The sequence below is a fragment of the Cupressus sempervirens genome, chromosome 2 (assembly GCF_028749045.1).
Source record: "Cupressus sempervirens isolate cs-2001-9-10 chromosome 2, ASM2874904v1, whole genome shotgun sequence".
Taxonomy (NCBI): Eukaryota; Viridiplantae; Streptophyta; class Pinopsida; order Cupressales; family Cupressaceae; genus Cupressus; species Cupressus sempervirens.
In genome coordinates this window covers 53378290-53450378 of record NC_143119.1, presented here as the reverse complement: position 1 = coordinate 53450378, position 72089 = coordinate 53378290, and positions in this window count along the sequence as shown.

The following is a 72089-nucleotide window of genomic DNA, read 5'->3' as shown; positions in this document are numbered from 1 at the left end:
GTGTCAAGCCATAGTTGGTGCCAAGAAAGTTAGAACGTAGTATGTGCCAAGTGATCCAGGAAATGTTCATGTGCCGAGTGATCTAGGAAATGTTCAGATGCCAAGCAATATAGAACATATATATGCCAAGCAATATAGTGTTTAACAAGTGCTGAGAAAACCAAGAAAGTAATAGATGCCAAGAAATCTAGGAATTAGTTCATGCTAAGCATTAGTAATGTAATGAGTTTCAAGTAACTCACGAATCAACATAAGAGTTTGTGCCATCACAAACTAAGACGAAAACCATTTTTGGAGCCAACTTAGAGAGATTTTGAAGGAGAAAAAGGATAAGAATGAATCATTTACATTCCCTATGTAATCTACATGCAACCAATCAAAAAAGTGGAGAAGACAAGCAACCAATGAGAAAAATGCAAGGTATAAGCAAGAATTTGAGATTCAATATGGATTGCAGATCCATACCTAACCCTAAGTCATTTCATTTTTTACAAGGAGGATGAATGCACCATTGCATATGTGGAAGAAAAAAATGTATGGGGAGATTATAGCAAAATTTTAGTGAGAAGAAGGAAAGACTTAAAGGAACAAAGCAGTAATTTCATATCCAATTGATTAGAACAACACAAGGAAGAAGTAACACATACAGAGATCAGATCAATCAAGGATTAGAACAAGAAAGAGTAGATGTAGTACCTAAATCAAAAAATTTTGATATTGTATTCAATCAAGTCAAATGTTCTAATACTCTCTCACAATTGTATTATAGGTTGAAAATCCTATGTTGATAGGTTAGCTTAACAGCTAGGTAGGAGAACCTTTTGAGAAGGTGATAGAAAATATTATGTATTAGGTGGGTTCAACAACCTATTTTAAATCCTTTAATAAGGTGACACTTCATGTAAGTGTTTTTAAATCATCTAACTAGGTCACTATTAACACAATGTAAAGCCTTTAATAGGGTAGGCCATTCACAGGGCAAGCCATTAGAAGTAGTTGAACATTGATTACTGCAGTGATTTTTGTGGGTATCATCCCCACCCTAGTTTTACCTTCTTATTCCTGGAGGATTTCTAGGTTACCAAATCTTTGTGTTATGTGTTGATACATGCTTTTATTTCATGTTTGCTTATATGTTTACATGCATGTACATTGCTTTCAATTATGTGTTAATAAGGGTTTAAAAGGATTAAAACTGGTTACTTTTGATTCACACCACCCCCCCACCTTTCAGAAGTACTTTTCCCATTTTGAACATTCCAACATAATCTACCTCATTTAGTACATTTTCTATATTTTTTGGTCTATTCTATAATCTCTTCATATATTCTAGCCATGATTTCCACTATCCTCATCTTAGAATTTTCCTTGTCTAATATTCTTATTGAGTGTCCTTGTTCCACAAACACAATGATATAAATCTTGGCAATTTCCTTTTTTGAAAAGCTAATAATTACCAACTCCAAGTTTTCATGATGCCATTTTTTGATTTTCTAGATGACTCAATTAAAGACTAATTTTTTTGTTCATAAGGACCCCTTTTTTGGTTCTAGATTGATTTAAATTTGTAACTCTATGAAACCTATAAAGAAATCATGGAAAACAATAATGATGAATCACAAAGTGTGAAAAAATGTTGATGAAAAAATTCTTACATAGTCGATTCTAGAAGTAGTAATTGAAACAATTCTCATGAATTATGGAAACTCACTCACTATCATTTAATTTTTATAATTAAAAAATTATTCTATATGTAATTATATAAATTTATATCAAATAGATTTTTTCTGAATTATGTATAATATATTTTGTAAAATTTATAATTAAAATTTATATTTAATATTCTAATTATAATTAACTACTAATAACTACAAGTACTAGCTAATATATGGCACTTTTTTTTGATAAGATAAACAGGTTTTAAGGGATCCTGAAATCCTTAAGTTTTATAAAAACAAGGCTGATAATAAGCCAAAGAAGCCCAACCAAAACAGAGGTCCAACAGCTGAAAAAAAGCCCAAAGGCCCAGCCCAAAACAAAGGCCCATAGAAAGGCCAGAAAATAAACAAACTAAAGTAGACTACAAAAAGCCTGTCGAAAAGCCAAAAAGCAGGAAGACAAAAAGACAAAAGACAAGAAAACTAGTCTTCAATTATCTTCTCCATTTCCTGCATAGTCTGAGCTGCCTCAACTATCTTTTGCTGCTCCTTTGCCATTTGATCTTGGACCTTCTCCATGCCCTGATCCATACTGGTGAGTGTACTGATTCTGGCCTTGTCATCATCTGGCCTGGCCTTATCCCTATTTTTTCCTCCCTCCTCCACCATCAAGCCCCTATACTTAAGTTTACAAGCAAGGGATTGGATGTTGTCATTCATTGAACTCAGGAGAGAAATCATCTGACTTGCCAGGTTGTGGTTGTAGTTTTCAAGATTTCTTAATCTCCTTTCATTTAAGCTTTCTCTGTTATCCTGGTCCTCCTGGCTGTCATTACCTATCTTATTCTTAATACTTTCCATCTAGGATACCCTTTCTCTAACTTCCTCTAGCTCATGGAAGAGCCATTTGATTGATTTGAAGTTGTCAATCATACTACTGCGGGCATTATTCAGAAGGTTCATTCCAGTCTCCCTTGCGTTGTCTGAGATGGCCAGGATAGCTGGGTCTATGAGCTCATTGAGCCTAGGCTGCTCTAGGTTGTCCCCTAGGATCTAAGGGTTCATAGCTTCCCTAAAAATCCTCACATTGAAATTTTTCCAGGCCTTTATCCTATTTTTGACCTGCACTTTCACCTCGTTCTCACCAATGATGACATTCACTTTTCCCTTTGAAGGAGGCTGAGACTGGACAGGGGAGAGGGGAAGAGGAATAACATCCATCCTCTGATTTCTAGTCTCCTCAACTCTCACAACCTCCCTCTTCCTTTTTTTCCTAGGTTTCTCCTCTTCCAACTCCTCCTTTAACACTTTTTCAGAATCTTCCATATCCATTTCCTCCTCCTCCTCAGCATAACCCTCTTTTTCTTGAGCTTGGCCATGATCCCTAGGGCTTTTCCTTACTGGGAGTTGTAGAAGTGGATAGTTTCCTGGCTTGACCTTTTTTCATCTTTCTTGAGGAAACATTCTCCTCCTTGAAGCTAATTCTCTCAATGTCATCAGAGTCAGAAGAAAAGCTGGAGCTGCCTTCATCAACATCCTCAACTTGAGAAGGGTTCTTTCATATAGACTGAGCTTTGAAATCGCTCATGGATGAGGAGCAATAATCCCTCATGCAAAGAAGGGTTAAAAGTGGCTTTCTTCTTGAAACTAGAGATTTCCTTGTTCATAGAAGTGAGAAGGTAAAAGGGAATGGAAATTCTTTTCTTATGGAAAAAATGATTTAAAATCACAAAATGGTGAGTTCTGACCCGATCAAACCTAGGGTCCAGGGTAACATAATCAATGAGGGCATATAAAACATACCTCCAAAACTTCTTTATAGTCTTCGTCACATAGAAAGACTCTTTCTTTTCCAGCTTGTTCACCTCTACAGAATTTTTCACGAACTCCTTGACTGCATTGGATGAAAGTTTCTTATCCCTATAGAATTTGAAACCCTCCATAGGGATACCAGTGACCTCTACAACCACCTCCTCTATGATTTGGAAAGAAATCCCATTCACCTTGACCTTGCCATTGTTCCACGAGTTCACCATGTTGTTGGTGACCTCAGGGTCAAAACCATGGAGTTTCTCAAAAAAATTTGCAACCCCGCCCTTTTCCAATTTTTTCCAGACTTTGCCCATATTCTTCAACTTCTCCACTTCACCTACCAGCTCCTTTCTGCTCCATTCTCTAGTCATGACATCCATTTTTTCTTCAACAATTCTCATGAGGCCCAATCTCTGCAAATTTTTTCTAGCCAAGATTTTGGCTCTATTTCTATTATTGGGTTCGTGATCATTCGCCTCTATGATACAATAGTGAGTGAAAATGATAATGATCCTCCAAATGTGTTGAAAGGATGGAGAAAATCCCTTGAGATTATGAAAACCAAGAAACATATTATTGCTCGTACCAACATCCATTCTTTCTTTATTAAACATGATTACAATTAGATTGACCCATACTTTCATGGATTTTCTCCAGCTCGATTAGTGACTTAGCCTCCATCAAAATATCTTTTCTGGAATGCTAGATCATCTCTTTTTCTACTCCCACCCTTTTGTTAGCAGACCAGTCGGTAACTGGGTTTGCCTCACTAAACGCATGAGTGACATGGACCTTCTCAAATTCTGTGAGGGTGACACATGTCTCATCAATTATATTTGCAATTGACCACGAGGGAGGGGAGATACCATTAATATTGTTAATTATGTTTTTGGAGTCCCCTTCAAGCCAAAGTTTGGAAACTCGAGCTTCAAAAGCCAGCTTTACCACACTGCATGCAGCTCTGGCTTCAAACAAATGGTTGGTCTGGGTTCCAAGCGAGAGAGCAAAGGCCGCAATCCCCTCCCCAAAACTATTTCTTATAATTCCACCACTTCCAGAGGGGCCAGGGTTTCTCTTAGAAGCACCATTGAAGTTGGCTTTTAACCATCCTACTAGTGGTAGAATCCATTTGGCATCCTGTCTTTTGGGATCCCTATCTTTTTCTTTAACCATCTTCCTATCCCCTATATCAACTTCCCCCTCCTTCATCACTTGAAGGTTTTCTTTTATGTTTTTCAAAATCTTCCTTCCCAAAATTATTGCCGGCTCCTCTCTGTCCCTAAAAATTCTATTGTTCCGTTCCTTCCAGATACTCCAACAGAAGTGAGGCAAAAACCAGGCATAATTATCCTACTAGCCTGCAATTTTACAGAGGCTTTTCCAATGAGTAAAAAAGTCAATAAGTTTATCCAGCCAGCACCAGAGAATTTCCATTTCCTAATTAAGAGAATTCCACACCTCCCTAACAAAGTCACATTGAATGAAGATATGATTTCCCAACTCAGACTAGTTTTTACAGAGCGAGCATCTGTTGGGCATAACATGGCCTCTCTTCATGAGGTTATCTTGTGTTAGGATTTTGTTCTGAAGGGCCAGCCAATAAAATATGTTGATCTTAGGTGTGAGGCCCATGAGCTAGGCAAGGGGGTTTCTCCTTTAAACCCTAGAGAGATTTCTATCCAGAAGCAATAGAATAACTTCCATTGGGATTATCCCTCCAGACCAACTCATCCTTATTATTACTAGGGATCAAAGTGTTAAGCATAGTGATTATTGGTTTCAGGTCCTCAAAAATGAGGGAAAGGTCTCTCCATTCTTGACCAACCCTATAATTGCTTACTTTAAACCCATATAGCTCCATGCATTCTTACACCCATCTCTCAAAAATTGGGTTGCTAGAAAGTGGGCCTTGACATAACCACCTGTCAGACCAAAACTGAATATCCTCCCCATTGCCTAGTTTCCAAGAGACCCTTGCCTTAGCCATGTCCCTGGCCTTTAGGATACCATTCCAAATAGTTGATAGTTTAGGGATGTCCTCATTGAATAAAGTAAAATGAAGAGAGGGTCTTTTGAGGTATTTATTTTCTGAAATGTCTCTCCATTCACTAGTGTTATTGAAGATACGCCATATTTGTTTTGCAAGAAGTGCCTTCTTGAGATGGGTAAGCTTTCTAATGCCCAAACCTCCATACCTCTTGGGGAGGCAAACCTTCTCCTAGGCAACAAGAGGGTACCTTTTCTTTCCTTCAAGTCTGGTCCATAGAAAGTCTCTTTGGATTTTCTCCATTTTATCTGCAAATTTCACAGGAATTCCAAAAAGGCTCAGAGCATAAATAGGAAGGTTCTGAAGAGTGGATTTGGCCAGTAGACATTTTCCAACCTAGATGAGAGAGGCACCTTTCCATCCAACCATCTTCTTGTTGAATCTGTGCAGGATACCATTCCAAAAAGAGTCAAGGGGAGAAGAGCCCAAGGGGAGTCCTAGATAGGATGAAGGGAGAGAGCCCACCCCACAACCAAGGATTCAAGCAATTTTCCTTTGTCTTACTTCAGGGGTGTTAACAAAGAAGGTCGAGCTTTTGTTCTAGTTAATCAGCTGACCAGTCCCTCTGGAGTAAGTATCAAGAACCTCTTTCAAAGTCTTAGCTTCTTTCATAGAAGCTTCCCCCCCCCCCCCCCCATTATAGTGTCGTCCACAAATTGCTGGTGAGTAAAGGGGTCATTTCTCAAAGAATGCTTAATCCCTATAACACTTCCATCAAACTTTTTACATTCAATAAACCTCCCAATGCAATCAGCTAGAATAATGAAGAGGATAGGTGATAGGGGGTCTCGTTGCTTGAGACCTCTAGAAGGTTTAAAGAACTCAGAGGGGGCTCCATTAATTAGAACAACAAGAGAGGAGGTAGACACCAATTGAGAAATGAGTTTACACACTTTATTGTCAAAACCAAAGGCTTGAAGGACATTTCCAAGAAAGAACCAGTCCACCCAATCATAGGCTTTTGAAAGATCCAGTTTGAGCAACATACCTTCCCGCTTGCAAGCTTCTAAAGAAAGGATAACCTCATGAACCATCAGCACCGAGTCCAAGATTTGTCTCCCAAGAACAAAGCTTGATTGTTGCTACGAAATGATCAAATGGAGGATTTTAAGCATTATGGAAGTGAGAACTTTAGAGATGATATTGTAGAAAGAGTTACATAAATTGATGGGCCTGAACTGGTCAAAAGAGTTAGCCCCTAGGGATTTAGGGATGAGAACCAAGAAGGTAGAATTAATCTCCTTAAGAATACTTCTAGCTCTGAAGAACTCTTGAACTACCTTAACCACATCGCCCATGACCACTGGCCAGTACATTTGGAAGAAAAAGGTGGGAAACCTGTCCAGACCAGGTGATTTGTCACTAGGTAGGGAGAAAAGGGCCTCTCTAACTTCCAAAGCATTAGGAATAACATAAAGAAGTTTATTATGGTGGGGTTGAATAATCTGAGGAATACAAGAGATGATATCCTCTTGATCCACCTTGGAAAGTAGGGGGTCCTCGGAGAGAAGAGAAGAGAAGAAGGAGATCGTTTTAGCCGAGATAACTAGATCTTCAAAGATCCTGTTGTTAGCCCTATGTTTTAGGGTGGAGAGATGAAAGAACTATGTGTTTTGGTCTCCATCCTTAAGCCATGAGATACAAGATTTTTGCCTCCAAAAATTTTCCTCCTTGTTGATGATGTTATGAAGATCAGACAAGATCAACAGCTCAGCCTCCCTATTACTCTCATTATATCCTTCCTTCTATATACTATCTTGGATGATAGATAGATTGTCTGTCAACTCCTCCTTGTCATGGAAAATATGGCCAAAATTAGACTTGTTCCAAATTTTTACCATCCTCTTCACATTTTTGAGCTTTCTGGTGACTCTGAACATGGCTAAGCCATCAACACCAATCCCCCACCATCTTTTGACATTATCCAATAGGTCAGAGTGAGCGGTCCATATTTTCTCAAACCTAAAAGGGCAATTTATCCTGGGCTCAAGAGGGGACATCGAAAGAGAAATGGGAGAGTGGTCAGAACCAACTCTAGGAAGCAAAGATAATCTACAGCTAAAAGAGTGCAACCAATTTGGGGAGATTAAAGCTCTATCCAATCTGACCTGAATGTAGTCCTGACCAGCTCTCTCATTAGGCCAGGTAAACGTGCCCCTCGAGAGATCCAAATTCATTAGGGTCAAGTCAGTGATGAAATTGGAAAGATCCTGCTTGCTTTCCCAATCCGGGGGCAATCCTCCCATCTTATCCTTGTCCTCTAGTGGAGAGTTGAAGTCTCCCAGGATAATGCCTTTTTTAATGTCACTGGCTTGCACCAACTTTCCAACTTTGACCCAGTAATTTTTTCTATCTCTCTTGTTGTTGGGAGTATAAATGTTCACTAAAAACTAGCATTCATTAGTTTGCAAATGTTGTACTCTATAGAAAATGATGTTATCCTCATCATACTCGGGCACAATATTGAAATGTCTATTATTGAATAATAGCAGTAGCCCTCCAAATGCTCCTTTTGAGTTTGAGGTCATTCCATTCATGTTGCTGTTGAATGTAATATTTTCTAGATTTTCTTTCTTCATTTTCGTTTCCTGAATAAGAAATATATTGGGCCTATGATCCCTTATCATATTCCTTACAACTTCTTGCTTGTGGATTCCATTGAGTCCACAAATATTCCATGAAAGGATCTTCATGCTTTAATTGATGAGCAAGCTTCCTGGATGGTGCACTGTGTTCCATCCATGATGTTTCTTCTTGCTTCCTCCTTCCTAATTTCATTCTTGTTTTTGCTTCCCACCGGGTTGGTTTTATGACCAAGATCTACCTTGGCCTTGCTTCTAGTTGAAGCAGAAGAGGCAAGAGAGGGGTCCCGACTATTCTTCTTCTTTCTTCTTTTGACTTCTATCTAGGGTGGCTCTTCTTCTTCTTTACATAAATCAAACAAAGCATCTAGCCTAGCCAGTTGTTTTGATGTTGAAGTAGATAGCCATTCTAAGATTCTATTCATTATTACAGGGGGTTCCCTACTAACCAGGTTTGTGGAGTTTTGAGACAATGGTTCCCCTTCCTTTTGTTCCTCCATAGAGTTCAAGATAGAGGAAAGGTTCGGATCAACCTCCTCAGAACTCTCAGGGATTTGAGACTCCAAAATACTTGCCTCTTCGAGATTATCCTTGGATTCCTTCATTTGGGAAGGGTTGGTTTTGTCCTCAGTTGTCTCATTCCCTTCTCCTTCCAGTGCATCCACTACAACCTGGAGGTCCTGAGGTTCAGCTTGGAGGTTAGGAATAGAATCATTTGCTTTTTCTTCAACCTCTCCATTTTTCTTGACTTGCGTTTCTTTCTTCTTCCAAGTCTTTTTGGGAACTTGAGCAACTTTCTTCCCACCATGAGGGCGGGCCTTTCCCCCCATTCCCTTTCCTTTGCAGAATCCAGCCTTGTGGTTTTCCTTCTTAAAATGGAAGCACATAAAAGGAACACTGTCATAGTCAATCTTTTGGATTCTGCTTCCCAATCGAGATTGAAATTCAATAACTTGAGGCATATCCTATCCTTCGATCACTCCTACACATATCCTTGCATAGGTAAGTGTCTTCTTTGCTTTCATTACAGGATCAATGGAAAGAAACTCTCCAAAAGACCTGGCAATGGCATCAAAGAATTCCTCATGCCAGTATTCCATGGGCAGTTTTAGGGGTCTAATCCATACTGGAGCCTGGGATAGGAAATCATTATTCAAGTCTAGATTGGAAGACCATTTCTTCAAGATTAAAGTAGATCTCCCCAAAGACTAGTTCCTTGCACATAGGAATATGGAAAAGTCTTCTGAGCAAGAAAACTCAAAAGTCATGAAACCTTTTGCCATTTCTGTCACCTCTACATGCCCCTTTAAATCCCATTTGTTTCTGGTAAAAATCCTCACAACATCAATGTTGGGCCTTGGCCCTACAAATTTTCCCACTAGGGTATTCACCATACTAAGGATATTGTGGTCTATAATTTCCTAAGGAACTTCCAGAGCAAAGATACCCTTCTCCTTGTCTGATTTATCAATGACTTTCGGGAATGTCAACTTACCTGATGGTTTGACTCCAAATAGGTTCGACCAGCACTCCCAGGCCCCAAGCGGTCCACCACCTGACTGAAGGGGAGGAATCTTCTCACCTAGGTGAGGCATCAACTCCCATGGGTCCCCATACTTTGAGGCATCTGCATCATTCACCTCCAATTCTTGCCCATGCACCTACAGATTGCCCCCCAACGCCCGTGTTCTCTCGATTCCCACCTAGCTGTTGATTCAAAATCCCATTCCCGCCTTGCTGCTGATACAAAAATCCATTCCCGCTCGCTCTGAACGCTCTAGTCATTGTTATTAATTGTAATATATAAAGAATATATTTCATATTTTCTTAGTCTTATATTTTCTCATATTGTTTATTTTTATCACTATTTAATAATTAAAAAAACCCAAAACCTATAACAATTTATTAATATCAAAACTTACCAAGATGTACTAAACTATATTTAATATTATAAATATAATTAATTACTAACATTGAAAAGTGTTAGGCAATAGTAACACTTGTTGTAATCAAAATATATAAGAAATATATTTCTATAATTTCTGAGTCTTATATTTCCTTGTAATCTTTCTTTTCTATCACTATTTCACATTGAAAATGTCTAAAAATATATAACACTTTATTAATCTATGAACCTAGTAAGAGGCACTTTACATATTCAATTATTGATTTCTACATGAGAACAAAAAAATTTGTTCTACTTGGTATGATAAAGTAACAATCCATTTTGGGCTCTTTTGAAAAGGAGAAACAGAGATGCTTCCCATCTTAGGAAATTAGTTTCCTAACTAGAAATATATAGAATGTTTCAAGTCTATTATGTAAAGGAGATGTGAACGAAGGGGTATATGGCTATCACCAGCCTTATCCACAATACTAAGGTTCTTGCATGCATACATGTTGAATGTTACTCTTTTCTTGCTCCTTGCATGAACATAAACCTTTTCAAAGGCTAGCAACTACCTCATTGGAAAACCATACATTTATCAATGCTTATATGGGAGTGAAGAAAATAGGAGTACTACATGACTTTTGTCTTTAGAAATAGTGTTTTGTACATCAATATGGATATCCATGGACATGTCCTCACATGAAAAATATCTTACTAGGATGACATCACATGAAGAGGCATTACATACAAGCTTGGCATTCTTCATCACTAGAATAGTCACTAGCTTAGGTCCCTTAACCAAAGTTATTTTGAATTGTATATAACTCAATCCTTCACCAAAATTGTAAATAGTTTCTGTAGTGTAGAATCTATGAGTTCTTCCAGGATATCCAATTGATGGATCTAGCCTCATGCTCATTTTAGTCATGGAGACTTTGTTAACAAATTCTTGAGGATACCAAGTCATTGGAAATTTACCACCTAAGATAAACCAATAAGAAAGACACATGTATAAGTTTCCTACTATACATGTTCACAAGATTATTATGGTTTATATATAGTGTGCCTGGCAAACAAAATGGAGGGATCAATTTGTACAAACTTGGATTATGCTTCCCAAAAATGATTGATGACATGAAGAAATAGAAGTTTTATTAGCCCTTTTTGTGAACGTTTGTCTATAACATACTGAATTTTATCATCCTTTAGTATAAATGTTTTGAACTTCTGATGTATAAAGTATGGACATAGGGCATAAAATGATAATCAGAATTATATTTAAAAAGGGGTTCATTTTGTGGTAAAAAAATTTCTTCATGAATGTTTGATATGGGTAGATCTTCCTGTAGCTGAAGAGATTGCAAAAACTGTTAGTTGAATAATTAATTATTTTTCTTTATAAATTAATAAATGAAAATAAATGTTTGTGGGAAGTCTTGTGTGTATTAAATGTTGATCACAGGATACAAGCTGAGCAAGAGTTAAATGAACTACAAAGGAATAGTGCTAAAGCATTGATGACATTAAGGAGAAGCGTTATGACACCATTGCAGCTAGAAGACTTGGCAGCAAAGTCAGAGGGGACCTATTTTAATGAATAACCAAGCAGGACCTGATAAAGTGGTCGAGCAAGTAAGTAAGCATCAAAGCAATCAGTTAACTATGCAAAGCACAATACCTAGATTCTTGAAAAGTTGTTTGAAGATAGATAAATGAGAAAATGTAGCATTTTCTATGATCTCTATATTTGTGGGGAATTTAAGGGAGAATTAATGTCTTTACAATTGCATGTTTGCAGTCTTAAAGTTGTAACTGACTTTCCTTCATGAGGAAGTCATAGTTTTAGGAGATTGTTGTTCTTCCCTATAAATAAGACCTCGTCTGTATCTATGAGGTTAAGTAGCGAATAGACAGATAGAGTTGATAGACATCTTACTATTTTTTCTAAGTTATTGTAATACTACATATTCGATGAATACATGCCTTTACTGAGTTTCTACACTTTTATCTAAGTTTTTCTTTCCTTCATTCTTCCGTGGTGGCCCATGCAAAAGGTGGAGTTTTACTTTAGTAAGTAGGAGTTAAACTTAGTTTGCTAAGTTAAAGTTAAAACTGTTGTTCCTACAGCCACTGGAAACAGTACTAGTCACTATTCCTACAATAGTAGGTGCATATATGTAGGGCCAAATAATTAGAATTTCCTTCCAAGTATTTGATAGTCATATTTCCTTTGGATAAACTAGATTTCCTTAATGGTTATTGCATTCAAAGTAGTAGTGACTTTTAGTGAAAACTAGAGCATATACTTTGTAGACATCATCTCAAGTTCACACTCTCGGATTGACATTTAATGAAATCAGCATAGTACTTTGGTGGTAAGGGATGTCCAATCCTACAACTAAAAGGGTGTTATATTGATTAGACATATTTTTGGCACCATTGCCGGGGATGGTGTCAGTCTAGTATTTACTATTGAGTCATTTAGTTTCATTTTCAGCATTCTTGCATGCATAGAAGAAGAGATCACCTTGGAAGATTTCTTCCCAACTTCAATTAGGAAGATCTTTTTTATCCTTACTCTGAAGAAATAGAAGAGAGAGAAGAAGAACTGTTTGAGAACATATTTGTAGAAGTACCAGAACAAGTACAATCACCAACCACATCTGTAGAATCTTTTCATTTGAATAATCTTTTTGCTGAGCCAAAATATCAAGATAATCCATTAGCTCTAGTCATTTATCAGCCACCACTAGGACATCTACAAATGGCATCAGCTTATCCTACCTTTCCTTTTCCAATTCCTCCTTAGCAGGGTAATCAAAATTTGAAAAATATACCCTCATCTTCCTTACCCAAATTCTATGGCCTTATTACTGAAGATCCAGAAACTTTTCTCTTTGAGTTTGACATCCTTTGTCAGAGTTATGACTACACAACTAATGCCCATAAGCTGAAATTGTTTCCATCAACTTTAAAAGAAGCCGCTTTAAGATGGTTCATGAGTTTAGGTGCCAATGCTGTGACAGATTGGCCAACTATGAGTAACCTGTTCCTTAATAAATATAAGGAATATTGTAGAGGCCATGATTTCAAAGGAGATGACATTTTTAAAATGTCATAAAAGGAGGATGAGAGTTTGGAGGACTATGTTGCCTGATTCATGTTTAACATACAACGCAACACACAACATGAGTTGAACGAGGAGTCTCAAAAGCATCTTTTTTTGAAAGGAGTACATGATAGGAGTATGGAAGCTTTAGACTTAATGGCTAGAGGTGACATTACACAGAAGACGTGGGCTGAAATCTAGAATATTTGTTTAAACTATTCCAAAGCAACAACAAAAAAAGGACGAGGTTTGAGAGATTTACTCCAAAAGATGTTAGGATAAACCACGGACAAAAATAAAAACTACATGCAAATATAACCAATAACAAAAATAATAGAACACACAGAAATGAACACAAGGCACCAAGATTTAACATGGTTCACCCAATCCCTGGGCTACGTCCACCAAACAGCAAGTCCGATCTTATTACAATCCAGTGATTACAACCTGATTACAATCCGTAATCCCTTACAGCTCAATACCGCCGCAAGAACCAATTTTGTATCACCACATATATAAAAAATACCCAACCCTAAGCCCCTTTTATACAAGTATTAAACTGCTTTAGGGTTATAACATGTCGGCCATATGTCGGCCATAATATGTCGGCTACCATGTCGGCTACTTCCAAAATTTTTTTTTTTCAGTTATTTATGAAGTATGTACAGTAATTTCCTAATCAGTCACCACAATCTAACAATCTCCCACTTGGGGACTGATCAGGCTCCACACTAAACAACAATCTCCCACTTGGAGACTGATCCTGTAGCAATACAACTACCGCATGGGGCTCCCACTGGATCAAACCACCCTGGACTCTGCTGTTCTTTTATTCACATTTAGTCTAAAAGACCAACTGAAGCTGAAGAGGAGTTCAGCTTCTCCCTTGTGACAACCTTTGTCAACATATCTGCTGGATTGTCATTGGTATGTATCTTCTCCAACTTTAACTGTCCATCCTCCAAAATTGACCGAATGAAATGGTACCGCAACTGTATGTGTTTGGTCTTAGAATGCAGAGCTGAATTCTTAGCAAGATGAATGGCACTCTGACTATCTGTGAACAAATAATTATCCTTCTGAGGATGTCCCAATTCTTCCAAGAAGAACTGAAGCCATATCATCTCTTTGGCTGCCTCTGTAGTAGCAACATACTCTGTCTCTGTAGTGGAGAGAGCATTAATCTTCTGTAGCCTAGAAACCCAGCTCATGGCTGCCCCACCAACAGTAAAGACATAACCTATAGTACTCTGCCTGGTATCAATATCCCCAGCCAAATCTGAGTCAACATAGCCCTGTAAATCAGTAGTAGAACCCCCAAAGTGTAAACACTTATTGGATGTTCCTCTCAAATATCTGAGAATCCACTTGACATCATTCCAATGCTCAAAACCTGGATGACTCATATACCTGCTAATGACTCCCACTGCATGTGCAATATCTGGCCTAGTGCATACCATAGCATACATCAAACTTCCTACAGCTGAAGCATAGGGTACCTTGGACATCTTATCCTCCTCTTCCTGTGTCTTGGGACACATCTCCTTAATCAATTTCAAATGACCAGGTAAAGGTGTGCTGACAGCTTTAGCATTCTCCATAGAGAAACGTTGCAGCACCTTCTCAATATAATCAGCTTGAGATAGCGTCAATGTTCTATTCTTCCTATCTCTGCAAATCTTCATACCAAGGATTTGTTTTGCTGCCCCCAAATCCTTCATAGCAAATGCATGTGCTAATTGGCATTTTAGCCCCTTAATATGATCCATGTTAGACCCAGCTACAAGCATATCATCAACATATAAACATAAAATAATGTAGCTATCATCATCCAACCTCTTAAAATAAACACAGTAATCTAAATGACACCTGTTATATCCATGCTTATGCATAAAACTGTCAAATTTCAGATACCATTGCCGAGGTGCTTGCTTCAGGCCATATAAACTTTTCTTTAATTTGCACACTAAGTTCTCCTTACCTTTGACCTCAAAACCCTATGGCTGAGCCATATATATTTCTTCATCCAAATCACCATGAAGAAAGGTTGTTTTAACATCCATCTGCTTTAAATGCAAATCTTCAGTAGCCACAAGACTTAAAACAGTACGAATAGAAGTCATTTTAACAACAGGAGAAAATATCTCATCAAAATCAATTCCCTTTTTCTGTGCAAATCCTTTTACAACTAACCTGGCCTTAAATCTTTTCTTACCTCCTTCCTCTTCTTTCAACCTGTAAACCCATTTATTCTGTAAAGCCTTTTTACCTGCAGGCAACTTGCACAAATCCCATGTCTTATTTTTCAGCAAAGAGTCCATTTCATCTTTCATTGCAGACTCCCACTGAATCTTAGTATCCACCTGCATAGCTTCATCATAACTTTTAGGTTCACCAGCATCAGTAAGTAAAATAGAATACAAAGAGGGAGAAAACCTTTGTGGAGGTCTAATTGGCCTTGTTGACCGTCTAACATTCACTGGTGTGTGTGGTATTTGTTGTTACAGTTGTTGCACATCATGAGGAATGGCTGGAACATCAGCTTTTGGAGTATCATCCAGCACTACATAATCATCTTCTTTCTTCTCATGTTGCTGCAACAGATCTTTGTACAACACTTTTTCATTGAATATGACATCCCGGCTTCTTATAATTTTATGATTTTCAAAATCCCAAAGCCTATAGCCAAATTCATTAGTGCCATATCCAACAAAGACACATTTCTTTGATTTAGCTTCTAGCTTGGTTCTATTTTCAGAGTCTATATGAGAAAAAACTTCACAACCGAAGGTCTTGAGAAAAGAATAACTCACCTTCTTACCAGTCCATGCTTCCTTTGGAATACCATAGCCCAAAGGAGTAGAGGGACCTCTATTAATAAAATATACTGCAGTATTGACAGCCTCCGCCCACATGTGTAAGGGCAACCCAGCATGCAACCTCATGCTCCTTGCGCGCTCCATTATAGTCCTGTTCATGCGTTCAGCCACTCCATTTTCCTGTGGAGTCCTTGGAACAGTTTTTTGTCTACGAATACCATTAGTGGAGCAATAATCTTCAAATTCATGACTGCAATACTCACCACCATTATCAGATCTGAGACATTTTAATTTCTTACCAGTCTCATTTTCAACCAAGCATTTCCATTTCTTAAAAGTTTGAAATACATCAGATTTCTGTCTAAGGAAATAAACCCATACTTTTCTAGTTGCATCTGTTTTCCTTCCCTGTCTTTACAAAACTCACTCTCTTTTGTTTTCCATACACACAACTTTCACAGAAATCCATATTCACACATTTTAGACCTGGTAAAACTTTCCTTGAATGAAGTACTTTCATACCTTTCTCACTCATGTGCCCAAGTCTATTGTGCCACAGCGCTGTATCAGAATCTACAACAGCTATTTGTTCTCCCTGCTCAACTGCAGTAATTGTTCCTGAATATTCATTTTTCTCTGAAACAATCAAAGTAGAAGGAACAATATGACCTGTACAAAGATATAAGGTGCCTACTTTCACACCTTTTTCTACTACAAGGGAACCTTTTGAAACCTTCCAATTTTTATCATTAAAAGTAACTACACAACCCTCATCACCGAGTTGCCCTGCTGAAATTAAATTTCTACTTAGTTTTGGAATATGTCTTACCTCATGTAGTAGCCAATGATTCCCATTCTGCAACTTAATCTTAATTTTTCCCTTTCCAACAATCTGACAGGGTTCATTATCCCCCAAATAAACAAGCCCAAAATCCCCTTGGACATAATCAATGAAATAACCTCTATGAGGTGTAGCATGAAAAGAAGCACCAGAATCTAAAACCCATGAATCATCAACACTCTCTAAAGACAGAAGCAAAGCATCCTCCTCGGATTTGTTACTTACCACATTTTCCTCTTTGTCTCCATCTGATTTATCTCCTTCATTTTTCTTTTGAGTCCAGCAATCTTTCTTTTTGTGCCCTGGTTTCCCACAGTACCAGCAATCATTTGGTCCTCTCGATTGAGACCTCCTCCCCTTTGACTTTCCTCTTGATTTCCCACGATTTCCAGAGTTACTTCCTCTTTCAGTCGTTCTGCCCCTGCTTTGTGCATTTAAAGCACTTCCTGATGTAGATCCACCTGAGGATTTTCTACGAGTTTCCTCACTTAAAATAACACTGATCACATCATCATATTTTAGGGTACTAGATCCAGGAACAGAATTACTCACCGCCATTACCAAGCCATTCCAGCTTTCAGGCAAAGAACACAAAATCAAGAGAGCCCTAATTTCTTCATCAAAATTGATACCCACAGAAGATAATTGACTAGTAATAGTATTAAACTCATTTAAATGATCTGCAACAGATCCACCTTCTGCCATTTTCATATTAAATAAACGCTTCATGAGAAATACCTTATTTGAAGCGGAGGGCTTTTCATATAGTGTCGCTAGGGTTTTCATCAAATCTTCTGTCGTCTTTGCTTTTGTAATATTAAATGCCACCGATGGTGCCAAGCATAACCGAATGCTTCCGAGTGCCTTTCTATCCAAAAGATCCCATTCAGCCTTTGACATAGTTCCCTGATTCTTGGCTTTTCCTTCCAACGGCTTCCATAAATCCTTTTGATATAAATAGTCTTCCATTTGCATCTTCCATAACTGGAAGTTCTGCCTAGTAAACCTATCAACCCTCAGCTTACCATCATCTGCCATTGCTCCCACTCAACCGTGAGACTCCCACTTAATCGTGAGACTTTCCTGCAGAGGATAACTGAAAAACAACTAGGCTCTGATACCACTTGTTAGGATAAACCACGGACAGAAATATAAACTACATGCAAATATAACCAATAACAAAAATAATAGAACACACAGAAATGAACACAAGGCACCAAGATTTAACGTGGTTCACCCAATCCCTGGGCTACGTCCACCAAACAACAAGTCCGATCTTATTACAATCCAGTGATTACAACCTGATTACAATCTGTAATCCCTTACAACTCAATACCGCCGCAAGAACCAATTTCGTATCACCACATATATAAAAAATACCCAACCCTAAGCCCCTTTTATACAAGTATTAAACCGCTTTAGGGTTATAACATGTCGACCATATGTCGGCCATAATATGTCGGCTACCATGTCGGCTACCATGTCGGCTACTTCCAAAAAAATTTTTTTTGAACCCCACTATTTATGAAGTATGTACAGTACTTTCCTGATCAGTCACCACAATCTAACAAAAGACTCCTGGGACAGGAGTATCTAAGACAGAATTGTCATACCTCTTGTCAGATTTCAAGCAAGACATCATTAATGATGTTGCTACACAATTGGATACCATGCAAGCATGCAGGAAGAAGGAGGGTGCTAATAGTATGTTGGCAGAATATTGCCCCCATTGCAGAGAAAAGAAATGCAACTGTCGATCTAAGCCTATTGCTAGCATGGAATCAAAGCATGTGCCTACTGAGTTCAAGGAAATTAATGAAGACAGAGAAGTCTTTTATGTTTCTCAATGAAGGCCATGGGCTCTAAGATCAGGTATTCCTCAAGACCCACTCCATGATTACGGTAGTAATAGTCAATGTCAACAACAACATGGTAATTATAATCATTGGTAGCAACCTTACCAAGGATGGCAATAGCCTTACCAAGGTTGGCAGTAGCCTAACCAAGGTTTGCCATAGACTAACCAAGGGTGGAAGCAACCTAACCAAGGTTGGCCATAGACCAACCAAGGGTGGCAGCAGCCTAACCAAGATTGGCACCAACCTTAGCAGGGTTGACAACAAACCTAGAATCGGCAGCAACATCAGTAGTAGTCAGCTTTGACTCAACCTCCTCAACAACAAGCCTTAATGCCTCCTATAGCTAATACGGCCCTTCCAAAATAGCCACAATTACCTACACAACTTGTACCTAACCCTAATAGTGCAAAACATTTAGCCCAGCAACAAAGTTATTCCATCACCCTAAATGATATCCATCTAAGATCTGGAACAACACTTGCCTCAACTCAGCAGCCCATTATAATAGAAATAGATGATACAAGTGCCGAGTTCATTGAAGAACCTGCCACCACTATTTCTCCTAAAGCCAAAGCACCACCATTTCCTAGTAGATTAACAGAGCAAATACTGCCAAGTGAAAACCAAGCTACACTAGATTTTCTTGAGCAACTCAAGAAAATGACGGTAAAAATTCCCTTACTTGATGCAATCAAGGAAGTACCTATATTTTCAAAAGCCATCAAAGAAGCATGTGTTAAAAATTTAGGAAGGAAAAAGAAAGACCCAAAGACTATCCATGTCCTTGGATAGCTTTTTGATCTTATGCTTGATTACTTCAAAATGCCTAAATATGCAAACCCTAGTAGCCCAGTGGTAACCCTCACCATTCAAGAAGTACAAGTACAGAATGTCTTAATAGACCTAGGAGCATCCATCAATGTAATGACCAAGGAAGTAGTGTCCAAATTAAGTATCATTGGTCTCAGGTAGACGCCAACAATCTTGTAATTAGCAGATAGTTCTACCATCATTCCTAATGGTATGCTAGAAGATGTCACTATCATATTACATTCATGGGAGTATCCAGTTGATTTTGTTATACTCTCTCCAAAAACAAGTATTGGAGGCTACCCTATCATTTTAGGATGACCATGGTTAGCAATAGCAGATGCTTATATTGCATCCCGATCAGGGAAAATGACTATTTCAAATGAAACAAACACTAAAAATTTAACCTTGTACTCTCCTGCTTAGCATTTTTTGTAGGATGATCAAGTTGTCTAGCCAAATATGGATGACTCTAATATGGACATAGATTCTATTCAACAATTGATGATGATCTCACGGGACTCATTTGTAAACATTAAAGAAGAAGATGATGTCATTTCTTCTATTATACTGAATGAGTATGGAACACAACCTGAGACATCTTCTACACAAGAGTATGTCGTAGAAAGAATTTTTCCTTTATCTGATGAACTTCATTCACTCCTGCCACATGAGATAGATTCACAACCAATTGTGCAAATTTCAATGGCTAAAAAATTAGTCAAAACAACAATCATTATAGGAAGAGAATTAAATATAAGCAAGTCCTTATCTCAGGCACAACATCATGATACCCTATAGCTATTACAAAGGCATCAAGATGCTTTTTCTTGGGAATATACAAATATGAAAGGTTTGGATCCTACACTCTCTACCCATAGAATTTATATTAGTTTGGATTATAAACCTGTGAGACAACCTCAGCGTAGGATAAACCCAACATTAAGGGATATTGTCAAAAATGAATTGCAAAAGTTACTTAATGTTGGCTTCATATATCCTATTTCTGATAGCCAATGGGTATCACCATTAATTATTGTTCCCAAAAAGGGCGGAAAATGGCAAGTTTTCATAGATTATAGAGAACTTAATTTGGCTACCAAGAAGGATCATTTTCCATTACCTTTTGTCCATCAAGTGCTTGACAATCTTGCAAGAAAGAAATACTTTTTATTCTTAGATGGATTCGGTGGTTACAATCAAATCCAGATAGCAGCAGAAGATAAAAAAAGACAACATTCACATGTCCATGGGGAACATTTGCTTATTCTATCCTACCATTTGGTTTGTGCAATGCACCCGCAACCTTTTAAAGAGCTATTATTAGCATTTTTTCTGACATATCTATAGATTGTTTGGAAGTGTATATGGATGACTTCACCACATATGGGAAAACATTTGAAGAAGCCAAGGAAAACTTGGACAAGGTTTTACAAAGATGCAAAGACTACAATTTGTCTTTAAATAGTGAAAAGTGCTTTATTATGATGTAAGCAGGAGTGGTCTCGGGACACTTTATTTCTCCTAAAGGAATCAAAGTAGATCCAACAAAAATAGAAGTCATACATACATTAGCTGTACTAGCCAAATTGAAAGAAATCAGGATATTTTAAGACATGCAGGATATTATCAGCATTTTATCAAAGATTTCAGCCAAATTGTGGCACCCTTATACAAATTGCTTCAAAAAGATACAGAGTTTGTATGGGATTCAGAGTGTACAAAAGCTTTATTGCAACTTAAGGAAGTCCTCTCAATAGCACTAGTGCTTTGAGGACCAAATTGGGAGTTACCTTTTCATATACACAGATGCTTCAAATCATGCCATTGGAGTGGTACTTGGCCAAAAGACAGATTCAGTAGAACATGCAATATCAGCAAAAATCTTCAAGGAGCCGAGTATAACTACACAATGACAGAGAAAGAACTACTTGCTATAATTTATGCTCTAAAAAAATTCAGACATTACATTACAAGATACCAAATATTTGTACATATAGATCACTCTGCCATCAAATATCTGATGAACAAACTAGCAATCTCTGGATGATTGGCTCGATGGTTGTTGCTAATGCAAGAATTTGACATCACCATTATTGACAAGCCAGGTAAAGAAAATGTTGTGGCTGATTTCTTGTCTCATCTTCAAACACCTGATGATCCTATAGCCATAGAAGATAGCTTTCCTAATGAACATCTCTTCCTTTTGTCAACGCAAAATCCTTAGTATGCTAACATTGCCAACTATCCAACTACTGGCAAAACTCCTTAACATTTTTCTGCAAAAGAAAAATGATTGCTAGCAGAAAAGAGTTTTAATTTCTCATGGATCTCAGTATTCATGTTTTATATTGGACCAGATCAGGTAACACGACGATGTCCTAGAGAAGATGAAACATATGATGTTCTTCGTGCTTGTCATGATGAGCCCTTTGGTGGACACTTTGCTAACAAACGAACTGCATTAAAGATTTTGAATACAAGATATTATTGGCCTACACTCCACAAAGATGCGGCTCAGTATACAAAAAAATGTGATAAATGTCAAAGAATCAGTAGAGCAAAAAAAATAGGTGAAATGCCCCTACAACCACATATAGTAGTAGAACCATTTGATAAATGGGGAATTGATTTTTTTGGCCCTATTGAACCACCATCAGAAGGGAAAAGTTACATATTGGTTTGTACTGATTATGTTACTAAGTCGGCTGAAGCAAAACCCATGAAGCATCCCCGCGACAATAATGTTGCAAAGTTTTTGTACGAATGTATCTTTACCAGATTTGGTGTTCCAAGAGAATTACAATCAGATCAAGGGCCTCAGTTCACATCTAACCTGATAGCAGTACTCATGGAGGAATATGAAATTTGGCATGGAAAATCATCCTCATATCAACCACAAGCCAATGGACAGGTAGAAGTAACAAATAGAGAGTTGGAACATATTCTCACTAAAATAGTATCTTTGCATCGTAGAGATTGGGCAGCTAAACTTCCTGAAGCTTTATGGGTGTACAAAACAACATGGAAATTCACTATTGGGTTTATGTCTTTCTAACTCCTATATGGAAAGATAGCTATTATGCCTATTGAATTCGAACATAAAACTCTACGGACAACTTTGGAACTTGATATTACCCTTCCTACAACACAAGAGGATCACATTTTGCATCTCAATGAGTTGGATGAATGGAAAAAATTAGCTCTTCATAACGCAGAATTAATTCAAAGTCAAAGGAAGCAATGTCATGACAAATTCATTAAAGACAGAGAATTCTCTATTGGTGATTAAGTACTCCTATATGATTCATGATATCAGCATCACCAAGGAAAATTTCAAACTCAATAGCTTGGTCCCTATGAAATCATTACAATTTTTAACAATGGAGTAGTTTAACTGTCAACAATTGATCTGGTTAAATTCAAGCTCCTGGTTAATGGGCATCGCCTGAAGTTCTATCATAAACCAGCAACCAAGGAAGAATTTCTTCAATAGTTCACACCAATAGAAACATCTCTTCCTGCAGCCACTTTGTTTGAGACTTCCACTCAGACGTTTGTAGCCCCTTGAATTTATTTTCAAGGCCTTCATAATAAAATTTTTGCACTCATGTGCAAATTCATTCCTTTTCCACCTCATTCTATCCCATCTTCTTGTCTTTCCATCATCATTCCATCTCACTTTCTTTCTCTAAAAAGGAACTTCTCCGTTCATCCTTCCTATCGCACCTCAGGTCAGTCACACTTGACCCCCTTTGCATTTATTTAATTTATTATTTATTTAGGAAAGCATGATATTTCAATTTTTGAAATTTGCAATCTTTACAGTCTGGTGGGACCCAGTCTCTGTTAGGTTGGGCAGAGGGGAAATCGAAATCATGAATGCAAAATCAAGGAAATCTTAAGTTAGCATATAGGATGTATGGGGAAGGCTCATTTCAGTAATGAGCTGGCAACCCTTTGTACTTTTGAAATGTGTAAAATAATACTAAATCATGATTTTGCATAACTCCTCATTAATATGGTGTATATTTTTGAGCACGATCTTTAACTAAAATGCCATCATAAAGTATTGAAGGGTGTGATGTTTGGAAAGTATTGAAGTATTGCAATTTTCCTTTGTTGAAACCCCTATAGCTATCATCGCCTATGTTTTCAAAATCACTTGCTAAGAAATCACCTGTGCTAGCATTTTTTTTCAAAAATATGGGTGGAGAACCTCAACAACATGAACCAGCAGATCATAGAGCCTTACTAGCAGACCTAGCAACATGTAGTTTGTTTCAACAATGAGGTTGGCTAGCTTATTGTCTTAGTTTGAAGCAGTTTGATCAAGAAATTGCACTCCAATTTCATAATACATTGAGGGATAGGTATGCAACTATTAAGGGCATTCAGGTAGAATTCATTGAAGAAGTGGTGGCAGAAGTTTTTGGGTTACCCACAATTGGAGAACGTTGGACAAAGGACATGGATGCACGACAAGCAAAAGAGCAATTCTCAGTATTAGGAGATCCTTCCATACATTATGGTTATCTCTGCCTCTACAATTTATCCACCTTGCTGAATTTATCATTAGATATTTTACCTGTGAAGAAAGATATTCCTATTTGCATGCTATTCATTTCAAAATTATGAGTGGTTTGCGGCATGGAGATATTCCTATAAATCTTCCAAGTTTCCTTTATAATATCATCAAAAGGAAAGCTACCTATGTACAGCAAGGCAAAACCTAGTTGGTATCCCACCATTGCTTGATTAGGGCTATAATTGAAAAGGATTTTACTAGGCAGCACTTGGGAACATGGGATGATCTTGCAAAGTTAAGGTTAGAGGGACCTAGAAGGGGTGGACCTAAAGGGCAAGGAGTAGGAACAAGATAGAAAACTATTGTAGGAGTCAAAAAAGTAGTATATAGAATGGCTCAAGAAGCTTCAGCTTCTACTTCTACACCTAAAAATGCAAAGAGGAAAATTTTGACCATAGAAGCCTCAACTCCTAAGAAGAGAAAATCACACACAGTTGCCACAAAGGAAGGTTTAGAAGAAGTTCCTCCAGTATCACAAGAACTGAGACTTAACCCGAATAAAGGGAAATCTGTTGATAAGGGCAAAAAACCAATTTCTACTCCACGGTAAGCCACCATAATGTCTGGGGTAAATTTAAAAACTGAACCTCTTGCACCACCTACTGAGCCTCCTATACCACCTATTGATATTGAAACTCTAGTACCTACACATGCACAGTCACCGGAGCACACAGAACCTACTCCTAAACATAAAAATAATCTTGAGGAAATTCTCGCAAAACTAAATAGTCCTATTAATGTTGATAGTGACACAGAGTCCTTAGAAGAAATAGTGCCTAAGGTTGGACACCCAGTGGAGGAAACTAATAATCTACCACTAAAGGAATATCCATCTATTGCACAAGAAATGGTTCAAGAAATTATTGAAACATTTCAAGAAAAAATGACTATTGCACCCCATCCTACAGCCACTGCCCCTTCAGAAAAAGTTGATAACACTATTTCTTGTGAACATAATAATTTTGTTGAAAAACAACATTCTCAAGATGATAGCACTGCTGACCACCATCATCCTAAGTACTGCCTTGAAGATTATAGACCTATTGTCCGTCATCACACACCACCAGACATTTTCACTCAATTAATAGCTAGCTTTAATTTGTACCAACAATTTCAATGGGAAAAATAAAATTTGGATTTAGAGAAGAATAAAATGCTTAGAACTATCAGGGAACAAGCATAGCAAATTGAAGAAAAGGATAATGAAATTAAGATCCTGCAGAAAAGTGTCACAAATATCATAGAGCTCATTCCAGAGCTTATAAATTGCAGCTCCCCATCTCCAGTTTACATACTATTCCTAAAGGAGCAAATGATTAATTTTTAGTTATCTCGAATTACTCGAGGGTTGAACCCTTCTTTACATACTCCTCAAGAATTTTATGCAACATTCAATTCAGTTCCAATGACTTTGAAGAATCTCCTATGTGAATTATATGTTCATAATCTTGCTCTACCAAATGATAAAGATTGGAATTCATTGTTATATGTGGGAGATGTACAGTTTAGGGCTGTTATGTCATGGATGCAGAATGAGATTAGTCGAGAGAACCAGGCTGCTCCTTATAGGGAAAAGAAAATGTTTGAACCATTGTACATTTGGCTAGAAATATAGAACACTTATAGATTATTCTTTGATTGGCTTTCCATTAGCAATAATCAAAGTGCTGCTATCAAAATCCACCCCATTCATGAACATGCATTTTTGGATTGGGAGCAACATTGTTTTGAAAATGCCCCTAATGCTATACAAGCTTCTATTCAAAGATGGATTCAATTGCTAGAAGACCTAAAAACCAGGGAGTTGCACTCTCCCCAAAATTTGGAATTAGCCATCAGCAAGATGCCCAGGTATCTGACATTGGGAAGAAATCAAAAAATTTATTTGGTACCTCTTCATTTCCAACCGCCAATACTTTTGCATCCAATGCTTGGAAAATATGATTTGTTTGCTGAATATAACATGACTGCTGAAGAACAGAAATGGGAAAGATTGAAACAAAATCATGGATATTTCAATTACAAAGCTCATGAATCAGGAGAGATAATTGCCAATGACCTTAGACTGTGGATGAGGATCAGAAACCTATAGATGCTAAAGGGACCAGCCTAAGGACGGTTGGGGGGAAAAATGATGACATGAAGAAATAGAAGTTTTATTAGCCCTTTTTGTGAACATTTGTCTATAACATACTGAACTTTATCATCCTTTAGTATAAATGTTTTGAACTTCTAATGTTTAAAGTATGGACATAGGGCATAAAATGATAATCAGAATTATATTTAAAAAGGGGTTCATTTTGTGGTAAAAATCTTTCTTCATGAATGCTTGATATGGGTAGATCTTCCTGCAGCTAAAGAGATTGCAAAAACTATTAGTTGAATAATTAATGTCTTTTCTTTATAAATTAATAAATGAAAATAAATGTTTGTGGAAAGTCTTGTGTGTATTAAACATTGATCACAAGATACAAGCTGAGCGGGAACTAAACAAACAATGAAGGAATAGCACTAAAGAATTGATGACATTAAGGAGAAGAGTTATGACACTGTTGCAGCTAGAAGACTTGGCGGAAAAGTCAGAGGGGACCTAATAAAGCAGCCGAGCAAGGAAGTAAGCATCAAAGAAATCAGTTAAACATGCAGTCTTTCCAATTGCATGTTTGTAGTCTTAAAGTTGTAACTGACTTTCCTTCATGAGGAAGTCATAGTTTTAGGAGTTTGTTGTTCTTCCCTATAAATAAGACCTCATCTGTATCTATGAGGTTAAGTAGTGAATAGACAGATAGAGTTGATAGACATCTTACTATTTTTTCTATGTTATTGTAATACTGCATATTTGATAAATACATGCCTTTTATGAGTTTCTACACTTCTATTTGAGTTAGTCTTTCCTTCATTCTTTTGTGGGGGCCCACGTGGAAGGTGGAGTTTTACTTTAGTAAGTAGGAGTTAAACTCAATTTTCTAAGTTAAAGTTAAAACTGTTGTTCTTGCAGCCACTGGAAACGAAACTAGGCACTGTTCCTGCAGTAGTAGGTGCATAGATGTATGGCTAAATAATTAGAATTTCCTTCCAAGTATTTGATAGTCGTCTTTCCTTTGGATAAACTAGATTTCTCTAATGGTTATTGCATTCAAAGTAGTAGTGTCTTTTAGTGAAAACTAGAGCATATACTTTGCAGACATCATCTAAAGTTCACGCTCCTAGATTGACATTTAATGAAAATCAGCATAGTACTTTGGTGGTAAGGGATGTCCAATCTTGCAACTAAAAGGGTGTTATATTGATTAGACAATGACGTCAACAATGCATGCACCTCCATCCTCTCTTGGATAACCTACCTAGAAAATTCCCTTAACATTTCCATCATTCTTCATAAAGAATATCTCAAAAGGTCTTGTTGACATGATGATCAACACTACAGGGACCTTTGATGTATTGGAAACTTGGGGCACTAACTCCTATTGGTATCTAGGCAACAAAAAACTTGTCCTATCGAGCCCCTTGGTCTCCAATGTTTGGTTGCCACCTATTACTAATACTATTGCACCAACTCACCTTTCTTGTTGAACTGCTTCATCCATTGTCACTTTTATGTAAGGAAGTTAAGGTGCACATAGTTGCTTCCTACACTAATCTTTGAGGAGACAATTATGCAAATTTAATTAACTATTGCAGAGATATCAAGAAATGCATAATAACATTAAAAAAAGACAATGATTACCATGGGAAAATCCTTTCGGGAGAAAAAATCCACCCTCAAAAACCCACAAAATGTATTCTCAAATCTAGAAGATTACAATGCACATGCAATGCAAGTTCTTACAAGAGTGCATCCCCATAACTCGAACTCAGACTCGGACTCAAAGAGACTCCTTCTAGCACCAGTCTTGCAAACTAAACTCAATGATTCAAACACCTCCCCAAACCATCCTTTAATAGTGATTCTCCACTTAGAAACCATTTGTGGTTTTACAAAAACATGGGCCAAAACTATGGACAAAACAACCATGCCACATGTTACCCATTTGTAATTTGTAACTCCAAGAATACCATTTTCATCCATAATTTTCTCCTCTAGATTAGACCCCCATACTAGTCATGAAATGAGTTCTTTAGACTCTAAAAATAGCCCTTCTACATTATTCTAGAGACTAGACACAATTTTAACAACTCATACACCTTTTTCCAACTCATAAACATGTGGAAAACTACAACAAAGAAATTCTAAAATTTTCTAAAAATTTGTAGAGTTTTTTCGGGTAAAATTTTCTAGAGTTTTCTGGGAAAAGCTTGCAAAGTTGAGACACAATTCTCAACATTCTCCCACTTGTCAAACACCTTGCAAGAATTAAGGATCCACAGTGTCATAGAGTTAATTGCTAGGGGCCAAGATGTTAGAGTAAATTATTAATTAATTATTTATTATTTATTCTATTTACTTAAGCTTACTTAGGTTAATGCATTTATTTAATATTTAGTATTTAATGCATGTAGTAATGAGTTGTTGACAACACAGGAGTTTGTTCCCTTCTAGCATGTTCCACTTTTTTGTGGATGCTTGGTTGTCACCCTTATCTTCTACCTCCTTCCAACTTGTTCTATAAGCTTCCTTGAGGCCTTTATAAGCGGTCTTTCTCTCATTGTAAATTCATCCATTTACATAGCAATTTTATTTTTCTATTGTGAAATATTTTCTCTTGCATTGTTTGCTTCAAGCTCTTGCTCCTTTGGTTTCTCTTCAGTAAGCTATTTGCATGTAGGTGATCTTGACGACTGCAGAGTTGGATTTCATCAACTCCTACATGGTATCAGAGCCTCCCTACTGCTTCTTGTTCGAAGGATTTTTTTGAAGCCAGATTCAAAGACACAAACCCCAGTTTGTTTGTGATTTTTTCTTCAATTGGGAGGAAGAGGATTATTTTCAGTATTTGGAGAAAAAGGAGAAAGAGGATTTGACATAATAGATCTAATATTTTTTGGGCTTTTAAAAAAAAAATTTGGAGGTGAGAATGGCGGCGATTTAGAAAAAATAACTACAGTGGTGATTTTCAAATAGCGATATCTCCCTCATATAGACTCATTTTTTCAAGAAATTTTTTTTGTTTTGGGGTAGAATTTCATGATCTACACATTGGTGCAGGTGGTTTGAGATCTTTGTTCCTATTTTTTTCTGCAACTTGCAATTCTCAATTTTTGCCACTTCAAATGCTTAGTACAGGCTCATCTGGACACATAATCAAGTTCTATTTTTTTTGAAAATGTATTTTTTTTTTCTACTTTTCAAATCTTCAATTAGATTATAGGTTATGTGGATAGAAATATTACTTTCAAAAATAGGCCCTAAATTGGTTATTATGATCGTACTAAGTAAAGAGTGCCCAATTTATACATTGTGGGGGGGAGCATTTTCTTTTCTGTAATTTAATTCAGAATAAGACCCTTCTACTTCTATCTTCTTCTTTTTCTCAATGGAAGATCCATCCGTGACCTGTCTCACACCACACAACTATCACACCTAGAAGGCACAAATGACACAACTTCTCATTTCAAGGGGTTTATGGTCATGTCTAGATGAGGATCAACCTATTCTTACATGATCTTTCAAGGTTCTTCAACATAGGAACAAGATGGATGAAACCATGGAATTGATTACACTGAACATTTCAGATAATCTACTATTTCACTTGGATGGTTTGACTACTCCACAAGCTTATTGGCTCAAATTTTAGACTTTGTTTGGCCAAGTGAATGAGTTTTGGGCACTTCAGCTAGATGTAAAGTTGACTTCTTTGACACCTGACAACTTTCCCACCATTGAGGAATTCTTGATGAAGTTCAAATCTCTACGTACACTTTTATAGGGATGTGGGAAAACCAAGACAGATGTTGAGTGCATCTTTTTTATACTCTCAAAGTTGAGGGGGCAGTATTAGATCTTCTCTTCCACTTTCTACTCCACTATGGATGCCTTGGGTGATAGACATAGGATGCCTTCATTTGAGATATTTTGTGATCAATTAACTTGTGAATAGTCCAAGATCACTCAAATGGATTCAATTTTAGGTTTACAGTCATAGGCATTGCTTACACAGGAGCATAAGTTGAAGCAAATATCAGATCCCTCTTCTACTAGTTCATCATCTTCTAAGAAGAAGGAGAAAAAAAAGACTGAGACTCCTACCTGTTCCTATTGTGGGAAAGGATCTCATGATGAGGCACATTATTTTCAGAAGAGATTTGATGACTATGAAAAACAAATTGCTGATTTGCAAGCTCTACTTCAGAAGAACATTGTCTCTTCTCCATCCTCTTCTACCTCACAAGGGTCTTCATTTTAGTCTTCCTCCACATCTTCACCATGTACATTGGATCTTGGAAAGGGTCATGCATTATAGGCTACCCTTACATCTCCTTCACAGGTTCCTTGGATACTAGATTCAAGTGCTTCTCACCATATGACATTTTCTCAAGGTGTCTTCTCTACTCTTGAGGCTTCTCCTATTCTTCATATTCTCATGGGGAATAACATTACACTACCAGTCTACGAGAAAGGTTTAGTTCACATCTAGGATGGTATATTCAATGATGTATTGTATGTTCCACCTTTGTCTGCCAACTTTCTCTCAATTTCTTAGATTGCACACAGTGGATCAAGGAAGATAGTTGAGTTCACTACTGATTTAGTCTTCATTCGAGATCGTGCTACAGGAGGTCTTATTGCTACAGGGGCAATTGATTCTTCCACTCATCTCTACACCTTCTCACACTTTGGTCCACCATCTCCATTATTGGAGCACACTACTTCTCTTTCATAGGAGCATCATGTGGTGCAGTTAGGATACTTGAACCTTTGTATTGTTCTTGAGATCCCTATTTTGGCTACTACACCACATCTAGTTAAGGGCTTTTCTCCTCTGCAAGATTCTTCTTCTACTCTACCTAATCCTCCAATTTTATTCATTGAGACTCCAGGTATAGATACTATAGTGGACATTCATGAAAGTGTCATCACACCTACCTTGGGGATTCCCTTTCTAGTTCCTCATACATTCTCCTCTAGTCATCAACTAGGCTTTCTAGTTTTGCCTCTCATTTAGGGATTCTCTTTTTATGTACCCTTTTTTCTTCCACATTGGAATTGCATTGGTTCAATCATTTCTACAAGAACTCCATCATTTTGGAGGGGCTTTGGTTTCTATTCTCATGGGGGGCTGGTTGTGCTTATGGTTTTGAGAGTCTCTTGAAACATTTCCGGTAGAAGTTGTCCTTGGGGGGTCTTGTTGAGGACTTCCTTCCTTTCTTTATTTTTCAACATGTTTATCCTTACCTCTTTTTTTTTTTTTTTTGGCCTTGTTGTCAGGACCCATTCTGCATTTTCATCTTAGTTTTGCAAGCTTAAGGCATTCCCCTAAGTTGCACTTAAGGGGGGTGTTAGAGTAAATAATTAATTAATTAATTATTATTTATTCTATTTACTTAAGCTTACTTAGGTTAATGCATTTATTTAATATTTAGTATTTAATGCATGTAGTGATGAGTTATTGCCAACACGAGAGTTTGTTCCCTTCTAGCATGTTCCACTTTTTTGTGGATGCTTGGTTGTCAACCTTATCTTCTACCTCCTTCCAGCTTGTTCTACAAGCTTCCTTGAGGCCTTTATAAGTGGTCTCTCTCACATTGTAAATTCATCCATTCACATAGCAATTTCATTTTCTTATTGTGAAATATTTTCTGTTACATTGTTTTCTTCAAGCTCTTGCTCCTTCAATTTCTCTTCAGCAAGCTATTTGCATATAGGTGATCTTGGTGACTGCAGAGTTGGATTTCATCAACTCCTATATGAGAGGCCCATAGACTCCAAAGATCATCTGAAATTTCTTGTGCTCATGGGCTTAGTTAATGCATCAATAACATTTACCAAAGTCTTCACATTTTCTAGCTTCACCTTACCATCCTTGACCATATCTCTCACAAGTGATATTTTACATCAATGTGCTTGGTCCTGACATGAAATGTTGGGCTCTTTGCTAGGTAGATTGCACTCTAAATGTCATTATAAATTGTTATTGCACCATGTTTGAACACTATATTTGAACATAGTCTCTTAAGCAAGATGGCTTCCTTTCAGACATGACTACCTTGCATATACTCTTCCTCTATAGTGAACAAAGTGACCACAACTTATCACTTACTCATCTAATTGATCACACCATTGAATAATATAAATACATATGCACTAGTGGATCTTCTTCTATCAACATCACTAGCATAGTCTAAATCCACATAGCCTTGACTATTCAAAGAATGTCCATATCCTGTTCCATGAAAACATATAGAGTAATCAAAGGTACCCTACATGTATCTGAAAGCTATTTTTATTGCATCCCAATGTGCTCTTCCTAGATTAGACATGTAATGGGAAAGTACTCCCACTACTTGGGAAATGTCTAGTCTTTTATAGACCATAGCATACATCAAACTTCCAATAACACTCTGATATGGTACTTGACTTATCTCTTCCATCTCCAATAGGGATGAAGGACACTATGAGCTAGAAAGATTTGTTCCCATAGTAATAAGAACACTCAATGTTTTGGAATCCTTCATATTAAATCTTCTTAGAATATTACCAACATACTTACTATGGCCTAGCTAGCCAAAGCTTTCTATTTTGTCTATCTCTTATAATCTCCATTCCTAGAATGTACCTTGCTACACCAAGATCTTTGATTTTAAACTTTGTTGAGAGCTAAGATTTTAATTCTATAATCAAACCTTTTCCTTTTCCAATAAATAACATGTTATCAACATATAAGGCAATAACTAGGAAATAATCACCATCAAACTTGTAGCATATACAGTGATCATATTTGGATCACACATATCCCAAACTCAATACATATGCATCAAACTTCTGGTACCACATCCTAGGACTTTGTTTTAAATTATACAAGGATTTCTTCAATTTACAGGCCAAATGACTTTTACCTTTCACCAAAAAGTTATCTCACTATGTCATAGAAATTTCTCCCTCCAAATATACATGAAGGAAAGTTGTCTTCACATCCATCTGCTCAACTTCTAGATCATAAGTTGCTACAATAGAAAGTAAAAATCAAGTGGATGTCATTTTTGCTATAGGAGAAAAAATTTCACCATAATCAATTCATACAAATTAGGAGTAACCTTTTGCAACTAATCATGGTTTATACTTCTCAATGCTTCCATCTAAACCCATCTTCCTTTTGAACACCTATTTTACACCAACAAGCTTCTATCCTTCAAGCGATGGTACAAGGTCTTATGTGTCATTCCTCTTAAGAGCTACCATCTCTTCTTTCATGACTATCTTCTAAGAATCTGAATCATTCATACCAAGAACCTCTTCTACAAATTTTAGATCATCAATATTAGCATTCAAAGTAAATATACACCTCCAATCACCAAGAGAATATCCATACCTTTTTGGTGCTTTCCTCTATCTAGTACACCTTTGAACAAGATCTGGTTCAGGTTTAGGTTTAGGTTCATGATCAAGTTCTCCCTATTCCTCTAATGATTCAAAACTTGTAGAGCTCTCTTCAACAACTTGTCTTTCTAAGGAACTTGACTCAACTTTCTTAGGTGTAATAAGAAGTTGAATCACATCTTTCTTTTCTTTTATCTATTCTAGTTGCACTGTAATAGATGAAGGCTTAGGTTCTCTAAAAATAACACTTATGGAGTAAAATACCTTTTGTGCAACAGAATCCCAAAGCTTGTATCATTTCACACCATAACTATATCTGATAAAGATACATTTTACAACTTTGTTGTCTAATTTTTATTTGCTTCTCCTTTAGCACATGAGCATATGCCTCACAAACAAAAAGTCTTAGATGTCTAAGTGAAGGCTTGTGGCCCAACCATGTTTCCATTGGTGTCTTCTCAATAAGAGCTAATGTAGGAGACTTTTTTATCAAGTAGTAGGTAGTGGCTATAGCTTCAGCCAAAAAAATTTGTTCCAGTCCAACTCTACTTAGCATACTCCTAGCCTTCTCCATCAAGGTCCTATTCATTCTTTCTGTAACTCCATTCTGATGTGGAGAATATAGAGTTGTCTTCTATCTTTTAATACCAAAATCTTTACAAAATGTGTCAAAATCATTGAAGCAATATTCAACACCATTATTAGTTCTTAAACACTTTATTTTATTTCTAGTCTGCAACTCAACCATTTCTTTAAATTCTTTGAAATGACTGGTAACTTCAACTTTACTTCAAAGAAAATAAACCCATGTTCTTCTACTAAAATCATGAATGAAAGAAACATAATAAACTAATCTACCAATAGAAGGAACATCAACCGGACTAAATACATCCAAATGGATTAGATCCAAAATACATGAGGACTTATGAGAACTTGAGTAAAATTGAATGTAGTTTTGTTTACCATAGATATAATGCTCACAAAAAGAAAAATCAATATTGCAATCATTAAACCCATCAAGAAGGTTTTTATTTTTTAAAGTTCATATACCTTTCTCATGTATGTGGCCGAGTCTCTAGTGCCATAACATAGTCTTCTTTGCAGGGAACTTTGATTCAATAGATAAAGCACCCTTGGGTACCCAAAAACCATGACCATCTATTGAAAGAGAAAACCTCTCGTTCTCTAAAAAGGTAATCCTCTTCACAATCTTATCAAAAGTACTATTACACTCAACTGTGCATGCATCAAGCTAGTACAATGTACCCAATCTACTTCCTCTTGCTATTACCATAGTACCTCTCACCATTTTCACATATGCTTCAAAAAAATTTACATGCACACCCTGCATCTATTAGTTTACTAAAAGATAAAAAATTCCTCGCTAGTACTGGGATATGCAAGACACCATCAAATCTTCTAACTCTACCATCATAAAATTTTACATGAATACTTCCATGACTAAGAATATCAAGAACTGAGTTATCACCCAAATACACCTTACCACCATCAAACTTTTCATATTTACTAAACCAATTTCTATTAGGAGTCATGTGAAAAGATGCACCCGAGTCTATCAACCATGTATTATCACCTGCATGAGTGGCCAAGGCTATGATTAAAGCATCTTCATCTTCCTTCTTTGAGTTAGAATGAAAATCTTTCTTCTTCTTCTTCTTTATTTTCTTTTCCTCTTTGCAGTCCTTTTAGAAGTGTCTAGGTTTGCTACAATTCGAACAAATCACCTTGAACTTACCATGAGATTTTGATCTCCCCTTATTTTTGGACTTAGAATGGCCATGTTGCTTCTTGTTCTTGCCTCTTTCCTTTGGTCTTCCTTGAACACTCAAAGCCTCTTTGGCATTCAAAGATACCATCCTTCTCATCTCTTCAAAAAGTAGAGAACCAACAATGTCTTCCATCTTCAAGACAACTAAATTGCTCCCTATGGCCATGACAAGGTTGTCCCATGAGTCTGGCAATGAACATAGCAATATTTGGAACATTTATTCTTCATCGATCCACACCACAACTAAGGTCAACTAAGTCACTAACATATTAAAACTTTCAAGATGCTTAGAAATCTATCCACCTTTTTCCATTCTTAAGGAATACAATTTCTTCCTCAAGAAAATCTTGTTCACAAGTGATTTCGCTTGATAGATCTCACTTAGCTTCTTCCAAAGCTTCTTCACGATATGTTCTTCATGGAAATTAATTAGTATAGATTCTAAAACACACAATTTGATGAGACTTTTAACTTTTATATCTCTCACATCATACTTTGTGGCTAAAGTTGGATATGTAGGCCTTAGCTTCTTTTCATCAATTGCATCCCATAGATCCTGATCAATCAATAGATCTTCCATCTTCAGCTTCCACATTTCAAAGGTTGTGCTAAAAAAATTAACTAGATCAATCCTCATTGATGTGCTTGCCATCTTTGCAATCTTGCAACACAGAAATAAAAACCTCTATACAAGGTCCTAGTCAAACCTTGATTAGCTCAAAAAACTCTATACCCAATAAATAGAACCAAAATTGGCTAGGCTCTAATAACACTTGTAAGGAAGCTAAGGTGCATGGAATCACTTCCTATACTAATCTTTGAGAAGATGATTATGCAAATTCAACTAACTATTCCAGAGATCTCAAGAAATGCATAATAACATAATAAAAATAACAATGAACACATAACACAATGATTACTATGAGGAAACCCTTCTAGGAGGAAAACCCAACCCTCCAAAACCTGCACAATGTATTCTCAAATCTAGAAGATTACAATACACTTGTAATACAAGTTCTTACAAGAGTACATCACCTCAACATGAACTCAGACTCAGAGAGACTCCTTCTAGCACTAGTCTTGGAAACTGAACTCAGTGATTCAAACACCTCCCCAAGCCCTCCTTTTATAGTTATTTTCCACTTAGAAACCATTTGTGATTTTATAAAACCATGGGCCAAAACCATTGGCAAAAAAGCTATGCCACATGTTACCCACTTGTAATTTGTACCTCCAAGAATACCATTTTCGTCCATAATTTTGTCCTCTAGTTTGGAACGCCATAAAAGTCATATAATGAGTTGTTTACACTCTAAAAATAACCCTTGTACATTATTCTAGAGACTAGATGCATTTTTAACAACTCATACACCTTTTTCCAACTCATAAACATGTGGAAAACTACCACAAACAAACTCTATAATTTTTTTAAAAATATATAGAGTTTTTTGGCTAAAATTTTTAGAGTTTTCTAGAAAAATCTTGCAAGGTTGAGGCACAATTCTCAACATTTTAGCACATAGCACATTTGAACAACCTAGAGCATATATGGTTGGAACATATTTTGCTAGAACTTGAAGAGGTGACATATATCTACAAGGAACTCTTGTAAACAATAATCCATAAATGGGATTTTTAGAAAGATGCACATCACTAAAAAAATATTGATGACCACATCCCAATGGTTCACAATATTGATCATAAAACATAACATGTAAAATTTAGATTAAAAAATCATAACCCTTGTTAGGATAAGTAGGAGATAATTTCCACATTAAGTCAATTGTGATATTTCTATATCAAGATTTAACTATTTATTTTTTGAGTCAAACTCATCCAACATGAATCCATCTCTTATGAGAATAAAAGGAACACTTAGCACTCATTAGATTTAAGTGACTTTAGCAGAAGTGAAGCACTACTTCCCAAAAGGTCACTTATCCTAATACTACTCCAACTTGAACTTGCTTAACTACAATGTTTCTTTCTTGTTAAACCCATCTAAAATTTGGACTAAAAAGAACAACATCTAGTAGAGTTAAGATAAGAAAGCATGGCATCTAGGATTCAGATTAAAAGAAACATAACGCTAAAAATGATCATACAAAATAGGATACAAATAGCTAATCAAATTAGGTACCAACATAGTTGGTGAGCATGGTTCTAGTGGCACCTACATTATGCCCAATGATAGCTAAAGAAGATATTTTATCTTTAGCTAAAGGAAAAATGCCCTCATCATTCTTGAGCAACACTACTCCTTGCCTGGCTACTTCTGTGGCCAATTCTTGTTGCTTGTCTATACAAACATCACTTGGTCCCAAGTTTCCAAATTACTGATCAACAGGATCCCCATCAAACTTGCCAAGTCTCATCAACATTCTAAAGTTGTTCATCAGAGCTTCATCACTATAAGACTCGCTCACTTTTCCTTGCATCACAACTGATTTTGTGTAATCCTTGAGGAAATATACATAGTTCAGATTCAACCCTATATTCACAACATCCACACAAATATTTCAATAAAACAATAGTTTGAGTAGCCCAAAACTTCAATCTCGCATGATAAGAATAGTAAACTTGGTTACTAGCTTTTAGGGAAAGGGTGGTTGTATCCTCAGGAGTGGTTGTGTATTGCTGATAATTGTAGAATACTTCGATTGAATCATAGTTAGAGACTATATACTTGAAAATAGGGAAAAGAAAAAACTCTAAATCTTAACTATCTCAAGAAATTCCAATCAATCTAGTTGAATTAATAGAAACCCTATATAAAAAGATGAGAAACTAGAGAGTTTGGGTGAATTCTTGATCTTATACCCATTCAAATTCCATTGGCCTCTAATTATGCCCTTGAGTAGATTCAAATCCACATAGGAAGGGATGCCATTGATTTTTTTATAAGAGGACATCACACTAGCAATGTTACCATCCAAGATGAAAATTTTGAATGGAGGATCATACATGTCAGCTAGATCTTACTAAGAGACCATGACATCAAAGGTGAAGCATGTGATTCCATTCTAGTTGTCCATGTCATAGGCAATGTAATGCTCGCAACAAGCAACCACCATGAGCTTCTTAGGCTTCAAAGGGTCCCCTTGCTACAACCCTTTCATGTAAGTTGAAATCCCAAGCTATTAATTATTGTTAGTTGGACAACTGTTATTTCTAACCCAAAAATTGTAGTTGTATTTATGGGTAGCTTGGATAGCTATTTGTCCTTACCTAAAAATAAAAGCATTGGTAATAGGTAGTTTGGGAAACTGTTTATCCACTTGTCAAGAATTAGTAAATGGTTGTTATATAAGGATGATTATTTATTAATTTAGGGATTCCCTTTTGGACACCTTGCAACCAATTCTATTATTGGCTATTGAGTTGTCTTAATCTCAACTATTGGTTTGATTTAATCTCAGTCATTGGTTTTCCAATAGAGTAGTATAAAAAGGGGTCATTAGATCATTTGGATAGATAAGTTTTGGAGAAGCATTCACAGTGATAGAAAATTGTCTTACAGTGTTAGCATGGGAATAGCAGTAGGGAATATTAGCGGCAGAAATTAGAAGGTTTTTAGAGTTTTACTAGTGAGAGGCAAGAAATTTTGTATCTCTTGATTTTTTGAAGTTTAATAAAATTCCTCATCTGTAGAATTGGTTTATCCTAAGGGGTTTTTCTAGGGACAATTTGTCTAAAAATATTGTGTTCATTGTGTTGTGAATTTATTTCCATATTTTTATTGGTGAAGTTGTAGTTGTATTATTTTTCAATATTAGTTGGGAATTTATTTGCAATAGTTAAATAATTATTTACGATAGGATATTAATAATTAGTGGCTACAATAGTGTTAATTTTCACATGGTATCAGAGCATTGTTGAGCGTAGAAGAGTTTTGCTCTAGGAAAGAAATTTTGATCTCTTTAGATTTATTATTGATTTAATCCCTTGAGATGGTTGTAGTTGGTTTGAGAGATCAGGAAAGATTGGATGGTGCCTCAAATTTTGGTGCCTATAAGGCCATAATTTCTTTATTGTTGGAAGACAATGGTATCAAGGATCATGCTACCAGTGTTGTACTATACCAATGGATGTAACATAGCTTACAACACATAAGAAGGATGATGCCAAGGCAAGGAGGATTATTCTTGATGGTGTCAAGGATCATATTGTTCCACATATCTCAAAGCTAGATATGGTGAATAAGATGTGAGATGCCATTTTGAATCTATACCAAAATGCTACCACCAATAGGAAGATGATTCTCAAAGAGATGCTAAAGAATACTTGGATGAACTAGGGAGAAGATGTTACAAGTTACTTCACCAAGCTTAGACTTTTCAAGGACAAGTTAGCAACAGTTGGAGATAGTCCCAGTGATGATGAGCTAGTGAGAATAGCCCCAAATGGGTTTTCTAAATAATGGAGTGTCTTTGTTCAAGTTGTTAGTGGATGAGATACTTTACCAAGTTGGGATCAACTATGGACTGATTTCACTTAGGAGGAGTTTAGACTAAGCCTTGTCAATGGAGCCAATAAGAGTCAGAAAAGTGAGGTGGAATAGGAAAATGTTTCCCTAGTGGGTAAAAGGAAAGCAAAGAAGGGATCTAGCAAAGGATCAAATTCACAAAGTCAGAAGAAGGACCTTTCTAAGGCCAAGTGCTTTGGATGTCACGAGTTTGGCGACTATGTTAGTGATTTCCTAGAGAGGAAGAAGGGTAAGGAGTAGGCTGTAGCTTTAGCAAGTGCAAAAGAACTCTCTAATAGAATGGAAGATAAGTTTGCACTCATAGCTTGTATGGTTAGCTCAGCCTCATAGTGTGTTTGGTATATAGATAGTGGGGCGTCATTTCATATAACAAGAGTTAGAGAGTACTTCTCCAGTTACAAGGAGGCCACCAACTATTGGAAATGAGAATAAAGTAACTGAGAGGGGGAGGGGGTGAATCAATTACTCCAAAAACTTTCACAATCCCTAAGATGTTTGAATATCTCCTTGATTTGATTAATATGAAATGGTAAAACTTGATAATGCAAAAAATTACAAATATTAAGAACTGATATGTTATCATGCACAAAGAAATTTAGCAATTAAGAACACAAGAGACACCAGATTTAACGTGGAAACCCAATATGGGAAAAACCACCAATGTAACTAGATACTATTTTTCACTCTTCTGAAGTGAGCCCTGTTAGGAGCCAACCCTGTTAAAGGTTACAAAAACACACTGTTAGGTAAGACCCTGTTAAAGGATTTAATCACCCTATTAGGAGTGGCCTTGCTAGAGGTCTTTAGAACATTTCAACTAAACTGTCACCTTGTTAGAGGATTTATTGAATGGCTATTAAACCAACTTTGTTAAGAGATTTTGAATTCACTATAACAATGGTTAGAAAGCAACAATGAAGTGATCTGATATAATGTACAACTTATCTTTGCTGATTACAGATCGCTGTTATGTTTGACTGGATCCTTATTGATCAAATACAACTTTACAGCTCCTTCAACACATCTGATCCTTCATCAGACTTTGCTCAACATCTTCCTTTTCATTTCATACTATAATTCTCATTCATAACTTCTTTTTCATAATCTCATGCTTTAATTCATAACTTGAATGACCATATATACCTTTCAGATTATCTTAGTTGGCTTGAATTACTAACTAAACAAAAAATTACAACAGTTGGCTAGAAGTAATTAATTTGCAAATCCCTATATTGGATGACCGTACACGATAAAATTTGTCAAAAAATAATTCCTATGTTGAACAACTGAGCTCGGTTAATACAGAAAACTTCATGACAATCCTTCAATCACCGAGAGAACTCGGTAAGTACTGAGTTTCCTGAGAAAACCGAGTGAGCTCAGTGAAAACTATTCTTTGGAGACCAAGTGAAGCTCAGTTAACACTGACTTCTCCATAATTCCTTGGATGACCGAGTGAACTCGGTGGAAACTTCCCTTTGGAGATCGAGTGAAGCTCGGTTAACATTGACCTCCTCATTTCCTTCATTGACCGAGTAAGCTTAGTGATCGCTGTCTTTCACCTTTCCTTTGTTGACCGAGTTAGCTCGGTTAACACTATTTTCCACATTTCTTTTGATGACCGAGTGAGCTCGGTTGACACTGTAGATTGCATTGCAGACTGTCTGAGCTTGGTGAATTTGAGACTAATGACTAATATGACATTTGTGTGACATCAAGGACAATATTATCAACAATCTCCCTCTTTGGCATTGATGGCAACACAACATGTCATAACAGAATGAAATTTTGAAAACAAGTTCAACAAGATAACAAACTTCTCCCTCTTTCAATAATCTCCCTCTGTTAAGGAACTTCATGGCAAACTTTTCAAATCTCACAAATTTTAGAAGGATATGATAGTAAATCTCTCCCTCTTTGACAACACATGCCAACGACAACAGAAGTTAAGTGAATTGTAGTGTACCTTTAGTACTAATTCATATGCAATGATTTTTGAGTGAGTTGCATCAACAGATGGATCTTCAATCTTATATGCATTGATGCATCACTAGAACTTATTTTAGTGGACTTCAGATAGGGGAATGACCCCTAACTTACCTCTAAGATACAAAAATGCATCCTTAGGTAAAGGCTTTGTGAATATGTTAGCAATTTGTTCCTTTGTATGGACATATTCTAGTCTGATCTCTTTGTCTTGCACCAATTCTCTGACAAAATGATATTTTTTTGCAATATGCTTGGTCTTGGAATGCATCACTGGATTCTTAGATATGTTGATTGCACTAGTATTGTCACGGAACATGACAACTGGTTCTTTGATTTCCATCTTCATTCCTTGCAATAATTGCTTAAACCAAACAATATTTGAACAATTTACTGCTGTAGCAACATACTCTGCCTCTACTGTAGATTGGGATGTACAATTCTGCTTTTTTATTGTCCAAGAAACCAATCTTTTTTCAAGAAAGAATGCTCCTCCACTTGTGCTTTTTCTGTCATCAAGGTTTCTTGCCTAATCAGCATCACTAAACACTTTCAAATCTAAATTACCTCCAAATTAATACCATAAGCCATAATCTTCAGTTCCTTTCAAATATCTCATTATTCTTTTGATTGCCATCAAATGAGTTTCTCTTGGTTTTTCTGAAAATCTTGCAACAATACCAATTGCAAGGGCAATATCTGGTCTAGTATGAATTACGTATTGCAATTTTCTAATCATAGATCTATAAAATGTTTGATCTGCCTCTTTGGATTCATCATCTTTGGTAAGTTTCAATCCAGTACACATATGAGTTCCAACAGGTTTACAGTCCTCCATACCAAACTTTTTCAATATCTCCTTGCTATATTTTGATTGAGTGATGTAGATGCCATTCTTATTTTGTTGAATTTGGAGACCAACAAAGAATTTTATTTCACCAAACATAGACATTTCAAATTCCTTGTTCATTTATTCTGAAAATTCTTTGCAAAGATCATCATGCCCTGTGAAGATAGTATCATCTACAAATATTTCTGCTAAGACAATCTTATTATCTAGTCCCTCCTTTATATACAAGCTACTATTATCATTAATTCTTTGAAAACCAATCTGAATAAGATAGTTATGCAATCTTTTGTACCACACTCTAGGAGCTTGTTTCAGACCATACAGTGCCTTGTGTAATTTGCAGACCATGTTCTTTTTATCTGGATCAACAAAACCTTCAGGTTGTTCAATGTAAACCTCTTCATCTAGTATTCCATTGAGGAATGCTAACTTGACATCCATCTGATAAACTTTGAATCCTTTGTGAGAAACTTATGCAAGTAAGGTTATGATTCCTTCCAATCTTGCAACAGGAGCAAAGGTTTCTCCATAATCTATGCCTTCTTGAGAGTATCCTTTGCATACTAATCTAGCTTTGTTTCTGGATACTTTACCATCTTCACTCAACTTGTTTCTAAATACCCACTTGGTTCCAATTACATTCTTATTTTTAGGCCTGGGTACTAGAGTCCATGTCTTTTTCTTCTCTATCTGTTCTATTTCCTCATTCATTGCATCAATCCAACTATCATTTGTCAATGCATCTTCAATGCTTCTAGGTTTAAAATCAGCAAGTAAACAAGTATTTTTCAGCTTTCTTCTTATCAAGGTTCCTTCAAACTTGTCTCCAATGATCTGATTTGGTGCATGATGTCTTCTGACATATTTAGCCAATACAAGTTCTTTGCCTCTTGAATGAGTTTCATTGCTATCTCCTTGTGCTTCAATTTCATGTCCAGGCTATTCTGGCTTGGTAAGTTTTGGCTCGAGTGCTTCAGACTTGGTAGATATTTGCTTGGTAATGTCTGAATGTTGGTGTGGCTCGGTTTGAACCTTTTGTAACTTGGTTACTGATGACTCAAGAGTTGAGGATTCTTGAGTGAACGGTATGCTTGGTATAGTATCAGGTTCAATGTAAACAAATCTTCTATAATCTTTAGGTACCTTTTTGCTTTCTTCCTCAGATTTGTCTGCAAACTCATCAACTTTCACATGTGCACTTTCTGTGACTTTGTGAGTGGATAGATTTAAACATCTATATGCTTTGCTTTTGCAAGAATATCCTAAAAATATTCTTTCATCACCTTTTACATAAAATTTTCCTTTTCTAGATTCTTTCAAAATATAACATTTTCTTCCAAATACTTTCAGATAACTTACATTGGGTTTGTAGCCATACCATAATTCATAGGGAGTTTTGAATGAGTTTTTCTTCAACTGTACTTAGTTTAAGGTATGAACTACAGTGCTGATGGCTTCCTTCCAATATTTGATAGAAATGTTCTTTTCTATTATCAAGGTTCTTGCACAATCCATGATGGATCTGTTTCTTCTTTTAGCTATTCCATTTTGTTCAGGAGTTCCTGGTGCTGAGACCTATCTTTTAATACCTTTTTCAATGCAGAAGTTGTTGAATTCATGTGAGATGAATTCACCACCTCTATCTGACCTTAAACATTTTAGTCTTCTTTCTGTTTCTTTTTCTACTCTTGCTAAATACCATTTAAATTTCTCAAATGCTTCTGATTTATTCCTTAGATACATGACAGTCATTATTCGTGAGTAGTCATCAAAAAAAAGAATGAAATTTTTTTCTCCAGTATAGCTTTCTATTCCAATGGGTCCACATAAATCAGTATGCACAATTTCTAATATATCTTCAGACTGATAGTTCTTACTTTTAAAACTAGTCTTTCCCATTTTACCAATCTGACAATTCTTGCATAGACCAACCTTAGGTTTCTTAATGTTAGGAATGCCTCTCACTTTCTTGAATTTTCTTATTTTTACCAGATTATCAAAATTGACATGACACAACCTTTTATGCCATAACGAACTTTCTTCAATTTGAGCAATAAAACATGAGCATTCACAAAGTTCTAGATAAAACAAGTTACCTTTAGTTTGGGTGCCAGATCCTATCAGCTTTCCTTGCTCATTCAATAGTCTTGCCTTTCCATGCATGAATTCCACCTTGAATCTAGTATTGAGTAACTATGCCACACTTAGCAAATTATGTTTACGACCTTCAACCCAATAGGCATTATTACATACAAGTTCTTTGGTTAGATAGATTCTTCCTCTTCCTTTAATGAAACAAGGTTCATTATTACCAAACCTTACACTGCCACCATCATAGTCTTCAAACTGATCAAACTTAGTTTTATCACCAGTCATATGATGTGAGCAACCACTGTCTATAATCCATGTATCATTCTTACTTATATGAGAAACAAGTGCCATTTTATCTTCCTCATCACTATCAGAATCATCTTTAACAGCAATATAAACAATTTCATCCTCACTATTATCAGAATCTTTAAAATTTTCAACCATGAAGCATGATTTCTTACCTTTGTTCTTGGATGATTTGAAGTCTTTCTTGCCATTCCATTTATTTTCATCATGGTTTTGTTTCTTTAGATACCTTGCTGCAATATGACCAATTTCTTCACAAGAAAAATAGATTAGGGGAACTTTACCTTTGTATTTTCCTCTGCCTCTAGAATATTTCTTTGCTAGTAGAGCTTCAATCACTTCGAGGTCACTGTCTAAACTTTGTCTTGATTCATTTTCACTTTCTAACTAGGATTCCTTCTCCTTTTTGTTTTTTTCTTTGAGTGAGAGCTTGGCTTGAAATTTTGATTCAATGTTCTTGGAAGCTGGAACATAGTTGTCAAAGTTATCGAGTTCAAATGCAGTTAGTCTTCCAACTATAGCCTCAAGATTTATCTGATGATTTGCTTCACACCTTCTTTCCTGAATTGCAAAAACTTTGATTGCATAAACGAGAAGCAAGGTTCTAAGAATTTTTCTTATAACTGTTTCTCCTTTGATATCACCTCTAGATACTTTGATTGCACTCACACATGCTTTAACTCTTTTAACATACTTTGCAATGTTTTCATCCTCTCTCATCCTCATTTGATCAAATTGTCCTCTTAGACTTTCTTCTTTTGCTCTTCTTACATTATCATCTCCTCCATAGATTTCTTTTAGCTTGTTCCACATCTCAAAGGCAGTTTTGTAGTCCTTAATGTAATCAAATTCTTCATAACTATGAGCGGATGCTATGTCTATCCTCATATTGTTGTGAGTCTTCTTTTCAGTAATGTCATTGATAGACAATGTGCCAGGAGGTTCTTCATATTTTTCTTCAAGGTATTTTAGTCTAGTATCACCAAAAGTAGCCAGATGAAGTCTCATCAATCCGTGCCATGCGAAGAAGTTACCTCTATTGAGTTTTGGAATTTCTCTTTTGTAAGACATCTTGATCTTTGGCTTAGATCCTTGAAATCTCTTCTTGCAAGCACCAAATGCTCTGATACCAATTGTTGGAAATGAGAATAGAGTAACTGAGAGGGGGAGGGGGTGAATCAGTTACTCCAAAAACTTTCACAGTCCCTAAGATGTTTGAATATCTCCTTGATCTGATTAATATGAAATGCTAAAACTTGATAATGTAGCAAATGACAAATATTAAGAACTGATATGTTATCATGCATAAAGAAATTTAGCAATTAAGAACACAAGAGACACTAGATTTAACGTGGAAATCCAATATGGGAAAAACCACCAATGTAACTAGATACTATTTTTCACTCTTCTGAAGTGAGCCCTGTTAGGAGCCAACCCTGTTAAAGGTTACAAAAACACACTGTTAGGTGTGATCCTATTAAAGGATTTAATCACCCTGTTAGGAATGGCCTTACTAGAGTTCTTTAGAACATTTCAACTGAACTTTCACCTTGTTAGAGGATTTATTGAATGGTTGTTAAACCAACTCTATTAAGAGATTTTGAATTCACTGTTACAATGGTTAGAAATTAACAATGAAGTGATCTAATATAATGTATAACTTATCTTTTCTGATTACAAATCTTTGTTATGTTTGACTGGATCCTTATTGATCAAATACAAGTTTACAGCTCCTTCAACACATCCGATCCTTCATCAAACTTTGCTCAACATTCATCTTTTCATTTCAAACTATAATTCGCATTCATAACTTCTTTTTCATAATCTCGTGCTTTAATTCATAACTTGAATGACCATATATACTTTTCAGATTATCTTAGTCGGCTTGAATCACAGACTAAACAAACAATTACAACAGTTGGCTAGAACTAATTAATTTTCAAATCCCTATATTGGCCAACCCTACACGGTAAAATTTGTTAGAAAATAATTCCTGTGTTGACCAACTGAGCTCGGTTAATACAACGAACTTCGTGACAATCCTTCAATCATCGAGAGAACTTGGTAAGTACTGAGTTTCCTGAGAAAACTGAGTGAGCTTAGTGAAAACTATTCTTTGGAGACCGAGTGAAGCTCAGTTAACACTGACTTCTCCATAATTCCTTTGATGACCAAGTGAGCTCGATGGAAACTTCTCTTTGGAGACTGAGTGAAGCTCGGTTAACTCTGACCTCCTCATTTCCTTCATTGACCAAGTAAGCTCAGTGATCACTATCTTTCACCTTTCCTTTGTTGACCGAGTTAACTCGGTTAACATTGTTTTCCACATTTCTTTCGATGATCGAGTGAGCTCGGTTGACACTATAGATTGCATTGCAGACTTTCTGAGCTTCGTGAATTTGAGACTAATGACTGATATGAAATTTTTGTGACATCAAGGACAATATTATCAACACCAACATCTAGATATCTATGGGAAACTTTTCCAAACTCAACCCAGTTGGGAAAGGGACTGTTCAATTTCACAGGGAGAATGGAAAGGTAATTCCACTTCATGATGTGTTGCATGTGCCATGCTTAGGTATGAATTTGATTTTTTTATCTATTCTTTAGGATAGGGGGTATAATGTACCCTTTAGAGGATTAAGCACAAGGATTGGAAATCGCCTATAACTATTGGAGTTAGGAGTGGTCGCCTTTATAGGTTGCAGTTTGATACTCCTAAAACACTCATGAGCAGCAACAATCCTAGAGATCTTGGAGAGCTATGGAATAGGAGGATGGGTCATATTCATCATGGAGCACTTAAATTATTTTGTGAGATGGTGACAGGTGTACTAAAGGTGAGCATAGAGCATGATGATGTATGTAAGGGATGTGTGTTGGGGAAGTTTGTAAAAGCATTTTTCCAAGGAGTGATACCAAATCGAAGGGTACTCTTGATCTAGTACATTCAGATGTTTGTGGACCAATGTCAACAAAATATCTTAGAGGATATGAGTACTATGTTACTTTTATTGATGATTTCTCTAGGAAGACCTGGATATACTTCTTGAAGACCAAGGATGAGGTTTTTAGCCGATTCCAAGAGTTCAAGGGTCTTGTGGAGAATTCGATGGGAAGGAAGATAAAGGATTTTTGGTTAGACAATGAGGCAAGTACAAAGGGAATTTCTTGTAGGAGTTATGTACTAGATAAGGAATCAAGAGAGAGTGGACTATTCCTTACAATCCATAATAAAATGGAGTTGTTGAGAGGAAGAACCATTCTATATTAGAGGCAGCAAGGGCTATCCTACATGACTAGCACATGCCCCATTACTTTTGGGTAGAGGCATGTAGTACAACAATCTACATTCAAAATATAGTTCCACACAATGTGCTAGGGAAGATGACATTAGAGGAGGTTTTCATAGGGAAGAAGCTAGATGTTGGTCACTTTAGGATTTTTGGGAGTTTAACATATTGTCATATTACTGGAGATACATGGGTATGTGCAGGATAATGGTCAACCAAACTATGCTCTTAAGTGGCAATAAAAAATTAGAAAATTACGGTTCTGTCAACTTGACATGCAATTTTCTAATTGTTATTAGCTTTATATCAAAAATTTGGGAGAAAAGAATCTCTAGGAAATTGAATCTAGTTTCTAAACTACTAGGAATTATCTCCAAAAAATAAAAATTGATTGGTCAAAATTTTGAATTTTAATGCAATATTACAAAAATTTAAGAACAAAAATAAGAAGTAGACGTATGTCTAACCAACTTAATTAAAATCAAATGATAATATTTTTTAATAATATTCTAGATATAAGTAGTAGACTCATGTTTGGATGTGATGCATATTTTTGGGTATTTTTATTCTAAATAAACAATAAATAATTAATTTTTGACTTTAGTATTTTTGGAATTAAAAAACTCTTGTGTTTGACCACCTTAGTTAATTCAAAACTCTATAAAATTTAATTTTTCACTTTTTTTCCTTATAGTGGAAGAAACATAGAATGTGGTGCATCTTTTGGATTTACAAAATGTTTTACCATTTGAAAGTTATAGTTGTTTTTCAAGTAGTGTGTTAGTCAACACTTTATACATAACTCCATTAGAGAATAAGTAATAATTAGTTACTGAACTCATAATTTGACAAACCTTACATTTATGGAAAGATAAGAATATTCTTAAGAAACCCTTTTTATTTCATCAAATTTTGGCAAAAAAAAAATCGTTAGCTACATGTTTGAAGTAAAAATCACATAAAAAAAGGCCAAAAACACATTTTTAGGATGTTTTTAAAGTTGACAATATAAGGTTGGTATCAAAAGATATAGTAGACCTTATAAATATATTAATTATTTTCATTTATTATCAAGGTGGGTGGGAAAAAAGTTGAAATAGACTTTGAAATGGTTTGAGGCATTTCAGAGCTACATATTTTTTAGATCGCCACTTTTTGGCACACCATGATCCTGCACATACCCACACGTACGAAGTTAGATCAAACTACAAAGAGGGGGTACTTTGTTAGGTACAGTGAGACCTCAAAGGCATATAGGATTTTTATTCTAGGGACTAAAAGAGTTATTGTTAGACATGGTGTCAAGTTCATGGAGGATAAGGCATTTAAGAGATCTAGAGATTTTTCTGTAGATGATCAGAGTGAGCAGCCAATAGAAGCTCCAAGGCCAAGCTAAAGGTAGAAATGCTCAAGCACAATTACTAGTACAAGTGTAGGCTTAGGTAGTGGAGACTCACAAAGTATGGAGCAATAGGTGCAATAAGATATGCATCTAGAGAATTTAGAGGTTGACATTTCATCTTGTACAGTTGGTAGTAGGAACCATGAGGTTCCAAATATACAAAAGGATACTTAGGAGTTTGTGGCAGCTCCTAGGAAGAGTATTAGATAGCAGAGACAACCAACCAAGTTCAATGAATATGTGGCATTAGTTAGTCAATGGGTACATAGTGAGCCTTCTAGCTATTAGGAGGCTACAGAGTATCAGGTATGGCAAGATGCTATGGTTGAGGAGTATTCCTCAATAATGTAGAATGATGTGTGGGAGGTAGTTCCTAGATCAACAGATAGAGTTGTAGTTGGATCACACTGGATCTATAAGATAAAGACCAGTGTAGATGGTAGCATTGAGAAATACAAGGCAAGGTTTGTGGCCAAGGGGTTCTCTCAGAAGGATGGAATAGACTATGAGGAGACATTTGTTCTAGTGGCCAAGTATACTTCTATAAGAGTTGTGATCTTGTTTGCAGCATAGATGGGATGGTAGATCCATTAAATGGATGTCAAGATAGCATTCCTTAATGGTAAGTTAAAGGAGGAGATATACATAGAGCAACTAGAAAGCTTCGTAGCATAGAAAAAAGAGATCCATGTGTGCAAATTAAAGAAAGCCTTGTATGGACTCGAGTAGGCTCCTAGAGTTTGGTATGAACACATTGATACATACTTGTAGGGAATGGGCTTTGTGAAGAGTGAAGTAGATGCTAACCTCTACTACTTGGTGGTTGGGGGTGATATTCTCATTCTTGTTCTTTTGGTGGACAACTTGTTTCTTACAGGTTCACTAGTACTCATAGAGCATTGTAAGAGGGAACTTGCTGACGAGTTTGAGATGAAGGATTTGGGACTTATACACTACTTTCTAGGCATGGAGGTGTGGCAGACTAATGGAGAGATTTTCCTTGGTCAAGGGAAATATTTCATTGAAATCTTGAAGAAATTTGGGATGGAGCATTGCAAAGCCATGTCTACACCCCTGATCATGAATTGGAGGAAGGTAGATACAACTAAGGAGAAGGATGTAGATCCCACCTTATATAGATAATTGATTGGTTTTCTTATGTATTTGGTCAACACTAGGCCAGATATAGCATTTTCAATAAACTCTTTTAGTCAGTTCATGGTTGAACCAAAGAGAATGCGTTAAACAATGACCAAGCATGTATTGCATTACTTGCATGGCATAGTTGAGTATGGGATCAGATATGTCTAAGGTGAAGGTATTAGGTTGATAGGCTATACTAATGCAAATAGGGAAAGAAGTACAATGGGCAAAAGGAGTGCAAAGTCTCTTCCCTGGAAGGAAGATGGATAAGCATGTAGTATGGGCTACATGTGCCAGTAATTTGTTATGCACTTTGGGGGTGATAAGGGGAGAAAGTTTGTGAGAATTGGTATTTATTTTGTATGCCTTGTGAAGGCAGATTTGTTTTTCTATATTTGGCTTCTCCTCAGGGTTTCAGGCACACCTTCACCCATTCTATTGGTTCCTCTAGTAACCTACTATATAAGCTCAAAAAGGGTGTTAAATGTTGTATCTTGTGTTGTTGACTTATATGTGTGTGTTTGATTGTTACCTGGTTGGTCTTGGTTCTCTAAGCTCAGTGGGTGGTCTCTTAGAGACCTAGGCTAGGAGGTGAGCTCTCCATGGTTTACAGGGTTGTTTTGTACATATTTTCTAAATGGATATGTGTTGAAGAAAAACTTGGAAGATTTTCACTTTCTGTTGAAGTTTTGAAGATGTTTTATTATGAACATTTGTAAAAGTTATGTATTGTAAAAGATCATAAGTAGATCTTCATGTAATTTGTAAATTGATGTAAGGATCCAAATGGGATTGTAATATTTGAAAGGACTTTTCAATATTGTGAATATATTTTGTTTTTAAATATTTATTAAATTATTTCCAAAAAATAAAATAAAATATTCTTCTTGTTTGGGATTAGGAGTTGTATCTTAATTTAGCAAGAAGTAGAAGTTTATGGCTCTGAGTTCAGCAGAAGTAGAATACATAGTAGCTAGCATGGCGACATGTGAACCTATTTGGCTTCAAAATTTGTTAATATCCTTGTTTGGTTAGAAGTTTGAGACTACTATGATACATTATGACAATTAGAGTTGCATCTAGTGTTTCATGATAGGTCTAAACATATAGACATCAAGTATCACTTCATTAGGGATTGTATAGAATAAGTATTATTCAGCTACAATACATACCTATAGATGAGCAAGTAGCAAACATTCTGATGAAAGCTTTGGGGAAGGCCAAATTTATCTTCTTCAGATATAAGATGGGTGTCATGTAGAATAGCTTCCTCGCTAAGGGAGTGTTAATTATTATTAGTTGGACAACTATTATTTTTTACCTAGAAATAGCAGTAGTATTTATAGGTTGCTTGGACAACTGTTCATCCTTACCTGAAAATAGTATCATTGGTAATGGGTAGTTTGGAAAGTTGTTTGTCGACTTGCTAAGAATTAGTAAATGGTTGTTATGCAAGGATAATTATTTACTAATTTAGTGATACCCTTTTGGACACCTTGCAACCAATTCTATTATTGGTTGTTGAGTCATCTTAATCTCAGCTGTTGGTTTGATTTAATCTCGGCCATTGGTTTTCGACCAGAGTAGTATAAAAAGGGGTCTTGCAGTGTTAGCAAGGGTGTAGTGTTAGCATGGGAATAGCAGTGGGGAATATCAGTAGGAGAAACTAGGAGGTTGTCAAAGTTCTGCCAATGAGAGGCAAGGAATTTTGTATCTCTTGATTTGCTAAATTTTAATATAATTCCTCATTTGTAGAACTGGTTTTCCCTTACGAGTTTTTCCAGGGACAATTTCTTTGAAAATATTTTTTTTAGTGACTGCAATAGTGTTAATTTTCATACAAGCCTAGGAATTTTAGCTTCTCCATTCACTAGCTATGAAACTTTCTCATCCAACATCAGATGTCTAATTAGGTCCTTCACTCTCTCTTCTATTCTCACTCTCTTATTATAGAAAACCATTGACTTGTTGTTCTCCCCACTATAGGGGAACTTGGGGCCGTCCTATGAATTAGTAAAATTGTTACCAACTCCTACTCCATTCAAAACCAAGCCCATAATTAAGACAAGGATCAAGAAGCTATTAGTTGAGCCCATGTTCAATATTCCTCTCCACTTACAAAGCCCATTGTAATCATGAGCATTTAAGTTTGTAATATTTATAACTAATTCTCACCTTCTTCTTATCCTTTTCTACTCATTCCTAACCATGTAAGAAATCCTATTTGGTCATAGATATTGTCTAATGATGTCATTGTGATCTATCCAGGGTACATTCATCCAAAATTCATTGAACTTGTTGGGACTCAAAATTGCCTTCCCGATTTTGAGTACCATTGAGAAATTGAGCCCTATAAACACTTTTAAGTGCATGTGTACCTGACTATTAGTTTGAGGCCTAAGAGGTGTTTAATGTTTCTAACACCCTCCATTAAGTATGTCCACCTATTCCATGAAGTTAAAACATCATTCCAAGCTGTTTGGTGAAGTCCTATTTTGAGTTGGTGTCATTTTTGCATTTTCGCTTGAGTGTCAAACAATGTCAAGAGGCTATGTTTGCATCTAAATATCTCGCACCCAGAATTGTGTCATGACTTGCCACTAGGGAAATATCTAATATCCATACCTAAGAACCTATGTTTTAGATTTTGAGTCATTTCAAGTTTTTTTGACTAGGTTTTGAATCCCTAAAAGTTGGTAGTTTACTATTTTTATGCTGATGCACTTTGCACATAATTCTGGGAGGCCCTATTTGACGTGTTGTAATTTTGACCCAATTGATCAAAATCTTGAAATTCTTTTTGCTTTGCATTGTAGACATCAGAGAATTGTTATGTTTCAAGTTTTAGCTCATGACAAATCCGTTTGATCAGTTTTCAAATGCGATTCCAAATGCAATTTCTAAAGTTTTATTGGTGTCAGTATTTGTAGATTGATTAGCAGCCCCGTTTGTGACATTATAACTCATGATCTATGATTGTTCAAGTCAAATGGATTGTACCCCTATGTTGTCCTCTGAGAATACTTCAAGTGTGTCAATTTGCAAGTCATGACGAATCTGTATGCACACTTTTCCAGGTCATTTCCATCTACAAAAATCATTATCTTACCATTGTTTAAATCTATAAAATCGAAGTAGCCTACTTTGACCATTCGCCATTTACACCCAATTATTCTTCATGAGCCCAAATCACATATCCATAATGTCCTCATTATAGAGAACTAGTTTCCTAGTTTTTGTTTCTCCATGTGCTCTTTTGCCTAATTTTCCAAGCCAAATCTGAACTCAAGTTGTTTTTTAACGTGTTTGCTTGCAGGTAATTCTGGGAAGGCAACTTTGATAGTCAATATTTTTTGACTAAGAATTCTTAATGAGACGAGATATGACATGGTGCAAGAATGCGGAGCAGAGATTCAGTGTGTTCATTTTTAGGGCATGATCAGGTGATTTGGTTAGTTTTCAAAGGCAATCAACAGACCCTTTGGCATTAATTCACGGATTACAAAAAGTGGGTAAATGAGTTTCAAATTTGTTTTTAGTGCTCAATTTTGTTTCAATTCAGTGTTGGATGGTGAATGGATTACTTTTATAGTTCAGTCAATCGAATACGAAATTTTTTTTAGCCGGACCCACTTTGGGGTCTGACTAATTTTATCAGATTGACAGGAACACTGAAGTTTTTGCAATGGATTAGGGAGAAGGAATTTGGATTGGTCTTGTTTCAATTTGTCTTCCAAGCTCTAGAAGTATTAAGAGATGTGAGAAGTGCTTATCATTGTATATTTGAAGAGTCTTTACAAAAAGTGTGCCAAATGATTAGATATCAGAAATCAGTCCATGCTAAAACAAAGGAAACCTATGCACATATAAAAGAATAGAATATCTACCCATTTTCCCTGTGTCTTAAAAAATTGTTACTGGAATGGATGTCCAAAAGTGTTGAATATAGAGCCAAAGTGCCAACATAAAAAGATGAATGTAAAAGGAGCAAATTACAGTTATAAAGTAACTCCACGTGCCAGTCAAAGGCAAAGAATCCATCATCCACACCAAATCAAAAAGTCCATGCATAGGTTATAGGGGTAGAGAAAATGAGAAACAAAAAACTCCCATGTACAAACAAAGGAACCTGTATGAGCAATAAAAGAAGCAAACCCCTCCCATGTTTTAAAAAATCAATATCATGAAACACGCCAAATAAGGAGGAGCAAATCAACACAATTAGCAGGGGCAGTAAAAAAAGAGGAAGATCACACCTTTTAAAACGAACACCCGTGCCAAAAGTTGAAGCCCACACATGAGATAACAAAGGAAACTCAAGGCGTAGGGGAGATCAAAGGTAGTAGGCATTTTCAGAGTGATCCACATTTTTGATGAAGACCTTGTGCAAACAAAGAACAAAGGTTCACATTAGAAGGAAGGGTAGGCACACTCAAAGAGCCAAAGCTGCCAAATAATTAAAATTTCCATTTAAAGCCATAAAGTCCATGCATCCAAAGGGGGAGCCATCCAAATGCCTGGAAAGGGGGATGATGCAGCCATGAATCAAAGTAGTAGACAAATGCGAAGGGAGTTGCAAGAGAAGAAAAGGACCCCTAGGCAGAGAATAGCTAGCAGGAGGTCCAAATATCCACACAAAGGGGTAGATGCATTCAACACCATCAAAAAGAACACCTCATGCCATGTTTGGAAGGAAAGCCACAGCCAGGAGGAAACAACTTACCCATGCAATGAAAGGAGCTGGCTTAGAAGCCACAATCTTCTTCAAAGCAACACATAGGCTAGTACAAGAAGACACCCATGCTAAAACGACACCCAATGGCTAGGAAAAGGTAGGAGCTAGAGGCGAGAAAAATAGTAGCGTTGAAGGAAGTTTCACCACACAACAAATACAAAGGAGTTCCAAGTTGACGTTGTGTCTGGAGATAAATCCCACATTCACTCGAGTGATAAATTTTAAAATATTTAAATATATTCCCTTACATGTGATAACATGTCTAAAGGACTAATGACTTTTGGAAATCGTGGAGCACGTGTGAGGGCCCCACCCATGTGCATATGAAAGGCAGCTAGCAGGGTCACTAAGGAAGGAGTTTTAAACAAAGATCTAAGTATGCTGATGTGGTGAGATGCACGAGATTGCACCATGTGTCCAGATCAGACGGTCGGCGCAATCTCACATTTCAAAGTTGTGCCTCATATAAGTAATGCGAGAATGTGCCCGAGCACCATGTGGTAGTGGGCCTAGGATGCATAGTGATGTGCAGGGCCATGTGGTGGAATATGTTGTAGTTTTGGTAGCCAGTGGTAGCATGCCATGTAGCATAGTCAGAACGAATTGATAGGAGCTATTAGATCTCACCACGTGGCGAGATTCGATAGTTGGCACTTTCCCGCAAAATGGAGTTGCAAGGTCATTAAATAATGTGGACAAGTGAGTGAGCACCACATGGTGATGAGGTGGTAGGTTGACCAATTGGAGGCCACCACATGGCAAAAGGTTGGTCAAAGCTTGTTGACCTAGATTGAAGGAGAGAGAAAATATGAAGTATTTGAAAAGATAAAATTTTTAATATATTTTCTAAAAAATGCACATTCAGTTTCATTTTAAATCAAAAAGGGGGTCATTTTATAAAGTTTTGACTTTAGGGACATTTTAAATTTTTGGAAATTTAAAATCAAAGATGTTGCAGACCTGATAGTTATAGCAGGGGACTATTTTTCAAATTGACTTTCAGGGGGTTTTCTATAGGAAAAATATGCACTTCAATATACCGTTGGAATTGGAAAAAGATGAACTATCCATTTTTTAAATCAGTTTATGCATATGTGCTAGCCAGTTTGAGCTATAAGACAAATTGTAAAATCCAGGGCATTCTCAGCAGAATAGGCAAAACTCATCATTGATCAACAAAATTGGTTAAATGATAGATATTAAGGCTTGGTGAGATGTGAAAGTGAAGAAAATCAATTCTATGATGTTTTCTTGGTTCCTAAAGGTCATATAACTAATTTTTCACTTTTTACTTTGAGTTCAAATGTGACATCAGAAATCAGTTATATTTTTTACCAAATATTTGATATTCTTTATGCTTCTAAGAGCCAAAATCATGGGGATTTAATTTTTAGTTATAGAGAGAAGGTAAAGAGAGGCTTTTGATCTTCTTAGGAAGGAATTCATAGGGGACACTTGTCAGTTGCAGATTCAATCCAATAATTGCTCTCTTGATATTTATTTCTTTCTTCTTCTCTTTTGTAAGGGTTGGAAAATTTGGAAAGTTTCTCTGGTATGAAGATAGTTAGTAGGACTGGCCCTAGAATTGATGTATTCTGAATGGAAGACTTGGGATGTGCTGGTTCCAGACCATAAAGCTTTGATTTAGCTGTGATAGCCCCTTCCCATCCCATCAGTTTCTCATTCCCACCATTTTCTCTCTTGTATGATAGCATATGTTATTGTATAGTCTAGTTTATTAGGTGGTGAGTGTTTTCATGTATTTTCATGTGTTATTCAAGGGAATTAATATAGTGAGTAGCAGGTGTTTAGTATCAGTCTAAATTGTGTATCCTTTCTCAATTGAGCTGTGATGTTTTATGGTCTTTGAACAAAGAGCCTAGATCATAAGTGCAGTCCCTTAAGGCTGTATGTTTCTTCATTGTTGCTTGTAATTCAAGGAATTATGTAAATGCTTCAAATATTTAACAGGGTTGTAGTTTTATTGAGGGGGATATCAAGTAAGAATGAGATTTAGATCGAACATTGATGTCTATTTACAAGGTGAATTGATAGATCATATATCTAAATATATAAATAAGTATTAGATATCCAGAATACATGAGGAAGATTTATGAGTTTGCCCAATGGATCAGGCACTGACCAGCTACAAGGTCATTAAGTTGTTGTCTATACATGGTTTTCATCCATTTTCCCCACCCACATAAAATCAAATCAAATTCAAATCATCTTTACAATTTTATGTTGAAGAGCTATAATAGAATGCCCTCACTCAGCTTATGAGATTCATAGCTTTGCATTTAGCTACTGTGGATCTGTTTCATTTCATGAATCATTAGGAGATATAAGGGTTCTCATCTGCTTAATAGATTCATGGATACTTTTTTTTGCACCGGTACAATATCATTTGAATCTAAGGTCTACCCACCTAGGTTTAGCAGAGCCTGAAGTAGAAGAAGGGTCACGCCTAATAGTTGGTCTGTTGTCAGAGATGGCATGTTGAAAATGGGAGTTAGCTGCCCCTAGACATGTCAGTTTCTCATTGGAATAATTGAAAACCCGATAAATTTTTCAAACACCAACAGAACTATAATCCTTATGGAATCTATATCCTTGGGATATAGGGAGGGGATCCTTGAGTGGCCTCTATAGGGTAAGAAATGGGCTTTTAGCAATTATTACATAGACTGAAATAGTACTTCTCATTCATCTATCGATGATAGGGCTAGACTATCACATTTGTGATTGGAGACAAGCTCAAGAAGTTAGAACCATTCATGGAGAAGAAGATGCTCAAAGAAAAATTATTTATTGTCTTACAAAAGGGAAAAAGGGCTTTTGTTAATGTTATTTTTCAACTCGGGACTCTATCCTCTGGCCATGACTATTCAGTCAATTGTTTTTTATTATTTCATATGATATTTTTAAAAGCTTTTTTAAGGTTGATGGATAGGATATTTTTAATAGATTATAATTAAGATTGTACTATTAAAAAAAATATAAAATGTTAGTTGTTTTACATTTACATATTAAAATTTAGAACACATTATAGTATAATAATTAGTAATCGTTTAACTATATATCCATGTCATGTTATAACTAGTTCATATGAAGTTCCTAATCACTAGCAATAGGTACATTGTAGATGGAATAATAACTAAATACTTATCCCATTTTCAATCTCTCCCTCTCATCCTCTCTATATCTCTTTATCTCATTTACCAATCTATCTCACCTTCTATATCTTTTTCTATATTTTCCTCTGTATCTATCCCTATATATCTTCCTTGATCTATGTCTATGAGTACCTATCAATTTCTCTTTGTTTATCTATCTGTTTCTAAGAAATAAGCTTAGTGTTAGCACTTTGAGGGAAAGTGGAACATTTCCTTTCCATATTTAGGGAAACAACAATTTTTTTAGCAAAGAGGAAGATGGCATGAGCTGAAGTACCAAAGATGGCTATAGAATGGGCATAGTATAAGACTAAAATTTGTAACACATGAATCTATCATATGAATCTTAAAATAAAACAATGTATGGTGGAAAAATTTTGGACTTCCCTCAAGTCCTCATACCTTTGTGAGCATCAAGATGCACAATGGGAGCTAAGAGCTCTACTCATTCTCATGGGAAATGGGTTCTTACAAACCACTACTCATGAAACATGGGTCAATGAATTTGATTTTTAAAAATACATAATTGGATCTTGAAAGCAATATAATTTTTTATTTTTTATTTTTTTTTCTAAGTAGAAATTTAAGAATTGATTGCATTTGAGAACTTATGACTATTTCTCAAAAGTCTAATTAATCTTCACATTTGAAACATAAATGACTAAAACTTTAATAGTGTAATCTAAGATTTTTTTTGGGGTAAGAAGAAATACATGTTATCCTTAATAATATTACCTTAATAGTGTGGAATGCATTGATACATATTCAAAGCATTGCATTGAAATCCTCAAACACTAATATGAATCATTAAACTATTAGTCAAGTATTACAACATCTAGAATTTTTAATTAGCATAATAAAACACAAATTTGTTGTTACAATTGAAATAATATTTATTGCATGAAATTCAAAGAAATTGTAGAATAAAAATATAATTATCATAAGCTATAAATGTGAAATAATACTAGTTGCTCCTTAAGAGCAACAATTACAACTTATTCAATCTCCTTAAGAGAAACAATTACAACTTATTTGAGCTCCTTATGGGAGACCACACTAGAAGCAATGATTGGAAAACCAAGAGTCACAACCTAGAATCAACTATTTACAATGAGACAAATACAACTAATAGAAGACCAAGAGTCACAACATAGAATTCCATAAACATGTCCCTCTTGTGATTTGAACTAGGGTGTCCACAATGAGAACTCATTGCTTCAACCAACTAAGCTAAACTCCTTGGAAAAACACTTTTTTCTTTCTAAAAATCAAATTTTAATAATTAGTGAGTCTTTAGATTCAAAAAATAAATATTAAATTAAGTGGTTAAAATCATAATGTAAGGTTATAGAGTAGTTGCATGTTAATTTATATACAAAATTTAAAATGAAGAAGAGAATAAAGCTACTTTGAGTAATAATATATTTATCTTAGCATATTGAGGGGGAGATATAAAGTTAATGATAGAGATAGAAAGCTATGTAAAGAGAGAGGCAGAAATGGATAGATGTGTAGAGGTAGAGAAGGATGGAGAGATAACAATATAGAGATAGAAGAAGATAAAGGAAGAAATATGTAGAGATTTAAAGGTATAGGAAGGGAAGGGGAGATGAGGAGATATAGAGAGCACGAGAGGATAGATAATCTGTATAACTTTATTCTCTAAGTTAACCTTCCATAAACTTGGCTATTAAAATTAATGTTTATGAACTAACTAAATAATCATCATTAGTATAATTCATTTAATTTATCTGCAGTGTTTCATTTTGAAATATTTTGATTTAAAATTATTATTATTATTATTATTAATATAGTTCATTTATTTTAGCTAAAATTTTGAAAAGATTACATAATTGAAGTTAAAAAATTTAATAAATGGGTACAACCTTCTAATATGAACTTATATGATATAAATTGATTATTCTATATTCAGGTAGATGATTTAAATGTGTCCCAGAACACCTCATAAAAAAATTAAAACTATGTAAAGGGAGGAACAATATCAATATGTGACTAAATAAGATTTGTAAAAGAATCTTAAGAAGTTCATTGCAACTTTGGCATCATGCTGTCACATTTTTCAAGTAGTTTGTCTTGAGATTATTCTATAATTAGTATGTGAAAAAGGCACAATCCAAAAAGGAAGAATTGCCTCCAAGATAAATGTTTGTAATATGGAAAAAGTCAAATGGCTCAGACATGAAGCTCATGATATAAAACTTTGAGAAAATTGTATATTCTAATAGTTTTCAATATGAAAGGCTCCAAATAAAACCATCTTGTACAAAATTTTGGTTACCTATGAACTATAGATTTTATAGTTAACATATTTTAGACTATAAGATGAAATCTCGTTATCATTAGTTGAAAAATGTCAATGAGAAAAGTGTTAAAAATTAGGCTAAATGGGCTATGATGAAAAAAAAAGGGTGCACAAAATTGAATGCTTACTTGGAATATCTCTCCCCTAATATGATTTTTTTCTTCATTTACAAGGTCATTCAAATAATATTCTATATGTTGGCATAACACTCTAGAAATTAATTATGTTAATCATTTATAGCATAAGCAAGAGCTCTATAAACAACTTTTCTATGTGCCTTCTTGAATCTCCCATGAATTTCCTCCATATAGATGTAAATGGGATCCTCCCTACAAGAAAAGGATAAAAATAAGCATTTATAAAGATCAACTTTTCTATTTACCCAAATTGGAAGAAAACACATCTTACAACATGAAAGAGATCTAGCCATTACCACAGTACCAAAAATGTGATATGTGAGAACATTAGAGATGACATAGTAGCCATCATATAGTTCTAGCGACCAAATACAATGAGCTATAAAATTTAGTTATGACCAAATATAGTAGTTGTAAGCTAGTTTGAAACTAGTATCTTTGATGCATAAACAGAGTCATTATAATTGCTTGGCCAAACAAAGGGCTCAAAATCTTACAAAAATTGGCTTCTTAACCCAAGATTGGACATCTCAAGTGATTCTTATCCAACTCATTTGGACTCATTTAATTTATCAACTAGGGACATAAACATGAAATGGTGTTTTCAAAATCTATGCTTTAAACTTATCTCAATTTAAGAACTACTCTACAAAAATTTAAGTGCTTAAATTATAGGAAATTTATGCTAAAGCTGAGAACCAAATATATTTTAATAAAGAATGAAAATATAATTGAGAATTACTTCAACTGCCTATGTTGCAGTAACAATAGAGTCTACTTTGGTTCTATAAAATGAATATAAATCCTATGCTAACTAATTAGTTCACTTCCTATGTGGGCCCACATAGAGAAGTGAAGTAAAATAATTCGAAGATGAAAACTTAAAATGATATTTTTATTCATAAAAATAAAACATACATAATGATGAACAAAAAAAATATATTTAGTACTTAAAAACTCAACAACTTCTTCTTTCTATTGAAAAATGACTAACTAAAACCTAGCTCCTCTGGAACATAGAATTCCTAGATTCAAGACTCATCAAATACCAAAACAAGTGATGGCATTGATTATTACAACAGGTGCATTAATTCTGGTGCCAAATAGAATAGTAATTTAGGAGCTCATGACCCCTAAATTTCCTTTGCTCAAGGCTCGTCTATTAATGTGAGCAACCGATTTGACTCTAGCTTGGTTGAGTTGACTTTGCTTTTATATCTACAAAATATTAGCGCCTCCAAAAAAATAACATACATCAAGACTTATTAAAAACATGGTATATAAATTAGTTTACCCTATGCAACATTATTGTAGGAGAACCACCCAACCTAGCTAAGGAAGAAAAAGCATCATTCTCACTATTTTGTAATTAAATGACATATCTTTTCACAACATATTCATTTTGATCTTGAAAATTAATTATGCACACATTTGTCTAAAATCATGATAAACATCATGTTCTTGAACATCCAAGTCTTTAGAAAGATTGCAAATTAAACTAAAAATGAAATGACAAAATAGACCATATTCTAGTCTCATCATTGCCCCCAACTAAAACTTTGACTTGTCTTCAATAAAACATGAAATTTTTCACCCTTGCAGCCATCCTAAAATATGAGGCAACACTTTGTTCTTTACTCCCTTTAGCAATGTTCCAATAAAAACCTTTACTCTTCCTGTAACTTTCCCATCTACGGAGCTCTTCTAATATATCAAATTTCTCTAAATCTTGTTGATTAGCAAGCAATGGAGACAACAATAGTTAAAGGAATCCAATCATTTTTTCTTTCTTCCCCTAGCATTATATACTAGGGTGCTCACTAAGTGGCCATGATAAAATTCAATGGAGAATGAGGTTCCCTCTTCTCCAGGTCTTCACTCAATCCTATCTAGCACATTGATTCACCTGCTTTGTTGTAGGAAGATCTATTTCTACCATAGCTTTATATTCTTGGTAGACTATTTCCCTTAAAGGAGGAATAATTTTCATTTTGGGTTTTGAGTAAGAAATTTTCCACCATTCATAATATAGAGTTCTAACATCCTTGGCCTTAGGCTTGATAAAACACGACATCTCATACTCTAATTCCCTATATTGATGAGCCTAGTTTTCCCTGGTAATTTCATTTTGGATCCAAGACATCAATGCACTGAGTTGAATATCACCCATATAAGAAAGAGGGTTCCAATGTCTATTATCAATGACTACTAAATTATGTAAAAAGAGTTCACAGAGAAAATTTTTGATGCCTACAAGGGTAGCATGAAACGCTTGGAAGAATTCATGAGTATTCAATGTTAAATTTTTACTCTGCATTACACAGGTCATCTGGTAATTGCCAAATTATTCTTTCAAAAAGAGAACACAAACAAGAGAAGGAGAGTGACAAGACAATAATTTAGGAATCATAGCAATGACTTTTGTAAGTTTACCACTTAGTTTCTCAATCTCCTCATCCTTGCTAGTCAAATCTTGAGTTTGATTGAAGATGGTTTTTTCTAGGCTCTCTCTTTGTTTTTCATTCTTCCCTCTCCTTAATTAAGTAGTTAGATAATTGTGAAATAATTCTTAACAATGAAATAGTGGAACCAAAATGGAAAGTAACACATGTTTTAAGTGAAGGATCAATAGGAACAGTTTGCTAGGCTGCGAATGCTAAAGCATCATTTCCTTGAGAAAGAATCTATTCAACAACATATTAACTACATCAAAATTTATTCCAACATCTTCTTCATGAAATTTTTCTCTTTGAGGTGGAGGAGAATCTGAAACTCCAATAGATACATTTTCATCATTGTATAAATCTATGAAAATGATGGGTAACTAGAGAGAGGATGTTCCTGCTACTGTAGGTACATGTTCTACACTTTCACCATCTTCAATGATGATCTTATCTTTATCAGAAGAAGAGGATTGCTCTTTTTCACTAGCTACATTTTTGGATACAGGGAATTGGAAAGACACACCTTCATTGGGTTTTACAAATAATTAGCTCCTTCAAGTTTTATGCCAAAAGGGTACTTCTACTACCTTCAAAGCAATAGGAGGTTCTGGAGATGTTTCTTGTACATTCCCCCTTTTCTTCTTATAAACCCTAGGAACTATAGGAGAGCTAGTATTTAGGAAATTTAAACTTTCCTTTTACCCTTATCAAATGTTGGTCCTGACCCAGAGGTAGAAGCTATATGAGTGAAAATTGAGGTTCTCTGTGATCACCTGGGTCTAGCTGAGGAAGAGCCTAGTATTGAGTTTACAAGATTTTCCTAAGGTTCTCTTTCCTCTTCAACTTTCTCTGCAAGTTTCCTAATAGGGTTTTGCACTTTGTATTCAACAAAATCATCCCAAGATATTCCAAGTTATTCCCTAAAGGCTTTTTCTATGATGAGCTTAGTAAAATAGTGGTGTGAAACATCCTTTGGGGTTCCTTTTTGTGCTGTAGTGGCTCTTTTTAAAAAAATATGATACATAAAATGAGAAACATTCAAAGGGTAGTCATCATGTCTTAAGCAGCTCAAAAAATTGAAATGCATGGCATGCAAATATGAATGTCTCCCCTCACAAGTAAAATATATCGCAATATAAGTAGCACATTTAAAAAATGTTTCTAGTAAAGATGTGTAGATTGTACCTTGTTTTTGGTCTATTTGAAGTCATGGGTTTGTATGCATTATAAATTGGGCTCTGGCCAAAATTGGGTCTAATGCATTTGAAAATTGCTCTCCTTCCAATGGTAATTCCATTATATCTAGTGCAATTTTGGGTGAATATGCAACCCTTACTCCTCTAATTGTAGTAAAAACATCCCTCAATGTTGGCAATAATTCTAAGGCAAGCTCCTCATTCTATGCAGATAGTTTTAACATGTAATTTGTCCACCCCTTAGCCTGAAATATAGGTAGGAAAATTGGGTCTCCCAACAATGTTGTATGGTCAGCTAGTTCTCTTCTTAAGAAACCACCTCCCATTGTTCCTCTAGAGTGATTATAGGAGTAATTTCCAAATTGAAAAAGCTTGCAATAGATGAGAAGATAAGTTATAGTACTTATTTTAAGAAATTAATGTTTTCAGCATTTAAGACCACTTAAGATCACTTAATTATGCATTAAGTACCTTATTTGGAACTCATACTTACCAACTTGTGAGAAGTGTGTGACATAAAGGTGACTACCACATCACATCATTCTCTTATCATGATTTATGGAAAGGAAACAATATGTGGTAGCACATAAAGAATAACATAGACATTTAATTGATATTTAATTATAACAAAAAATGAAATATAATACCCCTCCCCCTAACTAAATTACGCAATAGCTCATGCAATTGCTAGTGACAGAGGTAACTAAAAATAGAACAACACATTAAGAAAAAGTTTAAACTTGAGTATGCGTATAGACCTGTTAAGTCATGTTGTCATTTGATACCGTCATGCAAGTTGATGAAGGGTGGGGTGAGGTGAAAGATGAGAAAAAATGGAGTGAGGTGGAATTATTACAGAGAAAATACTTTCACAAAGAAAGTAGTTTATTATGATGAGTGAAATTATTTTAGACAGAGGACAAAAAATTAGTGGGAAACTAATCTGTAGCTACTGCAAGAATTATAGGATCAGTAGATAACTAGAATTACTGTAGGAACTCTTCACAACTAGATGGCTTATGGTAGAGTTTTAAGTAGTGTCCATTAACAAGGAGTTTGAAGTGAACATGATCAATGGTAGGGAGCTATACTGCACCATTCTCAAACACAAAAATGATTTTGTATGGTCCAAGCCAAGGGGTTTGGAATTTTCTTAGATTTTTCTAATAATAGGAATCATACAGGAGGGCCTAGTCTCCAATAGAAAACTTCTTGTCATGGATGAACTTATCATGCCATTTCTTTTGCTACTATTGGATTATCATTGTATTATGTAGTGTAGATTTATGGTATTCATCAAGAGCATTCAACTTTAGTAACTTGTCTTCTTAAGCCTTTGAAAGATCAACATCTAGCTCAAAAGAAATTTTTAGAGTCTTGTGTTCAAATTCTATAGACATAGAAGAAAATTTACCATAAAGTAATTCAAATGGGATAAATCTAGTGGTGTTCTTCCATGTAGTCTTGTAAGCCAAAATTAGTTTAGGAAGCCTGGTAACCCAGTCCCATTTGTGAATAGAAACTATTTTACTGAGGATTGCTTCTATCTCTCTGTTTGTGATTTTTGCTTGACCATTAGCTTGAGGATGGTATGGGGAAGATGTAACATGATGGATCATGTACTTCTTCATGAGTTCTAAAATCAATTTTGATGTGAATTGAGCTCTTTCATCCGTGACAATTTCTCTAGGTACTCCAAATCTGGTGAATATGGATTCATATAGAAAAGTTTCTACTTTGTGATCTCATGCATGTGTTATAGCTTGTGCTTCAATCCACTTAGTTGCATAATCAATACATATTAAGATGTATGATTTTCCATGAGAAGAGTGCTCTATTGGACTGACAAAATTGATACCCCATTTTTCAAAAGGTGTGACTACCACCTGTGGCTATAGGTGCATTTCATCAGTTTTAGTGAGCCTTCCTATGTATTGGCATTGATCAAATTGCCTTGTATACTTTGATGCATATTTGTGGAGAGTAGGCCAGCAGTATCCGATTGTTAAAATCTTGTAGGCTATTCTTTTTGCTGCAAAATGACCCCCACATGGTTCATCATGGCATGCCCATAGGATGTCATAAGTTTCATCTTCCCTTACACACCGATGAGTTACTTGATCTAGTCCAGTGTAAAAAATCAATCCAACTATCCATGAGAAATTGAAACTCTTTTCCACCAAGTGATGATACTACTTGGGTGAAAAGTGTGGTGGTGTTCTTCCTATAGCAAGGTAATTTTCTATATCTGTGAACCATGGGTTATAACTTTCTATTAAAAATATATGCTCATCAGAAAAGCTATCATCTATGGCTATAGGATCATTAGGTACTTGAAGTCATGACATAAAATTTGCTACTACATTGGCTTAGCTAGGTTTATGTATTATCTTTACATTAAACTCATGCATTAGGAGTAGCCAATATGCTAATCTACTAGAGATAATAGGATTATTCATCAAGTATTTTATAGTAGAGTGGTTAGTGTAGACATAAAGCTCATAGCTTGTAATATAATGTCAAAATTTACACAACAACAAGAAATTATTTTTTAGAGACAATATAATTCATCACAACACCCTACACATTCTTACTAACATAATAAATGGCATGCTCAATAGTATCTTCATTTTGTCCAAGAACTACCCCTAAAGTAGTGTTAGATGTATCAGTATGAATTTGGAAGTGTAGCTTCCAATTAGGTCCTCTAAGAATAGGAGTTGTTGTCAAAACATCCTTCAATTGCTAGAATGTTGCTTCATTGTCTTTTGTCCACTCAAATTTAGCTTGCTTCTTAAGTAGGTTATACAAAGGAGTAGGAAGCTTACTAAAATATTTGATGAATCTCTCATAGTATCCAGCATGTCCAAGAAAACTTCTAACATCTATTTTCTTGGTTGGCATTGGTAAAATAGTAATGATAGAAATCTTTGAAGGATCCACTTGAATTCCAAAAGAGGAAAGGTAGTGCCCAAGAACAACTCCTTCTTCCATCATGAAATAGCACTTCTCACTATTAAGAGAAAGGTTGTATTCTTTACACCTTTTTAACACCTTCTCCAAGTTGGCATGAGCTTGTTCAAATGTGTCACCATAAGTGGTGAAATCATACATATAGATCTCAACACAATGAATAGCTATGTTAGAAAATATGCTAAGTACTACTTGCTACAAAGTTGTAGGTGCATTACATAATTCAAATGGTAAGACATAGTAAGAAAAGTTCCCCATGAATAGGTGAACATTGTCTTATCTTGATCTTTTGGAGAGATCTAGATTTGATTATAGCCACTCAAATCATCTATAAATGAGAAATATCTTTTTCCTACTAAGTTATCTAGTACTTGGTCAATGAATGGCAGAGGGAAGCAATCCTTTGTAGTGGATTTATTAAGCTCTATGTAGTCTACACATACTCTCTATTTTCCCCTTTTTTTCAGAACAATAACTAAAGATGACACCCACTTGCTATCAGAAATAAGATAAATAAATCCAGCATTAAGAAGTTTTTGTAACTCTACTTTGACTATATATTTTAATGCTTGGTTTACCCTCCTTTGGGGTTGTCTCACTGGCTTAAATTTAGAGTTAATAAATATCCTATGTGTACAAAGACTAGGATCTAAACCCTTCATGTTAGTATAGTCCCATGCAAAGGCTTGTTGACTATCTTGCATTTGTTTAATGACACTTATCGTCTAAGATGTAGTAAGTTCATTATTGATATTCAACTCTTTTCCTATAGCAATCTCTACTTTCTTTACCTTGTCCATTAGAAAAATATCTGGTATTGATGGAGATTTATTTTCATGGGGTAATAATGTATGAAGGTAATTAGGTGCTATAGGAGATTGAGGTGCATCACATTTAGGCAATATAGTTTGCAAGGAGCTAGTAGGAATTTTAGAAGTATAATCCTCAAAATCATACTGATTAGTAAGGATTGCTTCCAGAATATCATCTTCTTTCTAGGATGCAAAAAATGGGTTTCTTTTTAGCATCATGAGCTGCTGAATAGAATTAACTTCTGGAGGATTATCACCAAGGTCTGGCCAAGAAACTTGGTCAAGATCTAGTTTAGGTTATGTAGGAGAGTAGAGTTCACTTTTTAGTGTTGGCACCATTTGATATTGTCATTTTTCCTGATTGACATGTAATGCATGCATCTACAGTGGCCAACCATGCTCTTCCTAAGATTAATGGATATCCTACAAGGGTGCCTCTCAGTGATAGCACAACAAAGTTTGAAGTAAAATCTAAGGAATCCAAGGTTACAATGATATTTTCTATTATACCATCAGCTTTGATAGTTGAATTGTCTGCTAACTAAAGTATTGTAGGAGCATTCGTTAATCCAATAATGCCATATCTTAACAAGACTTCTTTGGTCATGGCATTAATTGATGCTCCAAAATCAATCAAAAACTTTTGAATTTGGATACCATTTATATGTATGGTAACAATAGGACTTCTTGGATCAAAATATTTAGACATCAGGTTTTTCTCAACATTAAATCAAAAATTTATCCCAACAAATGGACAGTAGAAGAATTCTTTTTCTTTCTAGCAAACTACTTGACACAAGCTTCCTTTAAAGTATTATTGTAAAGGGGAATTCCCTTAAGCACATCTAATAAGAGAATCGGTATAGTCATTTTCTTAAGTTGGTCTAGGAGATTAGTTGATATAGGATTTGGTTTAGATGGAGCTGCAGGAACTAATCTCTATGGAAATGGAGGAGTAGGTGTGTGTACAGATGAGGAAATTGGAACATCAACTGGTTGACTTGCTGCAACATTTTCAGTATTAGTGATCTCAGTTATTATAGATCCTTTAGGTGTGGGAAACTTGGTTCTAGACCTAAGATGAATATCATTGATATACAGAGAATAAGCCTGTTGCTTATTGTTGGGGTTTGGTGCTAGCTGAGTAGGAAGTTGTGCTTGCTTATGTGAGCTAGCATTGGCTATAGGAGGCAGAGGCATCAAGGCTTGTTGTTGAGGTAATTGGATAGGCCCCCACTAAGGTGGTTGGTACCAATTCCCTTGATACAAAGGTTGTTGATTAAGGCCCCACTAAGGATACTGATTATTTTTTTGAGGTGATTGAGTATTCTAGTAGGGATACTGAGGTGGTTGATGGTAGGCTTGATTATATTGAGGTTTTTGGTTGGGCCAATTATTGTTCCAATTCTATCCTTGAGGGACAAAATTTGAGGGAATATTGCCTTGCTGCTGATTACTATTATAACCAAAATTATTTAGAGGGTCTTGAGGCATACCTTGTCTCTAATCCCATGGTCATCTTTGAGAAACATAAATCAATTCTCATCTATCCTCATCAATTGCTTTGAACTCAATGGGCATTAGTTGTGCATTCACTGCTGCAATGTTGTTGCATGTGTAGTTCTTCATTTCTTTGCAATGAGAACAAAATTTAGTCAACATAGCATCAACTTCATCCTTTTTCCTTTGGTCTTTCATGGTATCCAATTGAGTAGCAATATCATTAATGATATCTTGCTTGAAGTCAGACAACAGATTTAATAACTCCATCTTTGATACTCCTTAACCACCATTGGTCTTATGTGGTAGGCTCCGTAGTCCTCTACCTTTCTTCACAGTAGCCCTTCAATAGTTTTGACATATCTCCTTGATGTCATTTTAAGTTTTTTGGTTAACATCTCCGCTAGCCATTAGGTGTAAGCACTTCCATGCTTTCTTCTTGCACACCTCTTAGAAAAAGATGCTTTTAGATTCTTCATTTAGGTTATGCTATGTATTTTACTGCACATTAAACAAGAATCTGGAAACATAGTCTTCCAAGGTTCACCCTCCTTCTATGACATTTTAAAAATTCCACCCCCCTTCATATCTTGACCTCTGCAATATTCTTTATATTTTTGAAGAAACAAATTACTCATTTTTGTCCAATTTACTACAACATTTACACCCAACCCCATGAACCATTGAACAGTAGCCTCCTTCAGAGTAGAGGGAAACAATTTCAAATTATGAGAATTAGTTGTACAATCATAGCTCCTACAAAGAATGCCAAATTCAAAGAGAAAGGTTTCAGGGTCTTCTATAATGAGGCCATATAATTTTGGAAGTGCAACAATAGGTATGCTCTTCAAATTTTTGTTCCCTTGTTGAGGTGGGATAGGAAAAGGAAAGGTAGGAACAACCATTCTTGGAGGAAGAGGTGGCGCTCGATAGATAACAATGGCTAGTGGATTATCTTGATATTCAGGCTCATCAAAAAGCTCATTCAAATGGAGTGATTCTTTTGATTCAACATCAATGTTAGAAAATGAATTTTCAAAGGCTTCATCTTCGTAGTTTTCTCCTTGGGGTTCATTTAGTTCAGGTTGAAAATCATGAATGGTTCTTCTTGATTATCACAAGGAAGTAATCTCCCTAAGTGGTCTATTCTTCTATGCATAACATGCTTCTTCACTACTAAACTCTCTTCTATAAGGAATAGAAATACAACTAGAAAGACTAGTTTGAATTAACACCATTCCTAGCAATACTGTCAAAAATGCTTGGCCAAAGAAAGGGGCCAAAATCTTAGAGCAATGGGCTACTTAACCCAAGATTGGACATCTCAAGTGGTTCTTATCCAACTCATTTGGACTCATTTAATTTATCAACTAGGGACATAAAATTGAAAAGGTGTTTACAAAATATATGCTTCAAACTTTTCTCAACTTAAGACCTACTTTATGGAAATTCAAGTGCTTAAACTACATGAAATTTATGCTAAAGCTAAGAACAAAATCTATTTTAATAGAGCATGAAAATATAGCTAAGAATTACTTCAACTACCTATGTTGCAAGAACAACAAAGTTTATTTTGCTTCTATGAACTAAATATAAATCCTATGCTAACTAATCAATTCACTCCCTATGTGGGCCCCCACAGAGAAGTGAAATAAAATAACTTAGAGATGAAAAATTGAAATGATATTTTTATTCATAACAATAAAATGTACATGTTGATGAAGAACAAGATTATATTTAGTACTTAAAAACTCAAAAATTTCTTCTTTCTATTGAAAAATGACTAACTAAAACCTAGCTCCTCTAGAACATAGACTTCTAGTTATTTAAAACACAAACTAGGAACATAATTCCTAGATTCAAGACTCGTCAACTACTAAAACAAGTGATGACATTGATTATTGCAATAGGTGCATTAATTCTAGCACCAAATAGAATAGTAATTTAGGAGCT